The 72,089-nt window shown below is 46.7% G+C and overlaps 1 protein-coding gene across 1 annotated transcript; it reads right to left on the reverse strand.

Moving 5' to 3' along the window:
• Nucleotides 1–3,961: 3,961 nt before the first annotated feature.
• Nucleotides 3,962–45,392, reverse strand: PARP1 (poly(ADP-ribose) polymerase 1). The gene is made up of 23 exons (XM_052653709.1): nt 45,101–45,392; nt 39,575–39,740; nt 32,557–32,681; nt 30,841–31,055; nt 29,358–29,457; nt 27,385–27,501; nt 26,618–26,794; nt 23,976–24,120; nt 22,091–22,231; nt 21,204–21,446; nt 20,873–20,941; nt 20,623–20,755; nt 18,315–18,510; nt 15,142–15,270; nt 12,193–12,276; nt 10,422–10,544; nt 9,763–9,891; nt 8,209–8,307; nt 7,553–7,705; nt 6,510–6,637; nt 5,695–5,756; nt 5,022–5,136; nt 3,962–4,743 (listed from the first exon to the last, which is right to left on the reverse strand). The coding sequence occupies exons 1-23, from the start codon at nt 45,218–45,220 to the stop codon at nt 4,662–4,664; spliced, it is 3,051 nt and encodes a 1,016-aa protein (XP_052509669.1). The 5' UTR covers nt 45,221–45,392; the 3' UTR covers nt 3,962–4,661.
• Between the last annotated feature and the right edge of the window lie 26,697 nt (nt 45,393–72,089).

A 72,089-nucleotide genomic window follows, 5' to 3' on the forward strand; every position in this document is an offset into this window, starting at 1 on the left:
TCTTGACATTCTCCTTTTAAAATGTATTGATTCATTGCTGCATTGGGTCTTGGCTGCTGTGCACGGCCTTCCTTCTCCAGGCGTGGAGAACAGGGGCTACTCTCTAGTTGTAGTGCCCCGGCTTTTCACGGTGGTGGCTTCTCTTGTTGCGGAGCACGGGCTCTTGGTGTGCAAGCTTCAGTAGTTGTGGCTCACGGCTTTAGCTGTCCTGTGGCATGCAGACACTGTCTCCTGCATTGGTGGGTGGATTCTTTACCACTGAGCCACCAGCAAAGCCCTGATTCATCTTTCTGCAGTCAAGAGAAAAAGCCCTGATTGAAAGGACTCATGACCCTGGGAAGACAGGGGTTCTGGGGGTTCTCTCCTTTGGGCCCTGAACCTTGCTTCCCCCAAGCTGAACCCACCACCAGTTCTCATGCAACAGCATTCCTGAGTTCAGGATCTACTGGATTATGTATGGGAGCTTGGGGGTACAAATGTAACCTTATTGACATCTGGCTGTGTTGTGCTTAGTCGCTCAGTAGTGTCTGACTCTTCGTGACCCCATGGACTGTAGCCCACCAGGCTCCTCTGTCCATGGGGATTCTCCAGGCAAGAATACTAGAGTGGGTTGCCATGCACTCCTCCAGGGGATCTTCCCAACCCAGGGATCAAACCCAGGTCTCCCACATTGCAGGTGGATTTTTTACCATCTGAGCCACCAGGGAAGCTCAAGAATACTGGAGTGGGTAGCCGATCCCTTTTCCAGGGGACCTTCCTGAGGAATTGAACTGGGGTCTCCTGAATTGCAAGGGGATTCTTCACCAGCTGAGCTACCAGGGAAGCCCTATATTGACATTTACAGACACTTTATCAACAATTTTACATTTATAGCCCTTCGAACCCATCATCTCAAATCCTAGGCTCAGGCCACTCAGGCCAGTTGCCTACAGCCCCCTACCTGGTTCAGCTGCTTGTGCTCGGGTCATAAGACCACAGCTGTGACCTATAGCTGCCTCTGTTTCTGCCGCCCTCAGTCTGAAGCTTAGCTGATGTTTTTGACCTGGTGAAGTGCCCACACCATCATTCCCGAGGGTCAGGTCCTCAACAGCCCCACCACTGTCACGGGCTGCTGACTTCCACTGGCTGCCGCTCCGCCCCCTCCCCCATCCAACTATGCCACGGACAAGGGTGATGCTAAGAAGCCCCTGGGCTGCAGACTGTCCTTTCACCTCCAAGGTCCAGCGCCCAAATCTCCCACTGGGTAATCAGTCACATTAGCCAGTAGAGTAACCCCTTTCTCTGCTTGTGGGGATTGTGGTTTTTGGAGCCCTAAAGTGGCAGCCTTATCTTCCAACTCGGTGGAACCACTGTTGTGGCCCCTAGGGAAGCATGTCTCCCTCAGGCCTTGGACTTCCAAACCAGCAGAGCTCCAGGGGAAGTCACACGTGGCAAAAGTCAGGAGCTATGCCCACTCCAGCCCTTGCTTCTAGGACCACAGGCTGGTATCTGATCTAAAACATATTCTGGGGAACTTCTTGGCAGTCCAGTGGTTAAGACTATGCTTCTAATGCAGGGGACAAGGGTTTGACCCGATCGGGGAACTAAGATCTCACAGGCCCTGTGGGGCAGCCTCACCCCGTCTGGCACACTGGCTCAGCTTTAGGACCCATTCCACCTTCAATGAGGCCACTTCTGGGTGAAGGGACATGTGGCAAAACCAGTTAACTTATGGGCACGAGCCCATTGCTGCAAGATGAGACCCCCTGCCCAGAAAGGCAAAGTGGCAGAATAGGGCTATGCCCAAGTGTCCCCATTACCAGCACTGTCCACCAGTCGGCAACCTCTTACCTGAGGAAAATGTTTGCAGGCCATTATCTTTTCATTCTCCAAAATGAGTCTCTAAAAATGTACCTGCTTATAACCTAGATCCTGGCCTGGCTTTGCTCTCCTAAGCCAGAGAAATGCAAATAGGAGCTGCCTGGTGATCTTTCAGGCAGAGGTTACTGGGCAGAAGTGAGGCGGGTGGTAGGATGTTGGTCATCACTGCTCTGGACCCCACAAAACCAGCTATAAGCCCCCAGGAAGCCATAATATGAAAAGCCTTACTTAGAACACCGTTCCTTTAAAAAAACAACTCCCAGTATTTGGGGAATTGAGGAGGAAGCGATGCTACTTTGGCAATATGAAATCCTTAAAGTAGCTGGGTGATAAAGAGAGTAATTAAAACCAGCCAAACAGGTCAGAGATAAATCTATCCCTCATATTCAGATCCTTATGGAGAGAAGACACAAGGTGTCTGGAGCAGGTCAAAGGGCTTTCAGCGTGAACACTGAACACAGAACACACACTCTGCATGTGCCAGGGGCCAAGCTGCCACTGGGCTTAACTATGGGGACCCTAAAAGCACAGTGTTTTGGGGTTCACCCCAGTGCGAAGCTCCAGTCATCACATCACTATAGCAGCTTCAGAGGCCTGCTCTCACATGGTTGTTAGAGGCGCTGTTCTCAGCCTCCAAAAGAGGGCAGCAAGAGAGAACTGCCAATGCAAAACCTGTTGGTTAACACATTGGAGTGATGGGTGGTGCGTCTGCTTAGAACATTTAAACCACGGGTGTGTGCCATGCTGTGTGGAACAGTGTGGACTGAAACGTGAGCCAAATGCTGTCTCTGGCAGCTGCTGCCGTCCAAGGGCATTTCCAGGCAAAGGCAGGAGAGTGGGCAGCTCCCAGCAGAGGCCCAGGGTTGCACCTTGGCTCACCAGGCACCCTGTGCTTCTGTATGATTTACAATTTTAAACAAACTACACACATTTTAGCTGCTAACCTGAATTTCTGTAAAGTGAAGAAAGAAAAAAAAAAATGAATACTGAAACAGAACATGGCAGGTTCCCTCTTTTAGCAGAAAAGTATGGAATCAGAATCTCTCTTTAAGAAAGAAATCAGTTCTGATTATAGAAAACCCATTAAGCAATCACTCCAACCTAAAAATACTCTGTTTAATCAGGTACTGTGGTGTGGGGAGGGGTGGGGGCTGGTAATTGCCCTTCTCTGTGCTGATAAAAAATGGTGAAGAGTACAGAATATTTAGGATCTAGGGAGTCTGAGAGCATTACTGAGTGGCTAGCTAACCAGGAGAGGGGCCTAAGGTTGATTTTGCTAAGGATTTTCATCAGAAAGTTAGGGACACCAAACAAAAGATAAAGAAGCTGGTTTGCCCATTTCTGAAATCTGACACCCTAACTTGGGTTTGTATGGCCCTCAAATTTTATTAACTGCAGAAAGCCACAAACATGGCTACAATGAACACAGTCACAGTTCATAAACTGCATTTGCTGCTATCATCACTTCGATGAAATTCAACTCAGAGAAAATGTGTTTTTCTTCTTTCCTGTCTGGAATAACGTCTGTTCTTTGTTTCTCTGACCCAGAACACCCGTGTAAGTCTGGGGCTGCGACAACAGCTCATTCTGAGGCCTTCTCTTACCTGCGACTCTACCTTCTAGCCCTCACTTCCCATTCTCCTTCTGTAGAAGGTTTAAAGTGTCATAACATACCATCCTGGCTTTCAGGGAACTTAAATGTAAATATTTAATAAGCACCATGCTCAAATACACAGTAGTGGTAGGAGGCAATATAGTATATGTAAGATAACACTCCACAGAAAGAAGAGCACGCTGACACGGGTTTTTATCACTGCTAACTATCTGATAAACTGAAGAGAAAGAAGCATGGTCTCCTATGCTTGGCTGTTACTCAGACGGGGCTTTCCTACTGGCCACTGCTGTATGTTGCCTGGCACATTCTGGGGTTTCATGGATATGGGTGCAAACAATCCCCCTACAGTCTCTGTGGACCTTGCACTGTGAAGATTAATAGATCTGCAGTTAGAATGAGACCAAACACACATAAGGACAGAAGCCATTTCCATTTTAATCCAGAATTACTATTAGCCCTTTGGTATTTTGGTGATGCTAGTCTTAATTTAGAAGACAAAATTGCTCAGAGGAAAACGGAATTTCAAATGCAATCTAAAACTACTACGTATTCCAAGAGCTTCCACGTTCGAGAGTTTCTAGAAAAGGAAAGTGCCTTTTGTTTCTCAGTATGAGAAACTGTTAAAGTTCCTCCCTGTGGTCTCCCAACACTTCTCACAGAAAAACAAGAGGCTGAAAGCGTGACAACAAATACAAAATTTAAAAAGAAAAAGGAAATTTAAATAGTATGAAATTAGTTTTTATTTTGACCTCAAAATAAACACTTAACATTTTTCCAAAACTAAAGATGAATACTTAGAAACAAGGGTAGAAGATTATTTTTTTCCTTCCCTGGGGAAACCAGTAAGGCAGAGGTTCTAATGTGGCTTGCAAGGCTCTTTCATTGGACTAATCTAGACACAGTTAAGACCCTCCCCAACTTTTCTCTAATGTCAGTTATACCTACCAGGGTTATGGCTGGCAGGAGAAAAACCCCAAAGCAACCCCCCGCCCACTCCCCCGCCCAACACAACAATCAAGGGATTTGAAAAGTTGGGAAAATCGTTGAAACGTGTGACCAAGTGTTCATATAAAATCCTTTCTAAGGAGATTGAGTGAAGCTACTATGCCTCAACAACTCAGCTGAGGTTTCTGCCTGGTCAGTCAGTGCAAAGCACTGTCAGTCACCAGCCTGCACACCTCACAGCTCACCACAGGGATGTCTTAAAGTTGAACTTCAGCTTCAGCAGGTACTTCAGGTGCACCTGAGCAATGTCGTAGACGATGTACCTGGAGGGGAAGTGTGTCAAGGTACAAACGCTTCCACAAAGGAGGGCGAGCTTGCTGCCCGTAAGCCGGCCTACGGCCACACCCCACAAACCCTCCCAGGTCGGGGGCTGGGTCTCTCATCCTGACCGGGGAGACCACTAAGGGGAACTGTTCCCCGTGAGACACACCACAGGACAGTCTTGAGCCAGCCCGCCCCTGGGTGAACTGGCTGCATTTAAGTGACTTCACAGCCCCAGACCATTGCTTGAGGCGTGCACAGCACACTCGTAAAAGGATACTCGTTATACAGCAGACAGGTGTCATTAACACCAGATGAAATCCCTGTCCCGAGAGGCACCTCCACACCATCCATAGTAATACTAGCCGATGGGTCAGGGGTAGTTTTGCCTAAACCTGCAGGACAGAAGGCAGACGGGATATGATTTGTGGAAACATGCCGAAAACGCTCCAGACAGATGAGATCTGTGTATACATTTAAAAGACATACAAAACCCAATACTGTGTCCTCCTTCCAGACATAAAGCTGTAGGTATACACCAAGTTTCAGCCTGATTTTCATCAGCATAGTAGTGCCCCCACCCTGCTTTCTGGTAAGTAGAATCCCCACCTTCACTTCACCCAGGCAGAATGAAGTCCTAAGTCATTATGGGCTATGAACTATAGCAATTCAAGAAGCTCCAGGTACCACTATGCCACCATGAAGGCCCTCAATACTGAAGCTAAGAGTCAGGTTAGAACCCAGAGCCAGTGCACTTGGTTACTAGAAGGTGGAACCAGAACTCTTCTATGGCATTTGTAAAACCAGGGTCATTTGTGGCCAGAGTCAAACATTAAAAAAAAAAAAAAGGAACTTGTAACAGCTAGCCACAGAAACCATGACTATGGGGGAAAGAAAGCCCCCTCCCTGTGCAGTCCAGGGTATCTGCAGCAGCAGCTTCCGAAACACATTACCTTTGACACTGTGCTTGCCCTTGGGTAACTTGCTGATATGCGAAGCGTGTTTCAGTTCATACCTATAAGAGAAGGTAGTTTCAGAAGAGCCTCTAAGGTCACTGGGCTCTCAGACCAACAGTACGAACAGCAGAGCAAGGCCACGGAAGCTGCTGAGACTAACACTCAGAGAGCCCAGTCCACGTTCCCTGCTAGGAGCTCCCCTCTGCTCTGGTCCTAGACATGGAAGGTGTAGTCCCCTTTGAACAGCTGGTGCCAACGATCACTGCCGGAAGGCCACTTCCAGGAAAGGGCCTGATTAGAGCTATGGTGTAGCTGCCATTCTGGAACTTCGTCCAGTCCAGGGCCCTGAGACTCCTCCTGGTCTATTACATAGCCCTGCTCTCTTTGGGTTATGGTCTAAGGTGGACAACCAATCCACGCTAAGTCAATCAGATTTTCTCTGCAAGGAATCTGCAACTGGGATTAAGATTCCAATTCAACCTGAGTTGGTCTCAGACAGGAAATCTAAATATCAGTAGGGGAACAGGGGCTACGAAGTAACCACGCTCTGTGCTTCCTAGTCCACAGCAAGAGCAGAACTGCAAGTTCCTGAGGCCTAGCTGTCTTCCTGTCTTGGTTTCGTGAAACATTTCTGTGCCTCCCTCATTCACTTAACTTGCCTTGCTATCTGACACCCACGGCCAAACTGGTGGATCCTCTTAACTATGGTGGGGAATTTCCAGGATCACCCCTAGCCAGGAGAAGCTCCTGCCTGCAGCTCACCCCATCCACCCCCATCAAGTGCCACCAGCCCCAGAGCTGGGGTTACTCACATGTTTCCAAGGGCAACTTCTCCCAACAGGATCAAGCCTATTGGGTCTCCCTGGGACGTGTGGCAGTAGTTGGCACTCTTGGAGACCATGTCGGCGAAATAGATCCCCTTACCAAACATGTAGCCCGTCTGGAGGGATGGAAAAGGGACAGCTGAAAACCTTCTCACGGGAGTGCTGACTGTGAGCCAGGCGCCAAGAAAACAGCCGTGACAGGTTCCTAATGGCCCCCACAGCAGCCAGAGGCCCGCGCTCGGGAGCAGGTTGCTCAGATCCCAGCTCCACTTGCTGCCCAGGGGCTGTGAGAAATCACTGGATCTCTCTGGACCCCACTTTCTTCGCTGAACTGGGGAAAAGAACCCTATGGGGCTGCTGTGAAAATTAAATGAGCTACTAGCTGCTTCTTAGACCAAGGTGTGGCGCATATGAACGCCCAGTAAACACAGCTATACTTTTTATTCCTTTAAGGGAAAATGGGGTCAAGAGACATTAGTGTGTTTGCCGCTGCACAGCACAGTGGACTCTGCCACACTAATGAGTCCAGTTGTTAAGCTCCTCGCTTTCTACAACTACAGAACAAGGGGCCTGGCAGACCCTTCTTAAGTTTCTGCCTGTGGGTCATGTCTATAATTGAGCAGCTGACACAGCGGTCTGACTTGGGTCTGGGTCGGGCTCTACCGAGGCAGACTGGAGGTGCCCAGCCGGGAGGTGCAAGAGGTAGATTGGGACTCAGCCTGGCCCGTGGCCAAAGTCTGTGCTCTCTGCCAGTCAACACCCAATTATCATTCACAGCAGGGTCTGGAAAACACTTCACTTCCTCTCTTCCAGAAACCGTGTGCAGCTCCGTAGTGAGGTCAGGAAAGGGCCATGCGGCAACGCTCACCTTAACCACCACGGCTGCGCCTTCATCTTTAAATAAGGCCGCGTGGTCACAGAGGCACCCAGAGGCTTCCCACACAGGTACCCACAGGGCTCAAGTGGAGATGGCTGCAGTGATGGGCAGAGCCCACCCCTCTCCTGCTATGGCTCCCGGGCCAGACACATACCACAGGCGCTTCAGGTGGGGCTATCCGGAGACCCTGGGACAGGATGCCCGCGAAGTTGGTGGTCCTGGACCCGTGCCACAGCAGCCTCCGGTTATGCAGCTGCTTAAACGGCTTGTAACGCTGGCCCTCCCCTTCACGCTCTATTTTGAAGATCTGGTCGGAGTTATTACATAAAAGAGAGAAGTGGAAGGAGCCACCGGTTACTATGGGGGAACTGCAAGATCTGACAAGACACACAGACAGAGCTGGGACACATGAGGCCTTCTGCAGTATGTAAGGTGTTCCAGTCAGGCTGGGATGTGGCAACAGGCCACTCAAGATCTTGTCCAGCAGGGACCAGCAGCTAAATTCATACTGCGTGCAGCAGAGGCCCACCTGAGGCACTTTATTTGGATCTCTCCTAATAGTTCTGATTCCAAAACTAGGTTAGAACTAGGTTTTTGGAATGGTAGGTAGGAAATGTCCTTTAAAACAGAATAAAAAGCCAACCCCAAACCACAAGACTATGGACTTTTGTGTCTCACAAACAACTGCGTCACTTCCGCTGGTTATTTAAAGAAAGCCAACCACTCTTTTCTACCCAGGCCCAGGTCAGAGGAATGGGCAGGGAAGAGCTGGCTGGACACAAACGGGGCAGAGGGAGGAGAGAGCCTTACGTCGATGACTTCTAAGTCGTATGCGTTGTGTGTGGTCGCATGAGTGTTCTTCACATACTTCCTAATGATCTCGGCTTCTTCGGAATCTTTGTCCACAACCTAGAAATAAAGCGTCTTGGAATCAGAGCAAGGAGAGCCACACAGAGGCAGGGAGAACAATAGGCTCAGCTGACGCACAAGTAACACGTGGCTCACGTGGAGCCCGGGTGGAAGAGAGCCAGCCTGCGTTCCAGGACCCCCACCTCCTCGGGCATCACCTGTTTGCATGATCCCAGCCTCCCTCCTGCCTTAGAACCCTATGCTTTGGGCCATCACGAAAGCTTGGAACGTGGGGCTCACCGTCTGGGAGCGGGGAACCTCTACAATGAGGAGCTAGCTGGCTCTCAGGTAATAGTCCCCCTAACCATAACTTAACCAGGAGATCCTGGGTTCAGTCCTTGGATCGGGAAGATCCCCTGGAGAAGGAAATGAAGACTCCAGTATTCTTGTCTGGAGAATTCCATGGACAGAGGAGCCTGGTGGGCTATAGTTCATGGGGTCACCAAGAGTCGGAAACGACTTTGCTTGTGTGTACTGAACTGAACCATGACTTAAAGCCCGGGGGCCAGGAGACACCCTGCAGCCAAGACTTGCAACCAAAAGCAGCAAGGATACGACAGACTCTAGGGCTTTTGACGATGGTGATGGGTGCTCCATTTGAATCCTCAGGGACAGGGACATCACGGATCAGAGCAAATGTGCACTAAATAACCGTCAAATAATGGAATCTCTGCCTAAATCAATGAGTGTGTGACCGGACTGTGTGACGGGACTTATATTTTCAGTCTAATCCAAAGTTCAGAGAATGTAGAAATTCTAGTTCTCCTCATTGCTTCGTAATTAAATGGTTTTACAATCATTAATAGAAACATTAACAAACCCCTTCATGAAGAACCAGGCTGTTTGGTATCCTACCCTGCATACACCCGCACATCACGCAAAAGCTATACTTTGTCCTAAGCATGGAGCAAAGGCTCTTAAGTTGTGTAAACACAGGACACCAGGCTGAACAGATCCCAGTGTACTTAAACTTCCTCACACTGCAGGGCAGGACATGGGCTGTGAAATGAGGCCCATGTGAGAGGTGAGACCAGGCTCAAAGCCAGGGCAAGCTTGCAGCTAAGGCAAAAATGTCTCTGGTTGGCCAAGGCAGGGTGCTTTCTCCCCAAGCCTCCAACAGACCCAAGTTCAAGAACCGTGCGTGCCAACAGGGCCACTCTGACTCCAGAGAACATGAATCTAGACACTGCAGCTTTATTATGGCTGTCATCAGGCGCTTGCCTTGACTTGGAAGCCTGCCTCGCAAACAAGGTGCTTCTTTACAGGTGAAGGCTCTGAGGTTCTCAGAGGACCACAAACAGAAACACCTAGGAACCTTACCAGGATGGTCAATCCTTGGACCCCAGTAATCTGTTTTAACAAGCTCTCTAGGAGATCCTGATGCATGTTTAAGTTTGGGGACCACTGTTCTTGGGACAGAGGGTCAGATGCTTCAGAAAGGCCGGGCCCTGTTACCTTAATGTCAGTTTTTAGCTTCTCATAGTTGACATCAATGGGGTCCTTGCTGCTGTCATCAGAACCACCTCTGAGTAGACTGTAGGCCACCTCAATGTCCAGCAGGTTGTCTAGCATTTCCACCTTGGCCTGGAGGAAAGGAAAACCTAGAGCTAAGTACAAGGTGAGGGAGAAAGACTCACCCAGAACCCAGACGTCTAACACAGACAGTGACGAGGTCCCGCCCAGGTGTCCAGGGATAGCCTGTTCTCTGTTCACAGGGAACACGCCTAAGGATTTCTGGAATGCTAAGGAGGCTCGCTCTCCAGGGCAGAAGAGGCAGCAACCACATGGCTGTGTGGTGGGGGGTTTCTCTCCCACACACTGGTAACAGGTGGAGACCTCTCACTGGCTCCCTAATGAAGGAGAGAGGGAAAGCAGAGACAAAGATGCTCCCCCTTCTCCTATGGTTCTTTTTCCCCAGACTGACATGGTTCAGCAAGGGCAGGAAAACCCAACTGTTCTACCCATGGGCAGGCTCCTAATATGGGGAGAAACCCTACTTTGAAATGAGAGGCTGTTGCCCTCGGGGATCACAACACAGAGGGGCAGTGATGAGGGAGTGACCCCCCAACCCCGCATAGCCCAGACCAGCGGCTCCCCCTGGGCCACGGTGCTACCTGCACGCTGTTTGCGTTGTTCAGGAGCGGGGGCTTCTTCATCCCGAAGTCGTGGGGGATCAGGGTGTAGAAGCGGTTGGAGAGATCCAGGATGTGAGAGTCACTGCTGCCCTGGGACAATGCCTTTGTGGGGAGGGAACAGAGGGAACAACCTGAGGCACCGCTGAGCTCCCAGCACCTTTCCGGACTTTCTCCTCTGGAGGCCAGGTGCTGCCGCCAAGTCTGTGTGGCCAGGCTGGGAAACCACGTTCTGCAGCGTCTGTCACTCAGCTGGGCAGCAGCAGCATCCCATCCTCAAAACGGGTGGCTCCGGACACACGGGCTTCCCATACACGATTTCACTTGAACAGACAGCTGTGCATTTATACACCCACAAACCCCGCCCCGCTATGCAAAACGTTCACTGGGGCATCTTGGTGCTGGGCGCACTGGCTGTCGCTACACAAGTCTTTCAACTTTCTGCATGTTTGAAAAGACTTCACAACAAACTGTTGGGGACTTTCGTGGTGGTCCAGTGGTTAAGAATCTGCTTTCTAGTGGAGGGAGTGTGAGTAAGATCCCACATGCCACGGGGCAACTAAGCCCAAGCGTTACCAACTACAGCGAAGCCTGTGCACTGCCACAAAGAACCCACATGTCACCACTAACACTTGATACAATAAAAAAACAAAAACAAAAAAACAAAGCTTGAGGGGGAGGAAAAAAGACCCTTTGCTATAAAATTCAATCTGGCCCCCCTGGCCACTGACCTTCACCTTTAAGGTGGGGGTGGAGTGGGGTGGGGTGGGCCAGGGCCAGCACAGAAAGGTGAGCCCCTCCCCACGTCGCACCGCTAGTTAGTGCTCCACGCAGAAGGTGCTCCGTAAATGCACAAAGAAACGGAGGAGCTGGACCTCCAGTCAGTGCATGCTCAGCAGACACCCTCGGTGCCAACAGGAGGGTAAAGGGGCAACAAGTCAGCACCTGAAGCCCTAGGTGGGCTTCTCGCGGCGACATGGGCTTGTCCTCGTTGTAAACCTCTGCCTACGCTGCAGGCTGCTCTGTGCAACAGGCGAAGGACACCACCCCAGCCCCTCCGCCAGGACATTCTGGGATGGGAAAGAGCTCAGGCTGAGGAAAGTCTTTCAGGTCTCCGGCAGTGGGTAACAAGGAAAGAGTCTGATCAACTGATCAGGACTGGCTGTAACTAGATTTAACCGCTATGTTTCAGGGCCTCCTCTCCAGCATCAGCCAGAGTCCACTGCCCTGGTCTGACTTCAGCGTTCTGTGTGGTTTTCTTCTTTCATGTGCGACCCCCAAACACAGGTGGAACCCTCCAGGGCAGAGGCTGGAAGACACTGGGGACTGGGGGACCTTGGGAGATGCTCAGCAAGTTGACATGGAATGAACATGAGCAAGAGCAATGCGATATTTAACTTGCTACTTGATGATTTCCTCGTAACTGCCAAATAAACTCAGCCTCTCTTAAGGACACAAAATAAAATCAGAACGTTTTTACGAGGCAGGAGAATGAAATTCCTCATCAGGTATATAGTGTTTACTTCATATCTGACAACTGAAAACACTGCTAATTCATTAGGACTGTGATCATCTTACTTTCTTTGTCATACTTGGTGAATTGAAAACCACCTAAATCAGCAGGAATCAGTATGTCTATTTTCTTAACCTTGAGTAAATGTACTGCTGCATTCCCCACCCGAGGATGAGAGGCAGCCCAGGAGATGCCCCTGCCCCCAACATGGGGCAGCTGGAGGAGAGGTTGGTGTCTTACCTGCTGGACCTCACTGAGGATGGAGTATGCAGCCTGGATTTGCCTTTTGCTCAGCTTCCCCAAGGGCATCTTCTGAAGGTCAATCTGAGGAGACAGGGGGATTTTTTCCCTTTGAAAGTTGGGCACTGTCCTGTGCGATGATGGGAGAGCCGGACCAAACATCATCCCAGGCCTCCCGGGCTCCGAAAGAAGCAGACACAGTCTGTTTGGTCCTCCTAAGGAGACCTGGTGACCCAATTCCACAGGCTCTGCAGCCCTACCCGCAGTGCAGTGGATGGGAGTCTGTGAGAGAAGACTCTTGTTCATTTATGGCAGAGATAAGCCAAACCCCCACCCCTGCACTGGGTTTGAAACAGTCCCACACTTCTGAAGAAAACACAGCAGGACTCTCATCTAATTCCCAAGTGAGGCCCTCCCTGGGGTCTCAGAGTCAAGGCCATCCCCAGCCAGAAAATAACCATAAAGTGGTGAAAATTATTTTTAAAAGGACATGCTCCTGAACATACATACTGACATCAAGCTAACACTGTACCCCTCAAATCAGTCACCCTGAAGGTTAAACATCTGTCCCTACAACAGTGCTGCTCACAACACCCTGGAACCAGCAGGAAGGCAGGGAGCTGGCTGCAGTGGAGAAGCATGAACTCTGTGGCCAGGGGTCTGGTCACCAGCTATCGAGCGAGGCACCCACTCCCTATTGGAGTGACCTGCCTAAATGCTGGCTAGGCCCCCTCCTCTGGCAGCCCCCTATGGGGCCCCCTCCTCTTGTCAGCCCCCTATGGGGCCCCTGCTCTGAATCCTAAACTGCTGTCTCTAGGGTTGTTCCCAGCAGACCTCCTGAGCTCCAGGCCCCAGGACTGCACTTAGCCCATCTTTGGGGCTAGTATCTGCAGGGCCTGGAACAAAGATGGAGCTGGACAAGCACTCAAGAAGTGGAACTGCTATCTGACTAGATGAAATATTAAGAGGATGTGAAGGTGCTCAGAGCCCAACAGGCACCAATCAGGGACCAGTGGTGACAGCGTCTGCATTCTCAGTACTGCCCATCCATCCATCCCCAGGGAGAGCTGGTTTCTGGGAAGAGTTAAACAGTTGGAGTGCAGTCCAGGAAAGAGGGTGGATAATGTATTCTGAGCCAAGGACACAGTATAGTAAAAGAGCAGAGTGACCCAAGCATGGACTGTGAGTTGGCTCTAAAGCAATTCTAAAGAGGGGACTCCAGAAGATAGGCTCCAAGAGCAGTGTGACCAGAGCGACAGCAGCAACTCTGAGGGAAGCATTTCCCCGAGCTGGGTAATTCTGGTGCTTGTTTTATAAAGACTTGGTTTCTCTAACCTACACCCTCAAACGCACAGACACAGCCCACAAGAACAAGGGAAGGGCTCAACCAGCACAAGCCACCTCCACTCCCGACTGTGGGCTGCGGGGTCGGGGAAGGAGGCTTCAAAGCTGGAGCGTGGGCTCTGGACTCAGCAAACACCCTCCCCGCCCCGGCTCCAACTCTGCTCTGGGCTCAGACTCACCTGCCTAACGGGGAGCACAGTGTCCCTGATTACTATGTTTCCTTATCTACCTGGCCACCCCATCCCACGTGGAGTCCATTGGGCTGGGAGTAGGTGCCCCACTCTCCACATGCTCACCCCACTTAGTTCCCTGTCTCTAGGTTGTTTTAGAGTGTGCTCAGTTGCTCTTTGCAACCTCATGGACTATAGCCCACCAGGCTCCATTGTGCATGGGGGTTCTCCAGGCAAGAATACTGGAGTGGGGTTGCTATGCCTTCCTCCAGGGGATCTTCCCAACCCAGGGATTGAACCCAGGTCTCCAGCATTGCAGGCGGATTCTTTACCATCTGAGCCACCAGGGAAAGCCCATTTTAGAGTGCAAAACAATATTAAAAAAGAAAAAATTTCAGCGAAAGAGATCAGGTCTGATGACAGCTGAGAAATTCTATCAATCACAGAGAAGCCAGAGTACAGAAAACCAGAAAGGGTATGTGGGACCTTTCTTTTGAAAGATTCATGAAATGAAGATGCCCCTGCCCACTCCAGCACACCTCTTCTCTAGGCATTCTTGCTGAGCCTGCCCATAAGCTGTTCAAACCTGTCAGACCTCCCAGCCAGAAGCCTGGTTGTATATCTACTTGAACAAGATATCTGCACAAGCCCTAGCTATCTTCACACCTGTTACGGGTTGTCTAAGACATGACCCAGCACTGTAACAACAGCAGAGCCCGAGCCGTCCTGCCAGGCTGGGCTTAGGACAGGGAGATGCAGGGCTGAGGAAGAGTAGCTGCTAGTGGTCTCTACAACCCAGATTTGTCTTGCCTTCTCTAAGGCTGGCTGGAAGAAGCAGAGAGGAAGCAAGGTGGTGAAGAGGAGGAATGGTCAAGGCTAATCTGCAACTCTTGCACTCTGCTGGTCCCTGCTTCTTTTTCAAAGCGGCTCCAAGCTTCGAGGCAGCAAGAACATGCATCTCCCAGGGGACAGAGAGCACCTGACCCTGGCTGGTGGTCCCTGCCACTTTTTCTTGTACAGAAATATGACTGATTCACTCATCACTCCCCTCCCCCACCCCACCCCTATGATTGGCTGGTATGCATTTTATGGGATGAAGCAAGTGTTAGCTCTCTGCTGGTCATAACAGTTCTTTCACTGTAAATGGGCTCCATCTTGGACTTCCATGACAACTCTGAGCGGCCTATTTGGTTGAGCCACAAAAGAACCATGCTCCACGCGCCTTTATGGCAACTTCAAGGGAAAAAGTGCAATGGGGACAACATACCATCTATTTCACAATAGGCCAATGATTCTATGTGAAAGTGTAGGTACCCCAGGCCTCAGCGCTCCTGTATGTCTCAGGCTGAAGACCAGCCATTGACCTCGTTGCCAACTCAGCACTCCAATCATCCACCCCAGCAAATGCTCACGAATATAACAAAAGTGCAATAACCTCATACTCCACCATGGCTTTCTTCATACTTTCTACATCAAAGATCATCTTAATGAGGTTCTGCACTGGCTTGGGGAGCTTGGACTTGGTGCCAGGGTTTACCGTCAACTTCTTCACTGCCTCTTCATCCTGTAGGGAAAATCAGGAAGAGACTCAATTAAACAACCCAAGCAAAGTTGTGGTAGTGTCATCTGGCAGAGAAAGGATATAGGATGGAGTGCCAATGGCAAAAAAGGTTTAAAAAAAAAAAAAAGGCAGCATGTAAAAGGTTTGGCATTAGAGGTCAGGAGAAACATGTTGAGTATGGACAGGATGAGACTGCCTGTGCACCCCAGATCCTCTTGGCTGCTCCCGATTCTTATTCCAGACACCGCCAAAGCATCCAGTTCTGCACAGCCAGACCTGCAGGCACCCACACTCCCTCCCACGCTGGGGTTGCTGGTGCCCAGTGCCCATTCATGCCCAACATGGAAGTGCTGGCACCTACAAGGGCAAACCTTGGACCCAAGGCACACTGGACTGATGGACAAATTCTGCCTCCTTTCTTCTCTTACACTGCCTCACCCAAGACTGAATTCACACAGCCTTCTCTATAGTGCCAAAGGATCAAGCAACCAGTCCCACTTACTGCCAGGCAGCTTGACAGTGTTAAAGCACATACGAGCACCATCCCTACCCCTCACCCCTGCTCCCTGGGATTGCTCTTCCTAATATACTAACAACACACGACTTTAACTCCTGCCAGCTGGGGATCCCAGGCTGAGCGAAGACCCTGCTTGAATGAGGGGAACTGATGTTGAGCTTTGCTCCTGGAATCTGCTTGGCTTAATGAAGCTGCAGAGAAGAACCTGTGTGCTAGTGCTCAGGGCTACTGCTGTCAGTGGCACAGCGGATCTACTCTCAATGCTGAAACATACGTCTTTACACGCATTCTTATCTTCTAGCTGTAACTTTACTGGAAGGCAAACAACTAATACGTTAAAAAGCCTTATTTATATGCATATACTGTAACCAGGAACTCTAAGGATAGATAGTAAGCAGAAAGGCATACAGATATGTACATCAGCATCATTATAGCAAATACCCAGAAATAATCTAAATATCTAACTGGGGGATGGGAGAGTGTTGTTTGGTGAATTACAAACTACAGCCACCCACAAGACCTGGGTTTTGATCCTTGTGTCGGGAAGATCCCCTGGAGGAGGGCATGGCAACCCACTCCAGTATTCTTGCCCGGAGAACCCCACGGACAGAGGAGCCTGGTGGGGTCCATGGGGTGGCAAAGTGTAGGACATGACTGAGCAACTAACACTATTACTACTACCAGAGGATGGAATTCTATACAGACTTAAGAAATGATGCTCTAGTTCAGTACCATTTAACAGAGTAGCCCCTGGTTCTGACATGTGGTCATTCTGAATTGAGATATGTTTTAAGAGCTAGAAAAACATCAGCTATCAAAGACTGAGTTAAAAAAAAAAAGGAAAGATATTTCGATATCAACATATCAAAATGATAATATTTTGGACATACTGCATTACACAGTATTAATTTCACTGTTCTTACTTCATAAAATGTAGCCACTAGAATATTTAAAATTGCGTAAGTGGCTGCATCTCTCTGTTGGACAGCACTGCTCTAGAGGACACGGGGAAATACTCCTAGAACATTAAGGCAAAACGTGGGTGGTTGGTGACACAGTGCGTAAGGAAAGACTCCAGGGCTATGATGGCGGAAAGCACCTGTCAACTGAAAAGAATATACAGACGTATATCTTAAGCTTAACTTTTTTGTACCTTTGTACAACTCAGGTGCTAGCTACCCTTCCTTGCAGTTGAAAATGTGCATATAATTTACATGGTTTCTCTCTATCCTCAGCACATCCGTGGATTCAACCAACCATGGATTGTATGGAACTGCAGGATTTACAATGAAAAAATTCCACATGTAAGTGGACCCATGTAATTCAAACTTGTGTTGTTCAACTGTACGTCTCTCTGAAATGCAAAAAATAAACTCAGTAGGGAGCACTGCTGAGTTAGACCAAGTATGTCCAACACTCAAGTCCAAGTTCTCTACCCCAACATTATACAAGAGTTAATTTCTGTTTTTAATGGTAAAGTTCATGACACTGTATAAACCAGAGAACTTACAGTTTATAAATTCTTCAAATCCCCCTTTGAGACATGTTAGACCTCAAAGATTTGAGTTAAAACCTGTACCACTGTAATAAATCTCTTTCCCTCTGCATAATAAATGTGTATCACCCCTCATTATAAAAGCAACAGGTTTTCATACAGAAACAACGTAAGAATTTTGTCAAAACAAATGGCCTCAACAGTATCAGTCAAGAGACACTGGAAGGTTGCCTGGTAACATAAAGGGAGATGATTAAGCTACAAATAAAAATAATGGGAAATTATCAGGAAATAATTTAGGACTAAAAAACTGTGACCCAGTGTAGTCACTATAATTCTATCTTGATGATAAAGCGAGTCACATGACCTTCAGATAAGCAACTGAACTCTTCCTCCCTGTGTTTAGGGAGCAACTTCAAAGACTCTTCCTTTGTGACAGTAGTGAGTCACACTTTGTGAGTGTGACACTCTTTGTGAGTCACTCTTTGTGAGTTAAGAAAATGCTCACACTGTTCTTACAAGCTTCACCTCACACTTCATGGAACAGATTTTATTCATGAAAGGGCATGGATTTTATTTAATGCTTTTTCTGTGTTCCTTAGGATAACTGTGTGGCTTCTATCCTTTATTCTGCTCATGTTACACTACGCTGATTTGATTTCTGCATGTTAACCCAACCTTGCATTCCTGGGATAAATCCTACTCAATCACGGCACCTAAATCCTCGTGTGCTGCTAGAGTCAGTTAGTATTTTACCGAAGGTGCTGCATTTATATCCATAACTATATTGGTCTGTAGTTTTCCTGTGCTGTCCTTGGTTATCAGGATAATACTGGCCTTGTATAACGAGTTGAAAAGTGTTCCTTCCTCTTCTGTTTTTTGGAAGAGTTTACGAAGGACCAGTATTAATTCTTTAAATATTTGGTGGAATTCATCAATGATGTCATCTGATTCATGGCAGGTTTTTTTTTTTTCATGGCAGGTTTTTAAAAGAAAACCTTTTCCTAGCACTAGCAAGTGTCAGAGCATGATTACCTGGCCATAGTCAATCTCCAGAGGGTAGAACTTTTTGGGATGCTTCGTAAAGTTTTTAGAGTGCCAGGCATTTCCGGTTTTCTCTTCATATAATTTCATAAAATGCTCAATGGCATCCTCCTTGGATGGCATCTGCTCCAGTTTGTTACTACCAATCACCGTGCCCACACGGCCCCAGGACCTGAATATCCAGTACCTGTGGGAAGAGGAGAAGAGCATCAGATATAATTTTGCGGGTCATCCGGTCATATTTCAGGATGAGCTTCCTCTCCCTGCTATTTCCCTTGAGGGAGAAAAGAGTTGTAAACAACCCAAAACGATGGTAACTGACAAAGAGGAACAAAAGGAACCAGTATTAAACAACTTTTATTTTAATTTCTATTAAACTGAGAGTTGTTAAGTTTAAAGTAATTTTAAAATGCCCTTCCATATCATACTGGCAAGTGAGCTATAAAAAGTACCAAAGAACAGTTTAACCTTGGATCTGGCAGCTGAACTTGAGGAGTAAATCGAGGCCTTTTACATGGTGGTGGCGGTGGTTTAGTCACTAAGTCATGCCTGACTCTTGCGACCCCATGGACCGTAGCTAGCCAGGCTCCTCTGCCCATGGGATTCTCCAGGCAAGAATACTGGAGTGAGTTGCCATTTCCTTCTCCAGAGGCCTTTACATAAAAACATCCCATTCCTTTTCCCAAATAAACACAGCAAGTATTACCTGGAAGTTATGCATTCATTAACGATAGGTACTAAAAAGAATGAAGAACCTTTGACTCAGATCAGAGGCTGAGATACAATGAAATGGGAGGAGGCAGGGGAGTGGTCCACAGGGTCAGCCACCTACAGACCTAGGCTAATATCCTCAGTTTTCATCTCAAGCTAGAGCTAAGTCCCAGGTACTCTAGGGGCAGGGCTGCCTAGCTTTGGGGGAGTGCATTTTTCTTAGAGAAAATCATGCAGAAGTTAAATCTCACACCACAGTAAGTACAGATACAGCAGTAAAATCAGAGATTTCAAAGAAAAGCTGGTGCTTCCTGCTGGTTTTCTGGGCTACTGCCCAGAGGCATATAAGTTCATTCTCTGTTGGTTTTTTCCCCCTCTAGAAATGTTTGGAAGATACCACATGGACCTAACTTGTCATCTTCTAACAGCCCATAATGCCATTTCCCTATAAAAACCAAGAAATCAAGGCCACCAGGATAAGCCACCCATTTGAAATCACCAGTATAACTTGTGTGTTGGTAGCAGACAGTTCTGTTCTCATTGCCTGCGGTTTACGAACTATAGCACTCTGTGTTTTTACAAAAACCCCATTCCTCCTCCTGCACTCCAGTACACAGCTAGCTTTGGAAGTTTTACAAGCAAGAAACCCTATTTCCAAATCTCCAGCAAGAGTCAGCAGTAAACTAAATGATATAGGATTTTCTTTACAAACTTTGAATTGCCACACGGATGTTATGTGCCCTTTGAGGTTCATATTTTAAAACCTTCTTTCATTCATATGGATAGACTTGGCAGTCTTTTTGATTTTTGGTTGTGCTGTGTGGCCTGTGGGATCTTAGCTCCTCGACCAGGGATTGAACCTACACCCCCTGCATTGGAAGCATGGAGTCTTAATGACTGGACCACCAGGGAAGTCCCCGAGGTTCACATTTTAAATGACAGGTTTGTAAGAAGCTGAAGAAATGGGAAGAGCCTGAGCCTGCCAGTGCCTACAACTTGCAGCTGCCGAGATTTGCCAGTTGCTGACATTCTCTCAGGGGTCTGCCTTTCAACTAGTAAAGCTCTTTTGAATCTCTTGGACTTCAATGGGTAAACTGTTTCCATTTGCTAAAAAGAAGAGGTCAAGTTCAAAATACAAAGTGCTTTTCTGCCGCTATTTGGGTTTAGCAAGAGTTCCTTTCACACACTTCTCCTGCTTACACGTAGCTCCCATTCCACAGTGGCTGTAACAAGGGCCCATCCGCATGTCGGAGGACCACTTCGACTAGGTAAGTACGGGCAGTCAAGCCAGCCCAGTCTCTCAGCATGCTAGGACCGGCTCTTACCTGCCTTCATTACACTGAAAATAAAAAATAAAGAAGCAAACCCAAACGCCTTTGGTAACCCAAGAGCCTGAGGTGACATGGACGACCAAGGACAGCAAGGCTGTCCAGGGGCCACGGCCTCTTCCCTCCTTCACTGAAGACATCACCGCACACCTACGATCGTCGAGAGGTGGCTGGTCCCCAGGTGCGCGGACAGCCCAGCTCCGAGGGGCCTTACTCTCAGGAGCACGCTCCTCTGGACACTTCCCCGCCCCCTGGCGCACCTGCTCTCTTTGTCATCCTCCAGGAGCTGCAGCTTGTAATAGGAGTTGGTCCCTTTGACGATGTCCACGAGCCCAAGGGTGGCACTGAAGACCTTCCCACCTTTCTCGAGGACGTGCGCGTTGTGTTCCAGACCTGTCAGGACAGAGCTCCTGAGAGTCTGCCCCCATGGTGGGGGGAGGGAGGGGACCCAGCTGGTTCCCCAGGACCAGGGAACCTGGCAGCCCACTCTGTTTACTCCCATTTCCTCACCTGAATCAGGGTCGACGGCTGCTCCTCCTTTAAGAGTTAATTTCATCCTCTTTTCAGATTTGTTGGTACCTTGGAAGGAAACAGAGAAATGCAAACATTAAAAATAAACCAGAAAGGGGAAGGTGGCAAGTAGTGCAAGTGAGTCATCTTTGCCTGTGTCAGAGTCAACATGGGATGTGTGTGTTGCCTTTCACCACCTGAAGCTGCTGCCATTCTGTGTCAAGGGAAGACAAACTGAGAAAGCTGATAGGGGCAGCACTCATCAGACCACTGGGGCACAAAGGGAGAAGCTCTGCACGGGTGGACCCGATGGGGCCGCTCAGGGCCTCACCTTCCTCCTTGACAGGTCCCTTGCTTTTCTTGGAGGGCGCGGTCCCCGACTTCCCCCTTGGGGCCACTGCTTCAACAGGCTCCACCTTCACCTCGGCTCCCCAGGGGGACAAGAGGTGGGTGGAGAGCAACTCCTGAAGGCTCTTGGTGGAGGCAGAGATGTCCTGGAGGAAGTCCTCAGACACGACGCGGACGTTGGCTTCTTTTACTTCCTCCATCTTTTTATTCATCTTGTCCACCTCCTCTGTTCAAATTGGAAGGAACAAAAAGCGAAATCTCGGATTACTCCAGCGTCGTTACTCGCTTGGTACTTTCCTCCCCACTCAGTTTTGCTTTCTTCAAAATCTAGCAGTCAGGAACTTCGCTCACTTTGATAATTGTCTGCCACTAGCAACAACCCTCCTTTTCTAAGGTGTGATGAATGAGAGCTGCTTTCTCCAAACCCTTCTACAGAACCAGATGTCAACAAGGATTTCACAGAGAAGGCAAGTCAGGTTTGTATGGGAAAAGTGGTGTAGTGCTTTCTGCTCTTGGAGACTTAAGATGGTCATCAGTATAATAAGCCTGCAAAGAAATCTGTGGACCCTCTGAACTCTGCATTTCAAGCCTGCTTAAGCTGTGAACTTTTGTTCTAGTGGAAAATCTACCAACATCTTGTAAACAGTGCTAAGCGACAAGAAGAGTGGGCTGGTCTTCAGAAAAGTGAGCACAGACCACAACACGGAACAAGGCCAAGTTATGAGAGCCCACGCCCCTTCACAGAGAACCTGAACCATGCCCACAGTAAGAGACATACTTCTAGGGTCCCTGTGTGTGTCGGACACTGGGCTCAACACAATCACGAGAGACAGACAGGGTCCCCCTGGTTCTCAGGCCAGTGAGACTTACTTTTGGTGCTGATACACAGGGAGGCCTTGTTGGCCGTCCCTGTCAATTTCCCCCCGAGTTTCTCGATCGTGGCCTTCACTTCATCCTTGTTCTGGGAGAGTTTCCCAAGAGTCAGGATCTTCATGTTGGATAATGGCTTGTCTGGAATGGAAAACAGGATCATGAGACAAGGCTGCTGCCTATGGTAGGGAAGAGCAGAAAACTAGGCAGCAGCTCCCAGGGAAAAGTCAGACAGGCTGCAAGGCCCCCGAACGGCCTCAGCACCCTCTCTGATCAGGGAAAAATGGGTCTCCTTAGGGAAAAGGCCATGTAAACAGCAAAGAGCTAGAGTACCAGGAAAGCAGAGGACAGCAAACCACACCCAGTCCTTGGCACAGCAAGGTCCAGCTGGGGATGAGCCATGCACTGATACCGTTCTACAATTAGGCCATGAGCAGGGATGTCTGGGGGCGTCTGGGTCTGCACCATAGACAAGGAAGGACCAGGGGTCTGGGCAGTGGTGGGCAGCCGGAGTCATCATATTAACTCGCAATTCCTTCTGTTATTTTTCCCCCCATCCCACAACTAGAAACAAACTATAATCTTCATAGGATATTTATTAATCAACCCTATTTGAAAAATCAATCTCATCTACCACTGGAAGCCCTGGTAGCAGGACCACACTGAGCTGCGATGGATTCAGGCACCAAGAACCCTGGCATTTCAGGTGTTCAGCACTAACCCCAGGCCAGGAAGACCTGGATCAGGAGTGTGCCTTCTATTTGTTGCAAATGGAAATGTATTGAGCTAGTGACACATTTCCATAAGTGATGCTGTGGAATCCTTTAAGCCATCCCTGTGAGAGTCCCTTGGATCACAAGATCAAAAGAGTCAATCCTAAAAGAAATCAGTCCTGAATATTCATTGGAAGCTGAAGCTCTAATCCTTTGGCCACTGGATGTGAAGAACTGACTCACTGGAAAAGACCCTGATGCTGGGAAAGATTGAAGGCAGGAACAGAAGGGGACAACAGAGGATGAGATGGTTGGATGGCATCAACGACTCGATGCACGTGAGTTTAAGCAAGCTCCGGCCGTTGGTGAAGGACAGGGAAACCTGGCGTGCTGCAGTCCATGGGGTCGCAAAGAGTCAGACATGACTGAGCGACTAAACTGAACTGTGAGGGGGGAACAACCAGGGACACCCACAGGGTTTAACTGAAAGCTGGCCAAGGTCTCCAAAGAGAACAGAACCACTGAGCTGTGAACTGCAAGTGAGGGGAAAGCAGAGGGGACCCTCAGCGCAGGGCCCGGATGCCAACCCCACCAGCCCACCTGCAAACGGCAGGGTGACTTGGGATGACCACACGACCTCTCCCCGGGGGATGGAGGGAGGGCACTGGTGGGCTGACATTCACAGATGAATCCTCTCCCTCCACCTGCCATACGGTGGCCACAACTACACCACATATCTTTGAGTAAACAAAGACAGTGGCCCCTTTCTGTCAGGAAAACACAGACTGATCTCCCTGTCTTTGCTGGTGTGGAATACCTTTCATGTCGATCACAGAGGGGACAGAGCCCCAATGTCACATTTGGCTGGGGATGAATGGTGGGGGTGGAGGTGGGGGCCCTGCCCAGAGGCGGAAAGGGGAGGCCTGGACTGACTCTGCTCAGCAATGCAGACTCAGGCAGGCAGGACAGCGTCCCCACAGGCAACCGTAGCCCTGATCCTTCTCAGAAGCCCCTCCCCAGCCTTCCTCCTCCTGCTGGTGGTGGGGAGGGGAGAACAAGGGCAGAGTTTCCCCATGGGATCAGCCAACAGGAGAAGAACCCAGCCGGATCCCCTCTTCCCGCTAAGCTCAGGGCCCCAGCCCTCCCCACCCAGGCTGGGCCCAGAGGTGTACCTGGGGGGCCAGAGGGCACAGCGGCAGGTGCTGAAGCTGCGGAGGGTGGGGGTGCTGCCCCCACCGGGGCGCTGCTCTCTGGGGGGAATATACGGTCCTGCTTTTTGATCTTCAGTTTCTTGAGATAAGAGATTTCTCGGAATTCCTAAAAAACATAAGTTATAGTTAAACTAGTTCTCCCACAAAATAACCAACTGACAGAGCAAAGAATTTGAGAATCTTTTTCTTCTTACAATAAAGAATGACAAAATAGGAAGACTGGAGGCTTTTGGTATGAAATACAGTTGATATAGTATTTCAATAACAGTTGAAACACTGTTGATATAGTACCTATGACTAGTGCTTCTACATTTATAATAGAGCTGGTACTGTGACGCTTTAAGAAGAAAAGTATTTTCTTTAAAAATAAAAAAGAAAAAGAATCTGTTAATTATCTGGTCAAGGGACCCCTGCTGGAACCTGATTACAACCCTCGGGCCTCACTCTCGAGTTGCAATCCTAAGGGACAAGAGGCGGTGTCCTGGGGTCATATGTCCTTTCCATGACCAAAAGCCCCCCAGACTCTCCACATCCCGGGAGACAGGTTATTACCTAGAAGGAAATCAAGGCAATTCTCTTCCCTTCCTAGAAGAAGCGACCGTGGATGCAGGCGGCCCGACAATGGTCAGTGTCCAGCTGCACCCCAGGTGTCACCATGGGCTCTGCTCTAAGTGGTCACGCAGTAAACATCACATGCACGAGGCTCAGGGGTACCAGATCCCTACTCTCCTAAGTCTTCATCCCACCAACAGAGTCCTTCCTCACCAGAGCACACGGACCTCTGCTCAATGTTATGTGGCAGCCTGGATGGGAGGGGAGTTTGGGGTAGAATGGATATGTACATATGTATGGCTGAATCCCTTCACTGTTTATAACATTGTTAACTAGCTATACGTCAATACAAGATAAAAAGTTAAAAAAACAAACAGTCCTTCCCTGCTAGATCCATGGTCAATGACCATCCAGCAGATAAAACATATGCTGGGCATCTAACACGTGCCACACATCTCAGTGGGTTTAAAAGAGTTTTGGCCTTTGAGAAACAAACTCAGCCTTGACTGAGAGTCAGATGTAAGAAGGCAACTTCCGTATAGGAGCTGGCTTCTAAACCAGAGGCGTGCTAAAGTGATGCAACGCTGGGAACGCTGGGAGGGCTCCTCAGAGGCAGTGACCTGCTCCGCTGGCTGGAAGCTGCAAAGCAGGCAGTTAAGTAAAAGCATCGGACAGGTATTGTGATGTTCTGGGAACACATGACTGTAGTTGGTTCCCCACTGCGGAGTGTGTAATGAAAGAGACACAGACGAGGATGGACTGGGGAAGGGGTGAGACGGAGACAGAGAGAACGTGCGTCGCGTGCTAAGAGCAGTCTGTGAAGAAGAATAAAACAGCCAAAGAGGGGCTGCGGAAGGCAGCTGGAGTCAGACCACGGGGGGCTTTGGGAAAGGGGGTTCAAGCCAAGGAGATGCCCCGGTGGCTGCACAGGCCCTACACAGGGCCTGCAAGTCCATGGGTTCCCTGGGCAGCAAGCACTGTTGACCTGACAAAATATCTTGCACATCCAGGTATCCTTTTATAACAACCCTTAGAAATCTACACACAGATGCAGCGCAACTGACATATCAACACAAAACAGTTCACGTAACAATCTTACGTTTTCCCCAACCTAAGATACTGAAAGGGATACAAATACCACACATGGGCTCGTAACACTGGCATTCTCAGAAGAACTGGGAAAATATTTCTGGAGGAAATGGGGAATCACTGTGAGGTTTTAAGGGTGGGGCAGCGACAGAGTCAGATTTGTTTCAGAGCAGCTGCACTGGAGGTATTCAATAATTACGGTAGGGGACAGAGAAGGCAGGAAAAGAATGAGTGCAAAAGGGGAAAATATGGGAAAGCGGCGATCAGCCCTGACGCAGGTGACAGTTACACACGCTGCTGGTCCAAATGCTCCACCCCCAGGAGAAGACACAGGCAGTGAGCGAACCTGACAGACACCAACCCCAAAGCCCAGTGAGCGGCAGGGCCACGACCGTCCCCGGTGGTGCTGGGTCCCTCCAGCAGCCTGCCCCCTGACACTGCATGCTCCCCAGCAGCACGGCTCCTAACAAGGTGGCCCAACTGAGGCTTTCTGCATTCTAAGAGCTCAGCAGAGAGGTGACGGGGGACACGTGAACCCTGGGTCCTCCTCCTCCTCCTCCTCCTCCAGCACCTAGGCAAGGAAATGTCCTTGAGAAGCACCCTCCTGTTATAAAGGCAGGAATCGCCACTGGTTCACCACTGTGTCCCTTGTGCCTAGGACAGTGCCTGGCAGAGAGAAACAGAAATTAAAAGTGACTCACAGTCTTCGCATTTCACACCAGCTGGACAAACCTGTGCTCCAGCAGGAAGTGCACTGATTCTCCATCTGTGTAGTTTGCAAATGTACAGAACCAGTGACATAACTTCATATTCTGATTATGAGGAAGGCCCCAATGTAAAGAGGTCTGAGACACTCTACTCTGCAGTTGTGGTGGCCTCGAGTGTGGACAAGCATGGGAGGGGGAGACCAGGTTTTTCTGTTAATAGATACCAGGATTGCTCCTACCTCCCACCTGACTTACCTTTGGGGTCACCCACTCCTTCCGGTTGGGCGTCTGTGTCTTAACCATACACTTGGTCCAGGCAGTCACATCCCCGGTACAGTAATAGGCGTCGCCCTTGAAGACCAGCTGGCCCGAGCATTCCTCGCAGGGAAGGAGGGCGCCAAACACCATACCGTCGGCCACACGGTCCAAGATCTGAAGCCAGTGAAGAAAAACACGTCAGGGAGGAAGGCGGGGGGCCGTGAGAGGACATTTGCCAATGTGGGATGAAGAATCTGCACAGACATCACTTGCTAAAAAAGGGAGTGCCCTGAGGCTCCCTAACATTCCCCAGGGGAGGCGGATCATGGTTGGAGCTTGGATCTTATGTCCACGCATGAAGTGTTCCTGCAGCTCTCCCTTCCCTCGGTGACTTAGAAATAGAGGGAGAGCCCAGAGAACCCACTGCTTCTGAGTGCACCGGAGTGACGGCAGGGCCTGCTGGGGAAACAGCCCTCGTGGCCCCCGGGGAGCCTGGGAGGAAACAGCAGAGAGAGCTCTTTGGGCCCAAGTGTGTGGCATGAACTCACGAGGTGCGGCCCACCTCAGCGCTTGAGCGCCTGCCCCCTCCTGCCCCGCAAATGGCGACCTCGATGGCGATGACCATGCAACACGACTGTGGAACGCCGCTCCCAATTAATACCGGCAGGTGTTCAACCGGAGGGCCTCCCACACTGCACCGGGACAGTCACCGCACACGGCCTGGCCGCCTGGCTCGCGGCTCCCGTAACACAAGGGCAGCTCACCGCCGACTCCCCGGAGGGCACTTCCTGCTTGTTGAAGATGAGCAGCTCTTTCAGGTCGTTCGTCGAGCACGCTTTCTTTAGCTCGTCCTTGACGTTCCAGATCAGGTCATTCTGGGCCTGCGTACGACAGCCAGCAGCTGAGAGATCGGCTCTTTGCAGAGAAAGAAGCCCAACCAGAGGAAGGGTCCACCCTGGACCCTTCGGCTCCCATCATAGCCCTGCTTCACAGCCCTGCACTGAGCGGAGCTGCCGCATCCCCAGGACTCTGCTCCCAGCACGGGGCGCCGTGTCCGAGTCGGCCTGGGGTTTGGGCACTTGGGCACCGGAGTCCCCGGAACCAGCCCCTCAGAGACAAATCCCAGGACACCACAAGCAGGAAGGCACCGGGTTTATCTGTCCCAACACCCAGCACTGAAGGGAGGAGGGACGGCTCCCCAACTACCCGCGAGCGAGCAGGGACAAGCCCCAAACACCCCGACCGCCTCAATCGTGCATTATGCTCACTACCGTGAACAGACTTCAGGTCTTCTGCAAACAGAACTGTAAGTCTCTGTGGTAATATTTATGCAGTGCTTACTCTTTGTGGGCACTCTTCCCGTCACTGCACTTCTTCTCACATATGCTTTGCTTAGGAAGGCAGGGGCCTCCCCACAGCACAGCCAGGGCAGGGGAGTGCTTCCTCCCGCTTTAGGGGACTGGGCGGGTTATGCCCAGTCAGGCCTGAGACCCCACCTCTGCAAGACAGATGGAAATGCCAGCCCTCTCAGCACTGGGTGAGAAGGGCTTTAACATGACAGAGACGCATCACACACACTGCTTCCCCGGCCCCACCTCAGTAAGGGCCTCAGTGATAAGGACCCCTGGAACTTCCCTGGTGGTACAGTGGCTAAGAATCCGTGCCTCCACTGCAAGGGGCACGGGTTCAATGCCTGGTTGGGAAGCTAAGATTCCACATGCTGCATGGTGTGGTCCAAAAAAAAGTGAAAATAAATATAAGTATGCATAATTTTTTTTAATTAAAATATACAATTAAAAAAGTCCACCCCTGCAGGACCACATGGTGAGCCTTGGAACGAGAGAGCATAAGGAACAAGGGAGGACAAGGAAGAAGTCTAAGGGCGCAAGGTGAGATGGAAGCAGCAGAAAGATGTCACCTACGCGACCAAGGATGGGAAGCCAGCACAAACATTTGTGCCGGGTTGGGGAGTGTGTGGAGCACGGAAGGGATAACACCAAACCCACTGTAGCAGCCCTGCAGCCAGGGCTGGCACAAAACAGACACATTTTAAACTGAAGGACTACCCACACCGAGTCTGTGATTCGTATTAAGCATGGAAATCACACCCTCAAGAAGAGACCGACGGCCCCCTCCTAGTTTCCCAAACAAACACTCGCCATTTTCTGTGTAATAATTCTTACTTTACTTTGACACACATTTACCAACATGGTGATGAATGTCTCTGGTCAATGACCACTGATCTCATGGGCAGTATTCTCCTTTTACTATATGCCTTCTATTTTTTTTTCCCCCAAGAAGAAATTTTCATTAAAAAAAAAAAAAAATTGAATTTTATCTCTTTCAGCCATTCTCTGTGCCAAGAACGTTCAGCATCCTTGAATTCAATACCCAGTTTCCAACGTGCTCTAGGTCTGGGATGCGGTGATGTACTGTGTGGCTGAGGCAAGACACGCCCATCCCAGCACGAGGCTGCTGAGTGGGAAGTGACAGCTCGGCTCCCACCAGCCTGGCCACTGGTCTGACGCTGAGAGCCCACTGTGGATGCTTTCACGTTGCTTTGGGAGGAGGGAAGAAAGCCTGGGGGGAAAGCCAGGCTACTGAACAGCAGCTATCAATTTGGGAATTTTAAAAGCTCTTATAAAGCAGGACACCCACACCTCCTTTAACTTTCTCCCCAGAATGAGGAAGAGAATTAGACTGAATGGGGAGAGGAGACACGCAGCTCCGGACTCACCTTGAGGGCCTTTTCAAGTTTAATCTCCTTGTCTTTTTCTTTTTTAGATTTCTTCTTGGCCACTTCATCTATTCCATCCACCTCATCGCCTTTTCTCTTTCTGAAAGAGACAAAGGATGTGAGAAGAAGAACCAGAACCACTGAGACCCTGAAAGCCAATGCCTCGGGTGACACAGCATCCTCCCGGCACTCTTAACACGGCCCGGCCAGGCGCTGCCCACTCAGGAGCTCGCCGTCTGCTCAGGTCTGCAGCTGCCACTTCATGACACACTCAGCTGCGAGGACGGGCCAGCGGTCGCTCCAGAGCCTTGGAACAACGCAGCGCAGCACCCAGGGCTTAGGCCCCGTCTGACATCAAAGTGCCACCCATCTCCTGGCATAGACCAGATGGCCTGGAAGGTTCTGGCAGGGACCGCAGAAGTCAAAGCACCAATGTCAGGCACTGAGTCTTTCAAGCTAAGACATGGGGCTGCTCCTGAGGCCAAGAGGCTGTTCTCAGACGCGGGAGGCTATCATTTCAAGCTCAACAAGAAGCAGTAGTCTAGGCGCTGCCAGCCGGTCTGCCTCAGCCAGGTCAGCAAACACTGCTGACCAAGGAGCATCGCCCCTGACTTGAGAGAGGGCACCAAGGGTCATCAGTAGCCCCCAGAAACAGGGCAGGCCAGCCATGGTGGTTAATGCTTTCAGCTGTCATGCTGGCCTGAGATCGAACCCCTGGATTTTCCCGCATTTATTAAAGTGGGGAAAAGAATACCCTCTACCTTGTAGGATCATGGTGATGGTTAATGAATTATCCTGTAAAAGGCTTAGCACAATGCCCAGTGTACCATAAGTGCTCAACCCATTCTGGAGGTTACAGCATAAATGGAAACTTATACATTCCTCTTACACCTATGCTGAGTGTCAAAGTGCCCTGAGGACTTTAAAACCCATGCCTCTGACTTTCTAGTTTTCTTCGACATTCCAGAGCCACATGTGCTGCACCACCAACTTGTGCACGTATTTCATTTTTAAAATTTACTGTTTGCTTATGGCTGCCCTGGGTCTTTGTGGCTGAGTGTGGGCCTTCTCTAGTTGTGGTGCGAGGACGTCTTTATTGTGGTGGATTCTCTTGTTGCAGAGCACGGGCTAAGGCACACGGGCTTAGCTGCCCTGAGGCATGTCAGATCTTCCCAGACCAGGGGTTGAACCTGTGTCCCCAGCACTGCAAGGCAGACTCTCAACCACAGGACCACCAGGGAAGTCCTAAACGTACGCATTTAGAACTGAGATAGTGCTTAAAGGCCGCCTCTGCACTTGAGGATGCTACGGGGATGTGAGAGCGGGTCATGGAGCGGTGAGAGGAAAGGCGGCGGACTCCAGTCAGGGGGACGCCCAGACGGGGCAGTCAGGAGGGTGCAGCAGTCTGATACATACTCTGGGCCTGCGGGAAACCCTTCCCTGAAGCCCCATGGACACCCTCCATCCCCAGCCCTCTACCCACCTTTCACCCTTGATGGCCGGGAGCTGCTTCTTGAGGGTTTCTTGGTCCTCTGCGGTGAGGACGCTGAAGCCCATGAGCTGGCTTGCGCTGAACTCGGGACGGAAGCCCAGCTCCTCCCGTTTCTGAACAAAGCAGTTTGGGTGGTACCAGCAGTCAACCATGCCCAGCTGGGGCTTATCAGGGTATACCACCTTTTTGGACAGGCGCACCTGGCCCTGTAGGAGAATCCACACGTGTTACCAAAGAGAGACAAGGAAGGGTGGTCAAACATCGGGGCGGCCTGGGGGTGACCAGGTCCACAATGAAGGTGATAAGAGGGCTGCTGGAAGGTTTTGGTTCTTTTATGCCATTAAGGATTGTGTTACCCTGAAGCCTCTGCTCCCTATTTTTAAATAAGGTTAAGTCCAACTAGCTACCTACCCACCCAGATGCCTGGGCAAGTGATAAAGTGGTAACATCACCCTGAGGACACTCTGCAGACCCCGGTTCAGAGGTAAGAACAATGCCTGGGACGCTATACTCCAGGCTCAAGGGAGCCAGAAGTGAAAGTATTAGTCGCTCAGTCCTACTTGACTCTGAATCCCACTGACTGTAGCCCATCAAGAACCTCTGTCCAAGGAATTCTCCAGGCAAGAATACTGGAGCAGGTTGTCTATTTCCTCCTCCAGGGGATCTTCCCGACCCAGGGATTGAACTTGGGTCTCCTGTATTTCAGGCAGATTCTTTATCATCTGAGCCACCAGGGAAGCCCCTGAGGGACACAGAGCAGGCCTCAATCCTAGCAGGGATCTTCTGCAACCTCCTACCCAGCCCCTCAGTCTCTTTACGCAGCTGAAGGCTCCCTAAAATGCAGTAGCAAACCTGTAAGCTAGCATCCAGTCCTGCCATCCTGCCCAGGTCTGACATCCCTATGGGTTTCAGGCCCGTGAGCCCCAGGTGGGGAAACGCGGACCAAGCGGCACTGACACAATTCCACCTGAGGCCTGGCCACACTCCACGACACAGAGCCTTGGGCGCTCCCTTTGAAACTCAACTTCTGCCTCAAATTCTTGTGGTAGAAGGCAGCTGGAGAAGATCTAGCAGTTTCATGGTTTTCCTTTCTGAACGCTCACTGACTTGCCTCAATTTCCTGGACAATACTGAGGAGGTGGAAACTTCTCATCAGTGCCTTGAATTAATTAACCAGAATGTTTGCCTAAGATGAGAGGATCTCTGGTAACGAGGCTAAAGGGCACAGGCCAACCCCTCAATCTGCGTCTGAGCTACTCAGCCGTCACTCCACCCGACCAGCTATCATCCTACAGGGGTGAGAGCTGGAAAGGAAGGAGGATGGAATAAGCTCCTGGCTAAGCGGAAGAAAGCCTGGAGGCTGACACTAGGGAACAAACGCACTCCTTAAACTGAGTCTACCATAAAACACAACCAACAGCTTCCTGCAGCCCTTCGGGGGTCCAGAAGAGACCCACTGTGTACATGTTTTCCAAACTCTCCTAGGTTTCCTAAGAGCAGGTTCAGTGACACGCAAGGACGGCACTGTGAATGATCAGGGCTAGATCTGCCACAAGAAAAGTCAGTTATCTCCTGTCACTACTAAGATGATTCACTTTATTTTTACCCAGCACCTAAAGCCCTATTTTCTTTTTTCTTTTGAGCTATCCAATGACATCCAGTGCAAGAAACCCAGAAAGTCAGACAGACCAAGCCCCAGACTCTCACCTTTTCTATCTTCTCCATGCAGCTCTTGCACGTGCTCCTGTTGGACTTGGCGTACCCTGCCCCAAAGTCAATCAGTGTCTTCTCCGTCTTGCTGCCAACTCCATCCTGGCCTTTGCCTGAAACATCTAACACAGCCATGCTCGTTTCAACAGCCTTAGCGTAGTTCCAAAGAGCCCTGTCCTCCTCTACCTCTTGGGATACCTCTACCAGAACACCTTGTGTTTTGGGCAACCACAGTTGGTCCATCTCATCTACGTTTGTTTCTAACTACTGTGGTTGGTTAACAGTTTCTTCTCCTGCAATGAAATTAAAAATTTTCTCAGGCTCCTGGACACAGCATAATGTTAGCTGGTGGTGGTCTTTAACACTCCCACCCCCGGCCCCTCCTCTGCACCCCCTTCCTCACTTTGAAAGAACTTAATAAGTGCTTACTACGATGTATGATAGTAGATCAACAGGAGAATGAACTAACAAACTGAGTTATAGTCAAAAGCCTGTTCTTTAGTAATTAAAAAAGAATTGATGACACATAAGACAACCTGGTTGAGTCTCACAGACATGCTGAGCAAAAGCAGTTTACAAGAGAAAAAGAGACTCTTGCTTTTTCTCCCAAATGCTAGATCACACAAAATTAACCCAAAGGGACAGAAATCAGAACAGTGGTTACATGCTGAGAGGAAGGATGACTCGGAAAGGACCCAAGTGACCTTTCTGGGGCTTCTTGTTGATGGGTGAATGTTAGACGTGCGCGTGCACTTGCCAAAATTCACTGAACTGTGCACGTCAAGTCTGTGCATATAACTGTGTATTATTTTAAAAATTCTGCATGAAAAATTTCAAAATACTAAAAACAGTTACTGTGAGAAAAGAGGTATTACAACAAGAACACTGACTCAAAAGATGAAGCTTCCTGATGATGAAACACATGTCCAGCAGAATGAAAAGTAACCAAAGTACTTAGGGATGGATGGCGTGGAAGTGGAGAAATGAGTACATCACACATTGCTGGTACAGGTAGAACTGATACAAGCTTTCTAAAAGGCAGGCTGGCACACACACCTTGAAACAGTTCATCTCTTCTAGCAGTATTGCCTCCTCTTAGAATTAAATAACTGGATAGATGCCCAGGATACATGAGAAATTTGTTCTGTTTGTAACAGAGCTAAATGGTTTACAGCCTAGTTTCAAAAGCAGAGAGTCTGGACTTGAATCTTGCCACGGGAGTTCACCACCATGCTAACCTTGGGGCACTCAACTAACCTCCAGGTATCTCAGCTCAACTGGAAAAACTGATAAAGCAATGCGGCAAGGATTCAATCAAATTACTGTAATAGATCCCAAATACTCAAATGACGCACAAAATTTAGCAAGATCTGGATAAATGAATACAATGTTATCTTAAACAATAATGATGGAAATCTGTAACTTTTAACGTGAGAAGAGTAAATATTAAACTGTAAAATGCAACGTGTGGACCACAGGGAAATACAAATCAAGATTATGAGATATCACTTCAAAACATTAAGGATATTTTTAAAAATCCTGAAAAACCAAAAACTTCCAGAAAACAAAAGTGTTGATAAGGATGTGGAGAAATCAGAAACCCGTGTATTTTTGCTGGGGATGTGTAATCCCACAGCCGCTGTGGGAAACAGAACTGCAGTTTACACAAAACCTGAACGTAGAGTATTGATATGATAATTCCACTCATAACTCCACTTATGAGTACATACATAAGAGAACACAAAACAAGGTCAGCATCAGATAAATGCATACCAATATTCACCGATTACCAAAAGGCAGAAACAACCAACTGCCAACAATGAATGAACAGAGAAATGAAACGTGGAACAGCCATATCACAGAATTCTTATCCGGCCTTTAAAAGGAAGGAAATTCTGACAGACGCCACATGAATGAACCCTGAAGACATTATGTGGAGTAAAATAAGTCAGACACAGATGGACAAATACAGTATAGGCCAAACACAAAAGGATAAGTACTGTGTGATTCTATTAGTATGAGGTACTTAGAAGTAATCAAACTCACAGAGACAGAAACAGCGGTTGTCAGAGAGTAAGGGGAGGAGAAAAGAGGAGTTAATGTTTAACGGGTATGAAGCAATAGTTTAGGAAGATCAGGATGATGGTGATGGCTGCACAGCATTGTGAATTGCACTTAACACCACTGAAATGTACACTTAAAGTGGTAAGCACTGTGTTATGTATATTTTATCACAAAGAAAAGGTGACCGAACATTAAAAAAAAGTATTATACTTAAGGTAGAATCCTTTTTCTGCAGGAGTAAAAACACACAAACATCAGTATTTGAATAGAAAAACATTTTCTAATAAGACACCCTGCAATACTAATGATAGTTCTTTCCAAATTACAGGATCTGGGACAATTTAAAACTTCTCATTCTCAACAACAGCCTGAAGTCACAACCATAGGTTAAACTGGGTCAGTTCACAGGAAGGCAGAGAAATGAGAATAGAATCTCGGGAGATAGCCTTCAAAGGATGATTAAAAAAAAAAAACCGACCATTTAAAATTTAAAGGCATCTCAGCAAGTTAAGTTTGTGGATACTGACCAACCGACTGCAGCTTATACGGAGAGGCAGGAGACGCAGAACAGCCAACACAATACTGAAGAGGAACAAAGTCAGGGAACTGACACTGCCTGACAACAAGACTCACTGTAAAGCTATATAATCAAATCAGTGATACTGGCGAAATTGATAAATAAGCCAGAACACAGTCCAGAAGTATACCCACACAGATACAGTCACCTGATGTTTGATAAAGGAGCAAAGTCAACACAGTGGAGAACAGACAGCTTTTTCAACACGTGGTGCTGGGACAATAAGACATATATGTGCAAAAAAATTTAATCTAGACAGATTACACCTGTGGCAAATATTAACTCAAAATGGATCACAGACTTAAATGTATTGATTAAACACAAAACTATAAAACTTCTAGAAAATGACATGGGAGAAAATCTAGATGACCTTGGGTATGGTGCTAAGTTTCTTCAGTCGTGGCTGACTCTGTGTGACCTTATGGACTGCCAGGAGCCTGCCAGACTCCTCTGTCCATGGGATTCTCCAGGCAATACGGAGTGGGTTGCCATTTCCTCCTCCAGGGGATCTTCCCAACCCAGGGATTGAACCTGTGTTTCTTAAGTCTCCTGCATTGGCAGGTGAGTTCTTTACCACTAGCACCATCTGGGTATGGTGGTAACTTTTTATTTACTTATCAATTATTATTCTTCTTAAAATTTTTTGGCTGTGCCTTACAGCATGTGGGATCTTAGTTCCTTGAACAGGGATTGAACCTGTGCCCCCTGCATTGGAGACGCAGAGTCTCAACCACTGTACTGCCAGGGAAACCCCTGGTGATAACTTTTTAGAGATGGTACCAGACCCAGTACATAAAAGAAATAATTGATAAGTCAGATTTTATTAAAATAAAAAATGTCTACTCTGTGAAAGATAGCACCAAGAGAATAAAAGATATAAGCCACAAACTGAGAGAAAATACTTGCAAAAGACATATCTGATAGAGGACTGCTGTCCAACTATACGATGAACTCAATAAAATGAAGTGGAAAGACGCTGAAAATCATATGGTACTTCTTGCTATTCAATCGCCAAGTTGTTTCAGATTCTCTGTGACCCCATGGGCTGCAGCATCCAGGCCTCCCTGTCCCTCACCATCTCCCGGAGTTTTCCCAAGTTCATGTCCATTGAATCGGTGATGCCATCCAACCATCTTTTCTGCTGTTGCCCTCGTCTCCTGCTGCCTTCAATTTTTCCCAGCATCAGGGATTTTTCCAATGAGTCTGCTCTTCGCATCAGGTAGCCAAAGTAATGGAGCTTCAGCTTCAGCATCAGTCCTTCCAATGAGTATTCAGTTGATTTCCTTTAGGATTGAATGATCTTCCTGTTGTCCAAGGGGCTCTCAAGAATATTCTCTAGCACCAGCTTGAAAGCATCAACTCTTCAGCACTGCTTTCTTTATGGCCCAACTCTCACATCCATATGTGGCTACTAGAGAAAGACTACAGCCTTGATTATACAAACTTCTGTTGGCAAAGTGATGTCTTTGCTTTTTAATACACTGTCTAGGTTTGCTGTAACTTTCCTGTCTTCAGGAAGCAACTGTCTTCTAATTTTGTGGCTGCAGTCACCGTCCACGGTGATTTTGGAGCCCAAGAAGAGGAAATCTGTCACTGCTTCCAACATGTCCCCTTCTATTTGCCATGAAGTTGTGGGAATGGATGCCATGATCTTAGTTTTTTGAATGTTGAGTTTTAAGCCAGCTTTTTCACTCTGCTCTTTCACCCTCAAAAGGCTAAGTTTCTCTTCGCTTTCTGCCATTAAAGTGGTATCATTTACATATCTGAGTTTGTTGATATTTCTCCCAGCAATCTTGATTCCAGCTTGTAACTCATAAACCCTGGCATTTTGCACGACGTGCTCTGCATATAAGTTAAACAAACAGGGTGACAATAACCAGCCTTATCATATTGCTTTCTCAATTTTGAAGCAGTCAGTTGTTCCATATAAGGTTCTAACTGTTGCTTCTTGACCTGCATAGAGGTATCTCAGGAGACAGGTTAAGATGGTCTGGTATTTCTATCTTTTTAAGAGTTTTCCACAGTTATGAACCACAAAGTCAAAGGCTTTAGCATAGCCAGTGAAACAGAGGTGGACGTTTTTCTGGAATTCCCTTGCTTTCTCTATGATCCATGAGTTTTGGCAATTTAATCTCTGGTTCCCCTGCCTTTTCTAAACCCAACTTGAACATCTGGAAGTTCTCAGTTCACGTACTGTGGAAGGTTAAAGGATTTTGAGCACAACCTTAGTAGCACGGGAGACGAGTACTCTATAGTACTGCCCTTCTGGGGAACTGGGGTGAAGCCCGACCTCTTTCAGTCCTGCGGTCACTGCTGGGTTTTCCAAATTTGCTGACGTATTGGGTCCAGCACTTTAATAGCATCATCGTTTACGATTTTAAATAACTCTGCTGGAATTCCCTCACCTCCACTGGCTTTACTGGCAGCAGTGCTTCCTAAGGCCCACTTGACTTTACACTCCAGAATGTCCGGCTCTGGGTGAGTGACCACACCACTGTGGCTATCCAGGTCATTAAGATCTTTTTTGTCCAGTTCTGTGTATTCTTGCCATCTCTTCTTGATCTTTTGTGCTTCTATCAGGTCTTAACGTTTCTGTCCCTTATTGTGTCCATCTTTGGATGAAATGTTCCACTGCTATTTCCAATTTTCTTGAGGGGCTCTCTAGTCTTTCCCCTTCTGTTGCTTTCTTCTATTTCTTTGCACTGTTCACTGAAGGCGGCATTCTTATCTCTCCCTGCTATTCTCCTGAACTCTACATTCAGGAGACCTTTTCCCTTCTCCCTTGCTTTTTTGCTTCTCTTCCTGCCTCAGCTATTTGTAAAGCCTCCTCAGACAACCACTGTGCCTTCTTGCATTTCTTTTTCTTTGGGATGGTTTTGTTCGCTGCCTCCTGTACAATAGTACAAACCTCTGTCCACAGTTCTTCAAGCACTCTGTTTACTAGATCTAATCCCTTGAATCTATTCATCACCTCCACTATATAATCATAGGTGATTTGATTTAGATCCTCCTGGCCTAGTGGTTTTTCTCGCTTTCTTTAATTTAAGCCTGAATTTTGCCTAAAATCCAGCTCCTCTGTAAGCAGCTGATGATCTGAGCCACAGTCAGCGCCAGGTCTTGTTTTTGCTGATGTACATAGCTTCTCTATCTTTGGCCACAAAGAATGTAATCAATCTGATTTCAGTACTGACCATCTGGCGTTACCCATGTGTAAAGTGTCTCCTATGTTGTTGAAAAAGGGTGTCTGCTATGACCAGTGTATTCTCTTAGCAGAATTGTGTTAGCTTTGCCCATATGGAACTAAGGAATTGCAAATTAAAACAAGATACCACTGTAAACCTATTAGTTTGCCAAAATCCAAAACACTGGTAACAAACATGGTTGGTAAGGACATGGAGTAACGGAACTCTCGTTCATTGCTGGTAGGAATGTAATGGTCTGGCCACGTTGGAAGAAGCTTGCTGTCTAAAGATACTCTTAACCATACAATTCAGCAACCGTGTGCCTTGGTATTTAGTATTTATTCAAACGATTAAAAAACTTATGTCCACACAAAACCCTGCATGGGGACATTTATGGTAGTTTTATTCATAATTGCCAGAACTGGAAGCACCTGAGGTGTCCTTTAGTAGGTGAAGGGATAAACTGTGGTGCTTCCAGACAGTAGAATATTTACTGCCCCAAAGAAATGTTATCAACCTGTGACAAGATATGCAAGAAACTTAAATGTATATTACTGAGTGAAATAAGCCAATTTGAAAAGGTTACATACTGTGTGATTCTAACGACACAATATTCTAGAAAAGATGAAACTATGGAGATAGGAAAAACATCAGTGGTTGCCAGGGGTTGGGAGAGGGAGGGATGAACAGGTAGAATGCAGAGGAATTTTATGGAGCAATGGAAATACTCTGAATGACATTATAATGATGGATGTGTCATTATACATTTGCCCAAACCCTTACAGGAAAGATGTACACCGCCACGACTGATGGCTAATATAAACTCTGGACTTTGGGTGAACTGATGTGCCAACGTAACTTCAGCTGCTGGGAGAAGCTGAAGGTGGAAGAGGCCACGCCTCTGTGGAAACTCTCCACTTTCCATACTTTTTGCTTAATTGTGCTGTGAACCTGAAACCACTCTAAAAGAGGGTCTAGTAAGATAACCACCACAGCAAATGTAAAGGCTACATTTCAAGCATCTAGAAGTAACATATCCTGCACCAACAGGACAACTCTGGGTCATTGAGATGCTGCTGGAGTTAACGGGAGAGTGAGCTGAAGGACCTACTCTTTGCTCTCACAGAGCAGGCCCCTGCCCAGGAAGCTCCAGGGTTGGGGCGACCCCCGCACCTCCCCAATGGGCACACACCTGTTGCTCCTCCAGTCTCGGCCATCTTCTTGATCTTCTGCTGGTCATCCCAGCGGAGCTCGGAGAACCCCTCCACTTCAACATCAGGGTGCCAGATGGAGTGGCCGACCTTCCAGAAGCAGGAGAGGTGGTGCCAGTGTGGGATTTTCCCATCGAACATGGGCGACTAGAAGGGCGGAATCAGAGGCGGAAAAAGAGCTGTGAGCCTCAGGCGTGGGCCTCAGCACCAGACATCCCAAACCCCCTTGCTTATCTGTCAACAGAGGACGGCACCCACCCCTCAGCTGAAGAAGCTGCCTTGCCTGCCCTGGGACAGGCACCAGGCCATCCCGTGGGGCTGACCGGCACTTCAGCTTAGCGTTCAGCCCTGAGCGCGGTTACCAAACTTGCCACTGCGTTTCCGTCGCAAACTCAGCTCAGAGCTCGGCGAGGGCATAGGAGGTGCCCGTCCTGTTTCCCGGGCCCCCCCCCACCCAGCGGACCACCGCCAGGGCCCGCGTGGCCCTCAGGGCTCTGAGCACCTAGGACAGCGGGGAATGAGTCCCCGATGAGCGCCGGGCTGAGCAGATGTGTCAAGAGAAGTGGCCTGCCGGCAACAGCCACGCAGATGTGCACGGAATGAAGGATTTCCATGAGGGAGACTGAAAGGGACCGGCAGGGGGGCACCCCACCCCCAGGGGCTGGAGGGACCCTGCTGCCCACCACCCACCATGGGACACCCCACAGCTGTCTCTGAGGAACCAGCACCCTCATTTCACAGTCTCATGGGGGTGCGGTCAGACATGCAGCAGGTGATTCAGCCCCGGTTCTTTCCACTACGCTGCTCTACGTTGCTCGGCAGGAAGAGGTACTTAAAAATACACAAACGGTTCTTCTGACTGAAGGCCCCAAACATCTGCTTTGATAGGACAGAAATCTAAATGTCAAGCAGATGGCATAAAACAGCGTTAAAAATAAACACCAAGCAGAACGTTTAGGATGGAGTCATGCGGACACAGAAAGTGCTCAGGAAAAGCAGGGACAAGCTCTCCCAACTGGCCATCTCCTACTAGGTGAGCAGCCTCTCTCTGGGTTTTATAGACAGCATTGAATAAAATACAGGGTTAACAGCTGGGGCACAAGGACGCAGGGTTGCGCAGCGTGGGTTTACAGCGGCAATGGCTGTCCCCTGGGCTCCCCAGCTCTAACCAGAGCCAACAGCACTTCCTCATGTCCCATGACAGATGCCCCTTCCCGTAGCTCCCCAGAGTTAAGATTCATTTGGGTTATTATTTGATCAAGGCCTGTGCCCTGCGTCAGGTCAGGAGCTGCCAGAGAGGCCATGCAATGCCTGTCTTGCCAGCACAGTCACGGCAGGCACTCAGAACATTTGTGGGGTGCCCCAGGTCTGGAGGGAAGAGGAAGAAAGAAGGATGGAGGGGCTCCTGCTGTGGCAAAGATGCTTACTCTGAGACAGCCCTTCCCACCCACAACCAGTCAACAAACGTCATTTCAGAGAACAGACTCGTGTCCTGGCTCTCAGACGTTCACCACGGCAGCCAACACATCCTTAAACGCCTGGGCGTCTTGTTACAGCATCTGCAGTGGCCTTGACCCGGCTCTGCCTGCCCTGGAGCCCCTCTTTAAGCCTCCTTTAAGTGCAGAGAGGGGGCCCCTGACTCATGGCTCTGCCCGCCCCTCACTGGAACCTACGGCCACAATTTCTTCCTGGCTCTCTGAGGCCCCCACACGTGCTCCTTTAGCTCTGGCCTGAGTGCTGTGTCCCCAGCCACCGGCACAGTGCCAAACATGAAAAGCCTCCACCAGGGTATACTCATGGCACAAACTCCAGGACTGCTGAGGCCACTGGTCTCCCTCCAGAGAAAGAACCCTTGATCTATGCAAAGCTTTATACCTAAGAACTCAGGACTGAGGATGAGATGGCAAGAAAGTAACCAGACTAAGGTCACAAGACTATTGCCTCACCAGGCAGTCGCCGGGCTCCAGTAAGGAGCAGAATCCTTGGCTGTAGACTCAGCAAACTAAGTGCCCACCACGCACCAGGGTCCTTACCGAGCCACTCTCAGGCTGCTTCCTGAGAAATGGGCTATAAAAAAGAGGCCACACCAGGGCCAGCCTACCCCAGAGAGTGCAGAACAACTGTTACCACGAAGAAAGGAAGAAAGGCGGCAGTCGTTTCCTGCAGGCCCTCCCGAGAACACCCAGGTCTGGTTCATTCCCCTCCAAGCTGCCCCAGGGCCTGCCAGCTAAAGTATCCGGTATTTGATACTCCAAGAACAACCCTCCCACACAAATGTAAAAGAAGGTATGGGGGGGTGGGGGAAGAAAGGCTGCTTTTTTCTGGCCTTCCCCAGCTCAGCCTAAAGGACCTACAAAACATTTGTGTAAACTCCACCCTCAGTTAACATTAGAGAAAAACCACACTTAATTTTAATAACAAAATTTCCTTCACTAACAAGTAAGCAGGAGAGCCCAGAATGTTACACTTTGTTTAGTTTAGAAAGTGATTACTCGGTGGAACTGCCTGGACTAGAGCCAACCAGCCTCTTTACTCCTCACCCACGTCCCAATAGAACAGGGTCCTCTCTGACTCTCCAGTGAAGCCTATGGATGTCCCTTTCTCAGACTAACATTTTAAAATGCACAATAAAATGTGTAAGTTCACAAAGGAAGTCAATGGTATTAAAATAATTATGAAAACATTTAAAAAGTTTGCTGGGATACAGTAATCTACAAGTCGCTCAGTCCAACTCTTTGTGACCCCATGGACTGCAGCACGCCAGGCTTCCCTGTCCTTCACCACAAACTTTAAAGCATTAAATAACAAGATACAGTACCGCTTTAATAACTACTATAATCTTATTGCTAACAACTACTGTAATCTTGTTGCCATGTTATGCCATGCTTAGTTGTTCAGTCATGTCCGACTCTGTGACCGACAGACTGTAGGCTGCCAGTAGGCAAGAATACTGGAATAGGTTGCCATGCCCTCCTCCAGGGGATCTTCCCAACCCAGGGATGGAACCCAGGTTTCCTGCACTGCAGGTGGATTCTTTACCGTCTGAGCCACCAGGGAAGCCCACGATCTTGTTGAGTATAAATGATTATTTTTAAAAATCCCCAACAACTGTAAATGATATGAAAATAACTACTACTGATGACAAAAACTGCAGTTACTGTTAATGTGCCTTTGCTTTGGGGCTTACATTCATAACCGTAGAAAGTAATGAAATGTAACCGAAGTCCAGGGAAGACAGGACTCTTCTCATTGAAACTCATGGACCTCTTGAGTTCTAGGTGCCATCCCACAGACTCCAGGTTAAGAGCCCCTGTATTAATGGGGAGTTCACGAGATCAGCCAGCCACCCAAACGTTAGGATGAAATGAAAAGACGCTCTGGGGGAGATAAGGCTCCTCAAACAGGAAGCCTCGTCTACTCCTCCATCCTCAACTTTCTGCCACTTCTGTGGTGAGCTCCAATTTGGCACCCACCATGCCATGGGCACAGCTCCATCAGGTGGCACCCACCCCAGCACAGCAATGTTTACCAGTCATCACCCCTTTAACCAAATTGGGAGCTCCCAGAAATGGAGTCTGTCCTTGTGCCCCTGGTACTTAACGCCTAGAACCTAACTGGTATTCAGTGAGTGTTTACTAAGTGATAAGCATTGGGTAGTGAGCTAGGTGGCCCTGAGAATGATACTAAGATGACAATGCCAACCCCTGTCATATTGTTGGAGCCTGTCAGGTTCCTCTGTCCATGTAATTTCCCAGGCAAGAATACTGGAGTGGGTTCCCATTTCCTTCTTCAGGGGATCTTCCTGACCCAGGGATCAAACCTGCATCTCGCAGGTCTCCTGCATTGGCAGACAGGTTCTTTACCACTAGTGCCACCTGAGAAGTGACATACTGTCGGTAATTCTAACTCCCAGATGGATCAGGATCTGTTTATTGGACTTTAACCTTTATTTTTCATTGCTCGTTATTATAATCATATATAATAACCTGCCTCCGGGCACCCTGCCCCTCTGCCTAAAGTGATTAACACATACATCCCCTCTCTAAGGGATTCCCTGGTGGCTCAGATGGTAAAGAATCTGCCTGCAGTGCCAGGGACCTGGGTTCGATCCCTGGGTCGGGAAGACCCCCTGGAGAAGGAAATGGCAACCCAGTCCAGTATTCTTGCCTGGAAAATCCCATGGATGGAGGAGCCCAGCAGGCTACAGTCCATGGGGTTGCAGAGTTGGACCACGACCAAGCAACTTCAGTTTCTTTCTTTCCCCTCCCTATGGTTGGCCATTTCAGGAGAGATTTGCAAGAAAATGATCTTTACTTTCTCAACTCCTTCCCCTTTGTGTCCTATAAAAGAAGCTGGCATCCAGACCCCAACAAGACAGCTGATTTTAAGACAATAGTCTGCCATTTTCTCGATCAGTTGACTTTCCAAATAATAAAGTGAGTATTCCTTGCTTCAATTAGCCTGTCGGGCAGTAAGCAGATTGAGCTGGGATTTGGTAACAATATTATGAAATGAGATAGCCTTAAGTACACACTGGTACCCATTCCCCTACACCACCTAACTACTGCGAATGCAGCAATACCACCTAGTCATTCCTAAAATACCTACTGCCTCACTGGTGGAGGGAAAATCAAGCTATCTTGACCATGAGCACTAAGCTTGGACAACAGCTTTACCTTAGGGTGGGGAGGACAGGAACGGTGGGAACTAGTATTACACAAACAGACGAGAGCTTTTGGAAGCTGAAAGTGGCAGGAATCTCTCTGCCTGGGAGGGGTCTTCAGACACACCACGTCACTCCAACACCCCTCCTGGCCTGCTCGGAAGCCTCAGGGACCACTGGAGGGAATCTTGAATCTATTAACAAGCCCAGATGAGAATCACTAGGAACCACTCTTACTCAAACCGGATAGCTACAAAGACGACGTTCTGTGAACTGGGAAAGTTTGGGGGAAAATGTTAAACCATAACGTAAGCCAAAAGTGAACGCACTGTACTGAAATGACATCGACTTACATAGTTTTGCATAATTAATTTAAAAAAAAAAAAAGAGTGAGCGGGTGTTGAAATGATAGCCAAAAACCGATTAAAAAAAAATCCAAATCGTCACTTGCCAGTCGCCACCGTCAATGTAGGACAAATATCTTCCAAAACAAGGTAGGTCAAAACCAGACGAGCTTCAAAAAACCACGAGTCAGTTTCCTTCCCGAAGCGTATGGTAATAAAATAAACCCAGAACTAAGGATAGAAGCGGCTCCCTATTTTCACAAAGTAAAAGGCCCCACCGGCTCCAGACCGTATTTCCCGGGCTTTTCCTGCAAGATCAGCAAAACCTGACGGAAGAAGGGTCCACCCGGCGGGCTCGTCCCGCGATAGCAGCTGTGCCCGCAGGCCCCGCGCTGGCTGGGAGCGGTCGGCCAGGCCCGCGGCCCCGGGCCGGCCCTCCCCCCACCCTCCTCGGACGCGCGAAGGCCCGGCCGCGCACAAAGCGGCCCCTCCGCCCGCACCTGCACCATGAAGGCCATCCGGATCGAGTCCTTGGGGATGCTCTCCTTGCATTTCTTGCAAGACGCGCGCCCGCTCTTGGCGTACTCGACCCGATAGAGCTTGTCTGAAGACTCCGCCATTCTTCTCCTGCCGCTTACAGCTCCGGGAGCCCGACGCCGCGATCTGGAGACCCGCTGCTGCCACTGCCGCCTCACCCACCGATCCGCTACCCGCAGGCGGCCAGGCGCCTTGAACCGCCGCCACCGCCTCCGAACACGCCGCGCAGGCCACCCGCCGCTCCGGATAGATTGCTGATGCCTGGCGGCTGGCACGCCCCGGCGCCCGTGCGCAGGGGCGGGGCCGCCGGCGCGCGCTCGCCCCCTACCGGCCGGGGGTGGGGGCGGTAGTTCCCCGGCGCCCGCGGCTGCATCCTCCCGGATGCTGGAGGCAAGAGGCGGGGCAGACCCCTCGCCTGCAGCTCTGGGAAGGACGGGGTGCCAGTCCTTTCACCATTTGTCTCCTTTAACTGTTTGTCCCCAGGAAGGCTTAAGTGTCCTCACAGCTGATTCCACCCTTGTCGCTTCTTAATGCACGTGTCCCCTCTCCCCTGAGGGCGGCCAGATCTGGAAGGGGCTGGACTGGCTGGGGAAAGTCCTTTGGCAGCCGAAGGACCTGGGCAGGCCCTCGCCTGGGCTTGACTACAGTCCGTGGACCACTGGGACAGAATACTAACTGAAGTCTAGCATCGCCTTCATAAGAATTTTAATGCATGGATACAAATTTCAGGAGTCTCATCAATCGTTATCACAGCACTTTCATGTCACTTTACAGTTGTTGGGTACAAATTGGCACTTACCAAGAGCATTGCCAATGACAACGAAGGCATTTGCCGTCTGCCTCTACAGAGATTGAACCCCATGCTGCTAAAGCTGTTGACCTTCAACAACCCTGAGGGAGTTCAGGGTGGAGTGAGGCACTCTGTGCTCCAGGGAATCTGATGGGACAGGTCTTTAGATAGTTGGATGTGTTTAGGAACTGATTTTATGATCTTAATCCTTGCATCTCCTCATATCTAGAGAAGCACTAAATCCCTTCATGGTGACATCAGATCCTCATGACTAACAAAAACCTTTTGTAAAATGAGTGTTTCGTGGCAGTGAACTCCCCCTTCACCAAAATCTTATATATTGACTTTTTCCCCCCACTGCTGCTTTGGAGCAGTCTCTCAGAGATATCAGATCTGGCTGCAGTCCTCATTTTTCCCCAAATAAAACTTAACTCACAACTCTCAAGTTGTACATCTTTTTTTAGTCAACAGGGAGAACTCAGTATTAAGCTCATCACTACTTAAATTTCGGTCACTGAAAGACCTGCCACCCTACTAAGTCACTTCAGTCGTGTCCGACTCTGTGCGACCCCACAGACAGCAGCCCACCAGGCTCCCCCGTCCCTGGGATTCTCCAGGCAAGAGTACTGGAGTGGGGTGCCATCACCTTGGGTCTTGTTATTTAATGTAGAACTGTATATACCTGGTTTCTTTTTCAATTCTATGCATTTTATTTTATTCATCTAAAACATGATTATAATGGAATATGCTCTGTTTGAGAATATTCCATTCTATAGAGGAAAAGAAAAATAAACAGGATGAATGAAACAAAACTTGTTAAACATACAGAAGGAAAAAGCCAGAAGTTTTTGAGATGCAGATGTTGAGTAGGCTAGTAGGTTGTGAGACAGACCTAGGCAAGAAGCTTAAGTAGTGACCTGTTTGATATGTTGCATGTGAATAGAGTAAGTGGAATATACGATGCCACAAATAAAAGAATTTTACTTGGAGGATAACCAAATCAACAGGCATCATCATTTGACCTCTGGGTTGACAACTGTGTCATCCCTAATAGCCACTCACTGGTGATAATGTTGTGATCCCATTCTGGCTTCCATGTGCTCTGCTCAAGAACTGCAGATAAAACCCACGTCTGTTCAGCAGGTTATTGGCGAGCTACATCTGCGGCCACGTGTGCTTGCCCCTGTGTCTTTCTGATAGGTGACTGTGGGTTGGCTCCAGGTACTCACTCTCTGTCGAATAACTCTGAACATCCTCAGTTCCAGTCTTCATAACCCCACTGTCAGTCTCAGAGACAGAACAAACGAACATTGCAGGACCCCAGGTTTAGATGGTGTGCTCCATTTCTCCTCCAGCCTGTCCTGGGTATGTTATCCACCCCATGTTGTCCTCCTTGCTGCAGAAGATGTCAATTAGGTGCTTCAAACTGATTTAAGAAGCCCTGCAATTCAAGCATCTTAGTCTGTGGAGCTTTCTGTTCTGTGACTTCTCAGATAACTTGCCTGATAGTGTATCTGGAAGCTACTATTGCATTAGAGGCTCATAGACTTGACTGGATTGACAAATGGGCCCTGGGTGCACACACAAAGGCTAAGAATCCCTGCCTTACATATATCTGAACGAAACTATACTTTGAAAAGATACACACGCTCCTATGTTCATAGCAGAACTGTATACGATAGTCAAGATGTTGAAAAAACCCAAATATCCATTGACAGATGAATGGAATGGAGTATAAGCCATAAAAAAAGGATGAAATAATGCCATTTGCAGCTTCTTGAATGGGCCTAGTAGTAGTTTAGTAGTTTAGTCGCTAAGTCGTGTCCGACTCTTGGCGACCCCATGGACTGTAGCCTGCCAGGCTCCTCTGTCCATGGGATTCTCCAGGCAAAAATACTGACGAGATTATTAGACTAAGTGAAGTGAGAGACAAATACCATATGATATCACTTACATGTGATATCATAAGAATCTTAAGACACAAATGAACTTATCTATGAAACAGTCTCACAGACATAGAGAAAGGATTATGATTGCCAAGTGGGAGGTTGGATTGGAAGTTTGCAAATGCAAACTGTTATATATAGATTGAATAAATAGCAAGATTTTATTGGATAGCTCAGGGAACAATATTCAATACCCTGTAATAAACCCTAATGGAAAAGAATATGAAAAAAATTTCTATAACTGAATCACTTTGCTGTAGAGCAGAAATGAGCGCAACCTTGTAAATCAACTGTAGTTCAATTTTTGAAAAGGTGAGGGGAATTCCTGCCCAAGAACACTAAGGAAAGACAGGTATATTCTACCCCTCTACTCGATATTTCTGTTTGGATATCTTACATGGACATCCAGTAATGTCCAAAACCTCCCCCAGTGCTTTCTACCTCAGCAGATGTTCCATGGTTCTCTGCATTGCTTAGGCTAAATGCTTTGTAGTCCGACTTGATTCTTTTTCTATTCCATATCCGATCCATCGCTGAATGTTGACTTCCTGACCTCCACAGTCTCTCAGTATCTTCCCATCAACATAGCACTGGTTTCGGGACCGCCTGCATATTTGGCGGTTCCGGGAGAGTCTCTTTCCCGGCTGGCCCTTTTACATTCTTTTTCTCCCCATGAAAGCATGTGAGGTCACTTTAGGTCTCAACCTGTGTTTTTTCCACGTCCAAAACCTAAAGGCTTTTCATCACACTTGGAATAAAATCTGGAGTTCTTCTATGGCTGCATCTGAGCTGTGGCTGCTTCCCTGACTTTGTTGCCATCAGCTCCTGAGGGCTCCCACTGTCCCAGCCACTTGGGCTTCCTGCATGTTCCTCAAGCCCACTCCCACCCTGGAGATTTGCATTTATACCCCCACCCACCCAATAGTCTCTACCAGTGAGCAGAAGCCTCATTCCCTCTCTTCATTCAGCCTCTGCTCACATGTCTCTGTGACCACCCCAGCTAAGATTCTTCATCTGTACGCTATCTTCATCCTTTTGCCCTGCTTACGTTCTTCTTTGCACTTATTATTTCTAAGCATATTTCATATACATGTATGTTTATTGTCTGTCTCCTTTACCAAAATGTAAGCTCCACTAGCTGAGAAGGCAATGGCACCCCACTCCAGTACTCTTGCCTGGAAAATCCCATGGACGGAGGAGCCTGGTGGGCTGCAGTCTATGGGGTCGCAAAGAGTCGGACACAACTGAGCAACTGAACTGAACTGAGAATGCCATAAAAGCTTTTTTTTTTAACTAATATACTATTATATTTACTTAGAAGCATTTAGACTGTCATGAAACTGTTATAACTCCCCCTACCTCCAATTACAAGGGACAATTCAGTAACAGAACAATTATTTCCTATAAGCTGCATGAGAGACAACTGAGAAAACAACCATGCACCTATATAATTAATTTGTCCTGGGCGCCAACATGAAGCTGCTTTGAATTCCCATGCTGAATTACAACCAAAACCGATACCAGGTGAGGTTGGTGGCCATGAAAAATAGCACCAGTACAGGGCTGTCTAAAATATTATTTGGGAATTCTTGTTAACAATAATCCCCCATCCCCCAAAGGGGCAGTTGAAAAGAAAATCTTACACAGTTTTACATTTCAATTGTTTTTTTTTTTAATTTAAAAGGAATGAATTGTGTCCAGGGAGGTTAAATGCTTGACAGATAAGAAAGAAAGGGAAAAAAAAAAAAAATGCTGCCCTAGAACTACTTCCTTCATCACTAATCATCTTCAACTTTGTTGTCTTTATCTTCCTCCTCTTCATTTATCTCACCTTCTTTGTCTTTCTCCTCTTTTTTTTTTTCTTGTTTGGATCAGCCTTGACATCTTTTTTTTTTCTTTTTGCCATATCAGCCTTCTTTGGCTCAGGATGCAGCAAGATCCTTTTGGTACTTTTCCTTCCACAGTACAGTCTTCTTTTCAGGCTGCCTGCCATCTGCAATGCTGTCATTCACATCTCTTGCAGTTTCTTTGCATCGTTGCCAACAGACAGACCAGGATCCTCCTTGGTTTTGGGGTGGTACACCAAACACAAGAACCCGGCCAAAGGAGGCTTTTTGGGTGGTTGGAAACCCTGAACTTAATTTTTTTTTTTTTCATTTTGGGAGGAATGCTGCTGCTGCTGCTAAGTCACTTCAGTCGTGTCCGACTCTGTGTGACCCCATAGACGGCAGCCCACCAGGCTCCCCCATCCCTGGGATTCTCCAGGCAAGAACACTGGAGTGGGTTGCCATTTCCTTCTTCAATGTATGAAAGTGAAAAGTGAAAGGGAAGTCACTCAGTCGTGTCCGACTCTTCGTGACCCCATGGGCCGAAGCCCACCAGGCTCCTCTGTCCGTGGGATTTTTCAGGCAAGAGTAGGAGTGGGGTGCCATCACCTGGGAGGAATAAAAGTTGTCATTTCAGTTTGATAAGGGGCCTTGTCCACTCTTGACATTTTCCTTTCTCTTCATCAGACAAGGCTTTTCACCTTTCTGAGCATTTTAAGATTTTTTTCCTTGGTGTGGACCATTTTTAAAGTCTTTATTGAATTTGTTACAATATTGCTTCTGTTTTATGTTTTGGTTTCTTGGGCAATGAGCCATGTGGGATCTTAGCTCCCCAACCAGGGATCCAACCTGTACCCCCTGCCTTGGAAGGTAAAGTCTTAACCACTTGATTGCCAGGGAAGTCCCCTTTCTGAGCATGTAAAGAATAACTTGAGAATGATTGAAGCATCTGGATGAATTTTCCTGGGCTCCTTCTGGCAAGTTTATGCAAAGAGCCTTTAACGACATTTGACGTCTGGCTTCTCAGGGCCTCCTCTGCCCCGCTGGTGTTTAGTAACCTTTCCTCAGGGAGGCAGAGTTGCTCAGTGCCCCTCGCTCTCACTTGCCTCAGTAGTGTCTCCAGGTGTTTCTGAATCTGTTTTCACATAAGAGCATGAACCTGAAAGGCCTAGTGACAGCTCATTCCTTGCTCATTTAAGCCTTGTCTGCTGCCTCCCTGACGCTTCCTCTCCCTCCCTCTCCCTCCCTCTGCCATCATCTTTACCACCTTGCCCCTCAGTGTTATTCTTCCCACCCTTCCAATACATCCATTGCCAAATTTGTCGTTTTTTTTTAATTGATTTATTCTTAATTGAAGGATAATGGTTTTACAGAATTGTGTTGGTTTCTGCCAAATGTCAACATGAATCAGCCATAGCTATACATATCTCCCCCACCTCTTTTTTTGGATTCTTTTAATTTATTTTTTTATTGAAGGATAATTGCTTTACAGAATTTTGCTGTTTTCTGTCAAACCTCCAAAGTTAACTTTTTTAAAAAAATAAAGTTGATCATGATGTCTACTCTGCTCAAAACCCTCTCTTGAATTTCTGTATCAAAACGTTGACAACCAACGCAATATTGTAAAGCAATTACCTTCCAATTAAAAATACATTTTTAAAAAAGGAAAAAAAATTTTTTTTCGACTCTAGGACTTCGCTGGTGGTCCAGTGGTTAATAATCTGCCTGCCAAAGAGGGGCACATGGTTTCGATCCCTGGTCCTGGAAGATCCCACGGACCTCAGGGGAGATAAGCCTGTGATCCACGACAAGAGAAGCCACTGCAATGAGGAGCTGGCGCACTGCAACTGAAGAAAGCCTGTGTGCAGCAGTGAAGACCCAGCACAGTTCAGTTCAGTTCAGTCGCTCAGTCGTGTCCGACTGTTTGCGACCCCATGAATCGCAGCACGCTAGGCCTCCCTGTCCATCACCGTCTCCTGGAGTTTGCTCAGACTCACGTCCATCGAGTCAGTGATGCCATCCAGCCATCTCATCCTCGGTCGTCCCCTTCTCCTCCTGCCCCCAATCCCTCCCAGCATCAGAGTCTTTTCCAATGAGTCAACTCTTCACATGAGGTGGCCAAAGTACTGGAGCTTCAGCTTTAGCATCATTCCCTCCAAAGAAATCCCAGGGCTGATCTCCTTCAGAATGGACTGGTTGGATCTCCTTGCAGTCCAAGGGACGCTCAAGAGTCTTCTCCAACACCACAGTTCAAAAGCATCAATTTTTTGGCACTCAGTTTTCTTCACAGTCCAACTCTCACATCCATACATGACCACAGGAAAAACCATAGCCTTGACTAGACGGACCTTAGTCGGCAAAGTAATGTCTCTGCTCTTGAGTATACTATCTAGATTGATCATAACTTTTCTTCCAAGGAGTAAGCGTCTTTTAATTTCATGGCTGCAGTCACCATCTGCAGTGATTTTGGAGCCCCCCAAAATGAAGTCTGACACTGTTTCTACTGTTTCCCCATCTATTTCCTATGAAGTGATGGGACCAGATGCCATGATCTTCGTTTTCTGAATGTTGAGCTTTAAGCCAACTTTTTCGCTCTCCTCTTTCACTTTCATCAAGAGGCTTTTTAGTTCCTCTTCACTTTCCACCATAAGGGTGGTGTCATCTGCATATCTGAGGTGATTGATATTTCTCCCGGCAATCTTGATTCCAGCTTGTGTTTCTTGCTGTCCAGCGTTTCTCATGATGTACTCTGCATATAAGTTAAATAAGCAGGGTGACAATATACAGCCTTGACGTACTCCTTTTCCTATTTGGAACCAGTCTGTTGTTCCATGTCCAATTCTAACTGTTGCTTCCTGACCTGCATACAGATTTCTCAAGAGGCAGGTCAGGTGGTCTGGTATTCCCATCTCTTTCAGAATTTTCCCCAGTTTATTGTGATCCACATAGTCAAAGGCTTTGGCATAGTCAATAAAGCAGAGATAGATGTTTTTCTGGAACTCTCTTGCTTTTTCCATGATCCAGCGGATGGTGGCAGTTTGATCTCTGGTTTCTCTGCCTTTTCTAAAACCAGCTTGAACATCAGGGAGTTCACAGTTCACGTATTGCTGAAGTCTGGCTTGGAGAATTTTGAGCATTACTTTACTAGCATGTGAGATGAGTGCAATTGTGTGGTAGTTTGAGCATTCTTTGGCATTGCCTTTCTTTGGAATTGGAATGAAAACTGACCTTTTCCAGTCCTGTGCCCACTGCTGAGTTTTCCAAACTTGCTGGCATATTGAGCGCAGCACTTTCACAGCCAAAAATAAATAGTGAAATTAAAAACAAATACTTTTTGATTATACATGACAGAAATCTGGCTAGAAAGAAGATTGATCAGAAGGGCAATTTGGGGAGAGAATACTGAAGTAGCTTTATAATTGAAGGAAAGTCAAAGCTAGTAGCTCAGTTGTGTCCGACTCTTGTGACCACATGGACTGTAGTCTGCTAGGCTCCTCTATCCATGGAATTCTCTAGGCAAGAATACTGGAATGGGTTGTCATTTCCTCCTGCAAGGGATCTTCCTGACCCAGGGATCAAACCTGGGTTTCCTGCCTTGCAGGCAGATTACCATCTGAGCCACCAGGGAAGCCCCAAGAAGAGAAGGAAGAATCAACCAAACCTGGGAAGGACTGAATGTGGATGGCAGTAGAGATGGTGGGATCCAGGGACTGAGATGCCTCTGGGACTATCTCTGCTTCTTGTTGCCACTTCACCAGAACATGTTTCTCATGGAAGACTGGCTTCTGCTAACTACAGCAGAGATTAAGGCCCCTGATGTCTCTTGACCTCTCTTTTTTTATGGCTTGTATCATTAGGGGGAGGGTCTTTCCCCCTCTGTTTTGCATAAGACATTTCAGGTGAGAATTCTGATGAAACCAGTGTGGATCAGATGCCTATCCCTGAACCAATCCAACAGAGACTCAGAGGTCTGGTCACGTAAGAACATGGAGCTTCTCTATAGCAGCTACATAGATGGGGTGGGGTAGGGGGTCCCCAGAGAAAGAAAGGGCTGGGCAGACAATAGTTACTCCACTTTGTCCAACCAGACCCAGGCAGCTGGTGGCCTGAAGGCCACATTTGGCCCACAGCATTGTCTTAAATAGGCTTAAGATGGTGTTAACAAACAGTTCAAAACCTGAATGTTTCTCATAAAAGCCTGGATTTCTGTTTTAACTTGAAATGTGGGAACCCTGGACCTCGAATTCTCATGTGGCAAAAATTGGCTGGAGCTGAATGGCTGTTGCTCATTTAAAACGGGGTACTCAATCGTTGTTGTCCTCTCACCTCTTGCTGCTGCTGCTGCAGTCGTGTCCGACTCTGTGTGACCCCATAGATGGCAGCCCACTAGGCTCCTCTGTCCCTGGGGTTCTCCAGGCAAGAACACTGGAGTGGGTTGCCATTTTCTTCTCCCACCTCTTGCTACTTCCCTGTTATCCATTGCTGCATAACCAACCACTCAAAACTATGAGGTGAAAAACAATAAAGTCACTTATGGTCATTCAGTTCAGTAGCTCAGTCGTGTCCGACTCTTTGTGACACCATGGACTGCAGCACACCAGGCCTCCCTGTCCATCACCAACTCCTGGTGCTTACTCAAATGCATGTCCATTGAGTCAGTGATGCCATCCAACCATCTCATCCTCTGTTGTCCCCTTCTCCTCCTGCCTTCAATCTTTCCCAGCATCAGGGTCTTTTCAAACGGTCATTACCAACCATGTTCCTGGGGGTTTGCTGGTTTCAACCAGATGGGTCTCACCCAGGGTCTCAGGTGGTTGCAGTCAGAGGGGGATGAGGCTGAAGTCAGCTGGAAGGCTTCCTTTGGTGGCTGCAGCTGGCTCTTGGCTGAGCTGTAGGCTGAAGCCCCTCTACATGGCCTCACTGCATTTTAGGCTCCCTCACAGCATGGCAGCTACCCTCTCTTCTCAGGGGAGACTCTGTCTCTATGCTATGTGTTCACTTTTTAAGTTCCAGTCCTTCCAGGAGCTGTTTTCATTTCAGATAAGAAAATGGAGATAAGCAGAGAAGAATGGACAGCTCAATGTCACCTGGTATTAAAGCCAGGAAGAGAACTGAGCCTCTGCCTTTCCCTCTCAGTTTACAGTTTACGCTGTTGTCTCCTCCATCCTTCTCTCTCTGATGAAAGCTCTGGTGTCTTCTAGACCCTTCCTTGTACTGCAGCCGGCTGTGGCCAGACCTGGCCCCTCACTAGGTTTCAGCTCTTCCTTGGCAGAAACTCTCTTTTGCTCAACATTTTTTCTGTATGACAGCTTGATGCCTGGCATTTAGCTGGCCCTCAGAAAGTGTTTATTTAATCAAATCCATATTTTTGAAGTACCCTCAATTTTCTTTTTATTGTATAGCTAGCTCCACAGGAACCTCAATTCCTGTTGTATGTGGGGATGGGCAACCAAGCAGGGGCAAGGAAATGCGTCCCCATGTGCTCACCGTCTCTCAGGACCTCCAGAGATGCCTGAGGAGCCCCAGAGCCCAGATATTATTGTTTTAGGGAGAGGTGTATGTGTGTGGGAAAGACTGAATTTAAGGGGCATATTGTGGTTTTTCTTTGATAAAACTAAACAACAAAAACAAACAATAAATTAAACAACACAGGTATAAATAGAATAAAGAATGAAAGCCTTTCTATACCTGTTCCCAATATCTCCCTATACCTGTTCCCACAACTCAGAGGTCATCATTCATCATTGTTTATGGTTCAGCCTATAACCTGCAAGATTCTTTACACAGTATGAGTTGAATACATACTGTACCCTACATTTTTTGTATCCCAGAGATCCCATTCCTTTCAACAGCTGCTTGCAAATTTATAAAATAGATGAACCATACTTTTGTTGGTTTGTTGGTTTGTTTGGAGGGATGATAATGTTATTTATGTTTATCTGTACTGAGTTTTCATATTTCACACAAGACACACAAACACATCCATTTTGTAAAATATTTAGGTTTTCGTGGTTTAGTTGCTAAGTCATATCTGACTCTTGAGATATGGACTGTAGCCTGCCAGGCTCCTCTGTCCATGGAATTCTTTAGGCAAGAATACCGGAGTGGGTTGCCATTTCCTTTTCCAGGGGATTGTCCCGACCCAGGGATCAAACCCAGGCCTCCTGCTCTGCAGGCAGATTATTTACCAACTGAGCTGCCAGGGCTGTGATCAACACAGCAGCCGCTTGCCATGTGTGACCTCAGAGCACCTGAAATGTGGTGAGTTTGAATTCAGATGTGCCGTACGTGTAAATGCACATTGGATTTTGGAGACTTAGTATGAAAAAACTAAAGTAAAATATCTCACTGGTAATTTGTTTATATTGATTATATGTTGAAATGATGGTGTTTTGGAATACTGGATTAAATAAAATATATTGTTAAATTAATTTTATGCTTTTTTTTTTAAAATGGCTAAAATTTGAAATTACATAAGGGTTTTGCATTATATTTCTTTTGGGCAGAGCTGATTTAGAGAAAATAAACGTGTACAGAGCAAAAGATGAAAGTTCGATTTCATAATCTAACCTCTTGCCTCCCTAAGTTGCTACTGATTTTTATTGCTTTCCAATATGTACTTTAAGACTGGGTACTTTATCCTGAATTATGTTTTTTCCATATTCTTCAGATTTTGTATGTATGACGTGCTTTTGTTTGTTTGTCTTTGAAAAAGTTTATGCTATTACTTTTCATAAAGACTGTAATTGCCGAGACTTCCCCAGTGATCCAGCGGTTACGATTCTGTGTCTCCAATGCAGGGGGCAGGGTTTCAATTCCTTATTGGGGAACTAAGATGCCACATGCCACACATGTGGCCAAGAAAATAAAATAGAATAAAATAAAATAAATGCCTTAGGGGAACTTCCCTGACTAACTGGTGACAAAGACTCCACGCTCCCGGTGCAGGGGGCCCTGGTTCGATCCCTGGTCAGGGAACTAGATCCCACATGCCACAACTGAGAGTTCACATGTTGCAACTAAAGATCCCAAGTGCCACAACTAAGAGCTGATGCAGCCAAATAAATATTTAAAATAAATACGTAAATACCTTCATTGCAAATAAAGACAGTAAACTCTTCCGGTTTCTCCACGACCCTGATCCTTCTCCAAGATGCATTGTTTTGAATACTGGCATTGCCACTTACCAAACTGAAGACAAGAAATAGAAATCATAATATCTGAATAATAGAAATCTCTATTCTTCTCTATCCCAGAAAGAGAAGAATAGAAATGGAGAGAAGGAATTATTTCAAGAGATACTGATGGTATTTCCCCCAAATTAAAAACAAACAAACATGAAAAACCTTCGGTTGCAAGATCCATAGAATTTCAGATGGAAAAGGAAAAACCCACCTATAGACTCATACAGAAGTGTAAGGATACCAAAAATAAAGAGAAAATGGCAAAACCTATATAAAGAGCAGAACACGCAAAAGAACAAGAATCAATTTGCCACCAGATTTTCCAACAGCAAAACCATGTAGTATTGATCAGAGAGATTCCAGAGGGAAATAGATCTTTTATGGGAAAAGCTAAAGACATCAAGGTAAGCTAGAAAATTAACACAAAGAATACTGGAGTGGGTTGCCATTTCCTTCTCTGGGGATCTTCCCAGTCCAGGGATCTAACCTGGGTTTCCTGCATTGCAGACAGTGTCCTGCATTGCAGACAGTGTCCTGCATTGCAGGCAGATTCTTTACCAACTGAGCTGCCAGGAAGCCCCCTAGGTCTCAAGAGAGAAAGACACAAAATAGACCTTAAGGGAGAAAATAGGCAATATCTCAGAATGCCTTCCACATTTTGATCACACAATAAAGGAGGCAAGAACAGAGTGGGAGAAGGTTGAGGTATCAGAGGAAGTGAAAACTGCACATCTTGATGGGCCTGGCAAAGGAACTCCTCTTGTGCTAATACTATTATAATTAAAAACCCCACATGCTAGTAAAGCAAACGCCAATTTGAAGGAGTCACCCATAATTTAGAGTGCTTCAACTTGGAGAAACATCTGAGGTAGTGTTTATGTATGGTCTGAACACAAAACCATAAGCATGCAGAGAAAGAACGTGCATTATCTTTCAAAAAGCTGAGTATAAGTCTCTATGATAAAGACAGTTTCTGTGAAAGAAAACATGATAAATTGTACTTCATCAAAATGAAAAACTTGAGCTTCTCAAGTGATACTATGAAGATGCTAAATAAGCAAGCTATAGAATTTGAGACTACGTTTGCACAAGTATGCCTGAAAAAGAGTTTGAAATCAATATATGTTAATATTAAGCAAACAAGCAACCTAATAAAGACATGTAAAAGAATAGACATCTCAGGGAAGAAAACGAGGAACTCAAGAGCATGAGTCAGCAGGAGTACAAATTAAAACCATAATGAGGTACTAGTTCATACCCAACGGAACAGCTACAATTGAAAAGCTGACAATTCCAAGTGCTGGTGAAAATGTGGCAGAAGTGGAGTTCCTTCACATTGCTGGTGGGATTGTAAATGGAACAACTACTTTGGAGAATTCTTTGACACTTTCTCATAAAATTATGTATATGTCTATGCCATGATCCAAGAATTTCATCCCTAGATACTCCAGAATAATGAAAACATATTCTGTAAAAAGAAAAGAATCATAGCAACTTTATTTACATAGCCAAGCACTAGAAACAATCCAAACACCCATCAATAGGATAATAGATAAGCAATTATATTACATTCTTTCAAAGAACTATGCCTCAGCAATAAAAAGGAATAAACTACTGATAACAAAGATAAATATTAAAACATCATATTGAGCAAAAGAAGCCAACTACAGAATATTAATGCTGTATGATTCTGGTGATGGAAATCAGAACGGTAATTGCAGCAGATATGGGTGGATGACTATGGACTGGAAGAGGTATGGGGTAATAGAAACGTTTTGTATGTTATTTTGTGTTTTAATAACTTAGGGGTTTACAATTGCTGAAACTCACCAAACTGAATACTTAAGACCTGTGTATTTTATTGCGTGTAAATTATACCTTGATTTTTTTTAAAGTAATTCTTTATTAAAAAAAAGACAAAATTAAAAAAATTAAAATGCCCAGAACTAAATGATAATGGAAACATTTTGCTTCAAAGTTGTGGAATCCAGCAAGATTGGCCCTCTAAGGGCAATTTATAGACTTAACTACTTATTTTAGAAAAAGAAGAAAGCCCATTTTTCAAAATGAGTTAATGTCTGTATTTAAGAAGTGGTAATAAATGTTCAAATGAATAGACAAAGAAGGTGTGGTATATATATACACAATGGAATATTACTTAACCATAAAAAATGAATGAAATAATGCCATTTGCAGCACATGGATGGACCTAGAGATTACCATACTAAGTGAAATAAGCAAGACAGAGACAAATATCATATGATATCACTAATATGTGAAAATTAAAAATGATGCAAATGAACGTATTTATAAAACAGAAATGGAGTCACGGATGTAGAAAATAAACTTATGGTTACCAGTGGGGAAAGTGGGTGGTGGAGGGATAAACTGGGATACTAGGATTGACATATGCACAGTACTGTGAACTTCCAGATGTTCAAGCTGGTTTTAGAAAAGGCAGAGGAACCAGAGATCAAATGGCCAACATCCGTTGGATCATCGAAAAAGCAAGAGTCTTTTTTTGCTTTATTGACTATGCCAAAGCCTTTGACTATGTGGATCACAATAAACTGGGGAAAATTCTGAAAGAGATGGGAATACCAGACCACCTGACTTGCCTCTTGGCAAACCTATATGCAAGTCAGGAAGCAACTGTTAGAACTGGACATGGAACAACAGACTGGTTCCAAATAGGAAAAGGAGTACGTCAAGGCTGTATATTGTCACCCTGCTTATTTAACTTATACGCAGAGTACATCATGAGAAACGCTGGGCTGGAAGAAGCACAAGCTGGAATCAAGACTAACAGGAGAAATATCAGTCACCTCAGATATGCAGATGATACCACCCTTATGGCAGAAAGTGAAGAGGAACTAAAAAGCCTCTTGATGAAAGTGAAAGCAGAGAGTGAAAAAGTTGGCTTAAAGCTCAACATTCAGAAAACGAAGATCATGGCATCTGGTCCCATCACTTCACGGGAAATAGATGGGGAAACAGTGGAAACAGTGTCAGACTTTATTTTGGGGGGCTCCAAAATCACTGCAGATGGTGATTGCAGCCATGAAATTAAAAGACGCTTACTCCTTGGAAGGAAAGTTATGATCAATCTAGATAGCATATTCAAAAGCAGAGACATTACTTTGCCAACAAAGGTCCGTCTAGTCAAGGCTATGGTTTTTCCTGTGGTCATGTATGGATGTGAGAGTTGGACTGTGAAGAAAGCTGAGCGCCGAAGAATTGATGCTTTTGAAGTGTGGTGTTGGAGAAGACTCTTGAGAGTCCCTTGGACTGCAAGGAGATCCAACCAGTCCATCCTAAAGGAGATCAGTCCTGGGTGTTCTTTGGAAAGAATGATGCTAAAGCTGAATCTCCAGTACTTTGGCCACCTCATGTGAAGAGTTGACTCATTGGAAAAGACTCTGATGCTGGGAGGGATTGGGGCAGGAGGAGAAGGGGACGACAGAGGATGAGATGGCTGGATGGCATCACACACTCGATGGACGTGAGTTTGAGTGAACTCCAGGAGATGGTGATGGACAGGGAGGCCTGGCGTGCTGAGATTCATGGGGTTGCAGAGTTGGACACGACTGAGCAACTGAACTGAACTGAACTGATACATAAAACAGATAACTAATAAGGACCTACTATATAGCACAGGGAACTCTAGTCAATACTCTGTAATGATTCATATGCGAAAAGAATCTAAAAAGAAGTGGATATATCATTTTGTATACATATAATTCATTCACTTAGCTGTACAGCAGAAACTAACACAAATTGCAAATCAACTATACTCCAATTAAATTTTTTTAAAACAAGAAGTGATAATAAGTAACAAAGGTTTACTATATAGCACAGGGTACTAGGTTCAATATCTTTAATAATCTGTAATGGAAATTAATTGAAAAAATGAATATATATATGCATGAATCACTTTGCCATACACCTAAAACTAACACAATATTATAAATCAGCTATACTGCAACTTAAAAAAAATAGGTAAAAAAGGGGAAGTGACAGAAACAATAAACTCTAAGTATAAAGACAGATTAAAATAAATAAGAGCAGAAATCAGTGATTAGTGAAATAAGAATGAAGGTAAAATAGAAAATATCAACTAATCAAAACTTTTTTAAATTTTATTTTAATTATGATAAAATATACATAATATTTATAATCTTAACCATTTTCAAGAGTGTGAACCATTTCTAAGAGAATGTATTCAACAGTAGTGTTAAAAATGTTCATGTTGTTGTGCAAACTGCTTTCCAGAACCCTTTTCAGTAAAACTCAAGTGTATACTTGTGAAACAACTCCCCATTTCTTCCTTCCTCTAACTCCTGGCACCTACCCTGCTACTTTCTGTCTCTATGAATTGGAGGTTTGTTCTAGGTATTCAAATAAGGGTAGAATCATATAGTATTTGTTCTTTTGCATCTGGCTTATTTCACTCGGCATAATGTCCTCAAGTTTCAACCATGTTATAATGTAGTATGTATCAGAATTGCCTTTGTTTTTAATACTGAATAATATTCCATTCCATTGTATGTGTATACCACATTTTATCCACTCACCCGTCCATGAACACTTGGGTTGCTTCTTCCTTTTGGCTATTGCGAATAATGCAGCTCTACTTGAGGTCCTATGTTCAATTATGTTGAATATATAACCAGAAGTGGAATTACTGGATTATATGGTAATTCTGTTTGAAAATTTTTGAGAAACCACTATACTGCTTTTCACAGCAGCTGTACCAATTTACATGCTCATCTACACTGCTTAAAGATTTCAATTTTTCCACATCCTCCCCAATATTTGTAATTTTCTGTGCTCTTCTTTTCTTTTTATAGTAGCCATTCTAATGGGTGTGAGATGGTATCTCACCATGGTTTAGATTTGCATTTGTCTAAATGGTTAGTAAGGTTGAGCATCTTTTAACATGCTTGTCAGTGTTCGTATATCTGGAGAAGTACTATTCAGGTCTTTTGCCCATTTTGTAGTAGAGTTGTTTGTTTTCTCACTCTTGAGTTGTAGAACTTCTATATATATATTTAACATTATCCCCCTTATCAAATATATGATTTGCAAATATTTTCTTCCATTCTATAGATTTCCCACTCTGTTGTAAATGTCTTCTAATCCACAGAAGTTTTTAATTTTGATTAACATTTAATTAATTTTGTAGTCTAACTTATCTGTTTTTACTTTAGTTGCCCGTGCTTTGGGTCAAATCCAAAAAGAAAAACAAAATCACTGTTAAAATCCAGCATCATGAAGCTTTTCCCGTATGTTTTCTCCAAAGAGTTTTATATATGCCCTGCCCTCCATCTCCTCCAAAGATAAAATTTATCCTGCCCCTATTTGAGGACAAGCATGGGGAGGAAGCACACTGTAATCAATCACCTGAACTCTGAACCAGACCTGTCTCTGGGTTTTACTGTGTGTGGCTTTTGTAGTGTTGGCAGTCTTCAAACCTTTAGTGGTTCTTGGTCATCTGCTGATGTGTGTATTAGAGATTATATATATGTTCATCTCTGGTTTTCTTGTCATGGCCCATGATGATTTAGTCTGTGGGGAGCAGGGTGGGGAGGTGAGAGTGGGTGTGTGCTCCTGCAATGGGGGTGCTGGTAGGTTATTCTGCCTGCAGGAGTTCCCAGCCCTCCTGGAGACAGCAGAAGCCTGGAGCCACAAGAGGCTCTCCAGTTCCCACACCTAACCTGGATGCACCCTCATAGCCTTGACTAATGCCCCTAAATTCCTCTTCCCCTTTTAGCTGTTGTCTGTGCAGCTTTCCTTACCCACTGTATAGCTATTAGCATAACTGACTCTATCTTGGGCACTTACAGTTTCTCCTATCCTTCTGTTGACCTTACCCAGGACTGTACTGTGCAGCAAATCATTTCTCAGTTTTCAAGGGTATTGTAATTAGTAGATACTGTTTAATAATTATTAGGACCATGTAGCCTCTATGCTCCGTTATTCCCCAGACAATGATGGAAACCTTCGCTGATATATTCCTGGTGCCCATGAGACTAGTTAGTCATTTGCAAGTCCTGACTTAGGAATGCATGTGCTGTTTCCGAGCCCCTGCCCTCATTTCCTAGATTAACTATAAAATTGTCCCAGGTGTGGAGAGCAGCTACAAAGGCTTCCGAATCAACCTGATTATGCTCCCAACTTGTGAGTAAGTGACTCTATAATAAACCAATCCATTGACTGTAAGGAGTGACCTGCCTCATTTTTTTAGTCTCAAGATGCCTTCTCAGTTCAGTGGGCAAATTTCATTCCCTCCATCCTCCAACATCCAGCCTTGCTCCTGCGGCACCTTTTGCCGTGGTGTTATCTGGGAGTTTCCCCACACATCCCACCCTGTCTACTCTCTGTCGTTTGGGGTTTTCTGAGGTCTTGGTCCACCGTATGTTGTAAGACCTGGGATGCCATGTCCTGCCTTGCCATCTTTGGGCCTCACGGGACCCAACCCTGAGTTCCCTGGCTCTCACCAGCGTGCCCCTCTCCTATGAGGAAAGGCTCCCCACGTGTTAGTTCCTCCATCAGCTGGGCTACAGCATCCTACCCACCTGAATCTCATTGATTGGAAAAAAAATACACCGTCGAAAAGTTGAGAATTATATTTTATTTGCTGCATTACTGAGGACTTAAGCCCAGGAGGCAGCCTCTCATATAACTCTGAGGGCCTGTTTGAAAGAGACAAGGAAGGAGCCAGGAGATTTTGCAAAAAAAAAAAAAAATCAACCAAACAAAAAACAGGTAGTTAAACATCAAAAGATTACTGGTAATTAAAAAAAAAAAGACATCAAATTAGTGAATGTAGTGCTTTTCTATGTACGGGAAGACGGAATTGTGCTTTGATATGTACATTAATTATTTAGGGCTGATATCCTGTTTTTCTCCACTCCGAATTCCCTCAGGACACACCATCAGTGGTGACTGCAGTGGCTGAGGACTTGAAGGCCACAGCATCCTTGCTCACTGAAATGGCAGGTGACATTCTTGGTCCACAGCCTCAAACAAAGGGGTTCTACCTTCCCGCCAGCCTGAAAATTTGCTCAAACAAGTCAATGACATCCCCCCACCATGGAAACCAAGGGTCAGCCCATCTCCTTGTCACTACAAAGCCTGCCTCCAACAGTCACTGCTTTTTCACTCTGCTCCCAAGCGCAGCCCTGGTGTGGCCCTTCCTGGTGTGTGTGCCTTCTCCCCGACGCTGTGATGCAGGTGACTAGGAAGCTGCCGCCACCCTCATCTGCTCAGTGTCAGCTGCACGCCACACCATTTAGGGCAGGGATCACTTCCTCACTAACGGTGAGGAGGGGGTGATCAGAACACACCGATGGCACGCTTTCTTGTCTTCCTGTGCTGGTACGGGCTTGTTAATTACTGTAACATATTTCTTCCCTGGGGACTTCCCTGGTGGTCCAGCAGCTAAGACTCTGCACTCCTAGTGCAGGGAGCCCAGGTTTGATGCCTGGCCAGGCAACTAGCGGAGAAGGCCATGGCCCCCCACTCCAGTGCTCTTGCCTGGCAAATCCCATGGATGGAAGAGCCTGGTAGGCTGCAGTCCATGGGGTCATGAAGAGTCGGACACTTTCACTTTTCACTTTCATGCATTGGAGAAGGAAATGGCAACCCACTCTAGTGTTCTTGCCTGGAGAATCCCAGGGACGGGGGAGCTGCCATCTCTGAGGTCGCACAGAGTCAGACACAACTGAAGCGGCTTAGCAGCAGCAGCAGCAGCAGCAGGGAACTAGATCCCACATGCTGCAACTAGAAAGACCCCACATGCTGCGACGAAGATGGAAGATCCTGAGTGCCACAACTAAGACCCAGCGTGGCCAAATAAATAAACACACAAATAAATTTAAAAATATTTTTTATTCTCTGGCTTCATGGGATTTGGGGTGGGTTGGATATTACATGACATCCGCTCAGTCTCTCTCCTCTTAATTTACTTGGCTTTTATAAAAATCTAGATTGTTACTTACGTTTTTTGTTGTTCTTTAAAAAAAAAAAGCTGCCATTTCCACCCTTACACATTTGTCTTTGTACACCTCTGCTTTGATTTCTGAGACAGAGTCCTAGAGGTGGGATGATGAATTTAAAATTTTTAGAGAATCTGGCAAATTGCTCCTTAAGGAGGCTATACTGATTTATACTCCCTCCAGCAGCATTTGAGACTAACATCTGGTGGAAGTTGTGAATGTGTGGGTAAATGTACAGTCCCTTGAATTTTGAGACTCTGATGATTTTTTGATTTTCTTTGTAATGATGTTATTGAAGAATAACATACATACAGTAAAGTGCACATGTCTTGAGCAAACAGCTTGATGGATTTTTACTGAGGGAATTCCTCTGCATGACCACCGCCCAGTTCAGGATACAGAACATCCCCAGCTCCTCAAAAGCAGCCCCCACGTGTGCTCCCTGTTATTACCTCCCACCAACCACTGCTTGGCTTCTGTCTCTATAGTTTTGTTTGCTTTTGAGCTTCATGCAAATGGATTCCTATACTCTGTGCTCTTTAATGCTTAACTTTTGCTCACCATTGTGTCTGTGAGATTCACCCCAGGGTTGCGTGGCACTTTGGTCACTGATTGCTGCATGTTATTCCACCAGGTGACCACACTTCAATGTACTTCTTTTGATGGATATCTAGGCTGTTTCCGTGGTTTTGGTTGGTCCAGGTCTCATTACTATCTACTGAAATGTATTTGGAGAAGGCGATGGTACCCCACTCCAGTACTCTTGCCTGGAAAATCCCATGGACGGAGGAGCCTGGTAGGCTGCAGTCCATGGGGTCGCAAAGAGTCGAACATGACTGAGCGACTTCCCTTTCACTTTTCACTTTCATGCATTGGAGAAGGAAATGGCAACCCACTCCAGTGTTCTTGCCTGGAGAATCCCAGGGACTGCGGAGCCTGGTGGGCTGCCGTCTCTGGGGTCGCACAGAGTCAGACATGACTGAAGTGATTTAGCAGCAGCAGCAGCAGCAGCAGCAGCAGCAGAATGTATTGGGTTGGTCAAAAAGTTTGCCTGGGTTTTCTGTCACGTTTGCAGAAAAATCCACACAAACTTTTTGGTCAACACAGTACATAACTTTTGGAGCTCCTTTCCAATTTAGGTTAGTTTTACCTAGGAGTGGGATTGTAAATCATAGGGTTTGCATACATTTAATTAGATTCTGCCAGTTTTCCAAAATGTTCCTCCCAATTTTCACCCCTGAGAGCACTGTGTCCGAGTTCCATTAGTTACATATCTTTACCAACATTTAGTATTGTTGGGTTTTAATATTTTTTATTTAAACAGTTTTTGACTCTCAACAAAATTGAATATCTTTTTGTATATTCATTGGCTATTTCAATGTCTTCTTCCTGAATTTCTTGTTCTGGGACTTCCCTGGTCGTACAGTGGTTAAGACTGTGTGCTTCCACTGCAGAGGGCATGGGTTTGATCCCTGGTGGGGGAACTAAATTCCCACGTGCCAAGAGATGTGGCCAAAAGAATAATAATAATAATAAAAGAGTGAGAGAAATTTCTTGTTCTACCTTTTGCCCATTAAAAAAATATTTCCCACATTGTTTACTCTAAGAGTCATAGTTCTTTTAAAATGACATATAAACATGCCGTACTTTATTTCCCTGTTTGTTCCTACTTCCAAATGCTCTCTACCCTACATTATGTTGCCTGGTTTATTAACAGAGTGAGATGAGAAGAACAAATGCTCTTGCATGATGAGGGAAGACAGAAATGATGCTGGGAGACTGTGGTGGGTGGTTGGAGCCAGGGGTCTGTGCAGAGTGAGAGGCGGAGAAGGCCTGTTTCCATGGCTGCCTCTACCACGCATGGCCTCACCCTCCTTTGCTGTCTTCCTTTTTAAAAAGCCACAATATTACAGCCTTGCTGCTGCCCTGATTTTATAAGTAAAACTTGCAGCCTTAGAAACAAAGCAAAGCCACGTTACTTTCAGGTGAGGAAGGCGGTAAGACTCTGGCTCTACTCACATTTTGGTGGCTGCCCCAGAAGGTGGTGTCCGCACGCAGGCTCTCTGTGCATCTGGTTTTTGTTCACTGTTGGGTCCCTGGGGCCTGGAGCAGTTCCTGGCATAAATATGGTGGCATGGAGGACTTCAGGGCTCCCTCTCATTTTGATGACTGCCTCCTGAGCCTCGTGCATGAGAAAGATGTGTTATTTGAGCTGAAGGAGCACCTTAGGACCAGAGCCTTCATGGAGCCCTTTGGTGGGGGATGAGGAATGTCCATGAGAGTCAACTGTTTAGTTACATACACAGGCTACAACTGTGCTGTAACCAGTACCCTTTCCCCATCAGTCTTAAGCCCTGGTATCTTTGGAGCCCTCGTGGACATTGTTGCTGCAGACCGCAGATGGAACCATTTCAATCAGACAGAGGAGTTTTAGTGAGAGATGGAGAGGTTGGGTTCTGCCATTTCTCTCAAGAATTTTCTTGGGCCTCTTAAGTTTTGTTCTCTTCTACCCCCTAGTACCGATCTACAAGCTAAGGAGTCCTGAGCAGGGCACACTTGGAGGCCGCATCTCGAAAAGGAGTAATGGGATTGCTCTGGACTTTTCGAGTGATTGGCAATAGTTAACATAGATTATTCCAAAGGGACACCTGGGTCAGGCAATTTAGAAAAAACAGCTTCTGTAGAAATGAATCAATGAATGAATGAGTGGAAGGCAGCCCCTACAATGACCTTCATCATGCCAATTGCACTTCCTACTAAACTGCAAATTCTTTAAGGACTGGCACTTGCTCCTTGAGAGTCTTAGCCATATTATACTTGCAGTGCCCTGTGAATGAATGAATGAGTGAATAACGCAGCTCTACTACTTGGCAATGTAGGTAAGTTATAAAATGAATTCTTTTGTATTCTTAACTCTTAGCCTTGCATCTGCATATGATAAACAGTTTAATAAACGTTTGTTGAATGAATGAATGACTGAATACATCTGTGCTCAGTCACGTAGTTGTGTCCAACTCTTTGTGACTCCATGAATTGTAGCCCACCAGGCTCCTCTGTCCATGAGCTTCTCCAGGCAAGAATACTGGAGTAGGTTGCCATGCCCTCCTTCAGGGGATCGTCCCGACCCAGGGATTGAACCTGTGCCTCTTGGGTCTCCTACACTGGAGGTGGATTCTTTACCACTAGTGCCACCTGGGAATACATTTCAGTTCAGTTCAGTTGAGTCGCTCAGTTGTGTTCGACTCTTTGTGACCCCATGGACTGTAGCACGCCAGGCTTCCATCTCCATCACCAACTCTCGGAGCTTACTCAAACTTATGTCCATTGAGTCAGTGATGCCATCCAACCATCTCATCCTCTCATTCCCTTCTCCTCCCACCTTCAATCCTTCCCAGCATCAGGGTCTTTTCAGAAGAGTCAGTTCTTTGCATCAGGTGGCCAAAGTTTTGGAGCTTCAGCTTTAGCATCACTCCTTCCAATGAACATCCAGGACTGATCTCCTTTAGGATGGACTGGTTGGATCTCCTTGCAGTCCAAGGGACTCTCTCAACAGTCTTCTCCAACACCACACTTCAAAAGCATCAGTTCTTAGGTGCTCAGCTTTCTTTATGGTCCAACTCTCACATCTATACATGACTATTGGAAAAACCATAGTTTTGACTAGACGAACCTTTGTTGGCATTTATAAATATGTAAAAAAATTTTTTTCTTTGACTTGCCTTGAAAGAAGTGGGAGTATGGATCTCCCTGGTGATCCAGTGATTAAGAATCTGCCTTATAATGCAAGGGACACAGGTTCAATCCCAGGAAGACACCACATGCAACTAAGCCCTCCAGCCACAATGACTGTAGCCCTCTTGCCTAGAGCCTGCTCTCCACAACAAGAGAGTAGCCCCTGCTCACCGAAAATAGAGAAAGCCCGTGTGCAGCAACGAAGACCCACCATAGCCAACAAATAAAATAAATCTAAAAAGAAAAAGAAAAAAAGGTGGGAGCAAACCCAACAGGGCCTGGTGAAGATGCAGGGCCCCTCAGTGGCGGGCTCAGTTCGGTGAGCAGGTTGAGCCTGGTCTGAGCCCTGCTGCGCTGCCCCACCTCTCTGCGCATGGAGGCCAGTTTTCTCCTGAGCGCCTTTTTCACACAGCAAATAAGCCTAGTTTTTTTTTGAAACATGAGACTTACATAAAGAAACTCACAATTGCCTCAGAAAATTACGTTCCCTGCTAAGCCCGTGCAATTGTCCTGGACGTTGATTTTCTGTCATGAATTGGGGCTTTGTTGTGATGGACTGAAATGTTCTAGAAAGAACTGCCGAGAGATCAAAGCCTCATCCGTAGGTCTGAGGCTGATGCAGGAACTTAAATGCTGGTAGCAAGCTCATTTCTCGAGAGAGAGCAAGGCCATGAATAGTATACATTTTCATTCCCATATTTCTAGTTTGAAGATCTCTGTCCCTGTTCTCTTAGTGATTGAGACAATCTTGTTTTATTTCTTTGTTCTTAAAAAAAAAACATACAAAGGAGAAAAGAGAAGAAAATAAAGCTACAGGTAGCTCACTAATTCAAGTGGGTAATAGCTTCCCCAAGCCACAGTTATATTACCATACAGTTGGGAAACTTTGTATTTACGAAACAGAACTGCCTTGGAAATCATTACATAATTCTAATCAGAATGCAGACTTCCTAACTGCATTTCACACAGAGGCATTTTTTCAACTGTTATGATTTATTGTTCAATAACTATTCCTTTTTAAAAAAAATAGCATCAAAATCAGTGATTCTTCTTTCTGTACAATTTCAGAGGGCAGAAAACTTAGTTAGAACTAAATACACACATAATGTAATGTTTTAAGGTTTGATTGTTTGAATGAAAGTAGAACCCTATGTAGTGTGATTTGTGATTTGACTTATTGAGAAATAACTTGAGTTGAATTTAATTCCCTGGAATACAATAATAGCAACCCTCTACCCCCGCTCTCCACCCCCAGACTTAAAAAAAAATTTTTTTTTTTTTCTGTGCTGCAGGATCTTAGCTCCTGCGCCAGGGATTCAACTCATACCCATGTCCCTTGCAGTGAAAGCATGGAGTTCTTTTTTTTTTAAGTTTTTGAAATTTAAATTTAGTTATTTTTAATTGGAGGATAATTACTTTACAACACTGTTGGTTTCTGCCATATATCAACATGAATCAGCCATAGGTATATGTATGTCCCCTCCCTCTTGAACCTCCTACCTCCCACGAGAAGCATGGAGTCTTAACCACTGGGCCAGAAGTCCCCATCCCCAGACTTTGAAAACAGGGAGGGATCTTGGAGCTGTCCCTGGTCTGGATTTACAGTTCAAACTGAAACGGAGCAGGACCCTACGGTCCTTGCCCCTACACCATGTCCTCTGCCTGCCTTTTGTCTGTCGAAAACATTAATCAAAGAATAAGTTTAATCAGAGAAGTGAGAAATGCTGAAACAAAGGGAAACAGTCAAAGGAGACTAAGCAATAATAATGTAGTTATTAAGCAGAGGCAAGGATCTTTAGTTCCCCCTCAGGAGCTTCCCTGGTGGCTCAGATAGTAAAGAATCTGCCTGCAATGCAGGAGACTCAAGTTCCATCCCTGGGTTGGGAAAATCCCCTAGAGAAGGGAATGGCAACCCACTCTAGTTATTCTTACCTGGAGAATTCCATGGACAGAGGAGCCTGGTGGGTTATAGTCCATGGGGTTGCAAGGAGTTGGACGTGATTGAGCCATGTAATTAAAAGATGCTTACTCCTTGGAAGGAGAGTTGTGACCAACCTAGACAGCATATTCAAAAGCAGAGACATCACTTTGCCAACAAAGATCCATCTAGTCAAGGCTATAGTTTTTCCAATGATCATGTATGGATGTGAGAGTTGGACTATAAAGAAAGCTGAGTGCCGAAGAACTGATGCTTTTGAACTATGATGTTGGAGAAGACTCTTGAGAGTCCCTTGGACTGCAAGAACATCCAACCAATCCATCCTAAAGGAGATCAGTCCTGGGTGTTCATTGGAAGGACTGATGCTGAAACTGAAACTCCAATACTTTGGCCACCTCATGCGAAGAGTTGACTCACTGGAAAAGACCCTAATGCTGGGGGGGATTGGGGGCAGGAGGAGAAGGGGACGACAGAGGATGAGATGGCTGGATGGCATCACCGACTTGATGCACATGGGTTTGGGTAGACTCTGGGAGTTGGTGATGGACAGGGAGGCCTGGCGTGCTGCGATTCATGGGGTTGCAAAGAGTTGGACACGACTGAGCGACTGAACTGAGCAACTAACACACACACACAAGGGCTATAGATAATATTATGAGGCATATCCCATGAGTTGTCTTATATATACAAAAACACCAGGTGAAAAGTTCACTGCATGATGACCAGACTGTGACCAGGACAACAGCTGCCACAATTCTGAGAATTAGCCGCAAAGAAATGGGAAGAAATGGACCCTGGAACTGAAGATTAACTGTACCTAAAACAACCAAGATGATGCTGGTCGGAACACTGATGACCAGTTTCAAGATGACTGTTAGAAATGTACTGTGGTGTTTCTGCATGTAGCCCCCCAAACCCCAGCTGCTGGCATCTAAAATAAAGCAAGCTTTCCTTTCCATCAACTTGGCTTGTTTATCGGCTTTTGAGTGGCGAGCAGCCGGATCCCATACACTCTCGGTAACAAGACCAGAGGTACTGTGATTTCCCAAATGTCACTCAGCTAGTGAGGGCAGAGTGGGAGAGAACACAGCCATTCCAGCCTAGGCTTTCTCCACTCTCTCCAACAGGAATATGATCAATCTATATGCGTTGAGGGCTAGAGTTCTGGATAGAAGCATTCTCTCATTGTGAGACGAAGGTGTGGGCAGAGGTGTAAAGAAGTGGTAGTGAGCAAACCAGCAATGATGCAGACTCAGGAGGCCAGGACAACCCAAGACAGGCTCGGTCACCTCGATTGTACCACAGGTAGGACATGGAGGGCAAGGACCCCTCTCCAGACCCAGCGATTATGCCCTGGAGACATAACCAAAGAGGCGTTCTTTCAGAGCTTCCCAGAGCCTAGAGTAAACTCATGGATTCTCCTTAACCATACGCTGAATCCTGTTTTAAAATAATCTGCTCACATAGCTGGTTTTCCCATCTAACGTGTGAATCCTTCAGGACAAAGGCAGTATCTGGTTCATTTTTGAAATTCT

The sequence above is a fragment of the Budorcas taxicolor genome, chromosome 16, assembly GCF_023091745.1.
Source record: "Budorcas taxicolor isolate Tak-1 chromosome 16, Takin1.1, whole genome shotgun sequence".
Taxonomy (NCBI): domain Eukaryota; kingdom Metazoa; phylum Chordata; class Mammalia; order Artiodactyla; family Bovidae; genus Budorcas; species Budorcas taxicolor.

What these genes read in the sequence shown, in the direction of transcription:
- PARP1 (XM_052653709.1), bottom strand. Translation starts at nt 45,220, where the DNA reads ATGGCGGAGTCTTCAGACAAGCTCTATCGGGTCGAGTACGCCAAGAGC. An exon ending in TGGAGATTGACTATGGCCAG is followed by an intron (nt 15,271 to 18,314) that starts GTAATCATGCTC and finishes TTTTCCCTACAG; the next exon opens with GATGAAGAGGCAGTGAAGAA. An exon ending in AGCTAAAAACTGACATTAAG is followed by an intron (nt 8,308 to 9,762) that starts GTAACAGGGCCC and finishes CTTTATTTCTAG; the next exon opens with GTTGTGGACAAAGATTCCGA.